The sequence below is a fragment of the Tasmannia lanceolata genome, unplaced genomic scaffold (assembly GCF_043159265.1).
Source record: "Tasmannia lanceolata isolate RefF3 unplaced genomic scaffold, GAP_Taslan_0.1 ptg000018l, whole genome shotgun sequence".
NCBI classification, from domain to species: Eukaryota; Viridiplantae; Streptophyta; class Magnoliopsida; order Canellales; family Winteraceae; genus Tasmannia; species Tasmannia lanceolata.
The window spans coordinates 40830915-40890653 of NW_027518695.1; the positions used below are offsets into that span (position 1 = coordinate 40830915).

Sequence of the window (59739 nt, forward strand, 5' to 3'; positions counted from 1 at the left end):
TCATGGCTTTGGCATTATAATTTGAAGCTTGTTGTTCGGCTTCGGTCCAATCATTTAGATTTCTTGTGGGTAATGTATATTCATTATTAATGGCTCTCCACATTTGATAATCTTGGGTTAAGAAGATTTTCATTTTAGTTTTTCAAAAATCAGCATATTTTGAGTTTTTATTGCTTGTTTGATTTTTGGCTTTTGGAACTCAACTCCTATGATAATTTTGGAATGTTTATGAAGGTCCCAACATGTTGGTCCACCACATAACCATTCACTAAACCTTTAAAGTTCTTTAAGTGTTTTTGAAAACTATTTTTAAAACACTTTGCCTTGACTTGAAAATATAAAGAGAAGGGATGTACAATGATACCTATGTAGCTTTCAATTTCTCTTTAGTCTTGGTCTTCAATTGATCTTCCATCTTGTGTATGCTTGCTTGAGAGATGAGGTGAGCTTCACTGAGCTCCTTTGACTCTTGTATGGGACATCTCCAAGCATGACCATGTAGTGTGTTGGTTTCTTCAATGATCAATCCTATCTTAAACACTGCACTTCAAAGCAAATTGATTAGTATTCAAAAACACAATCAATTATGTTTAGAATCATCAAAAAAAGATTGGAGAGTAGACCCTTGGGCTTACACAAACCTGTTAGCTAACCGATTAAAACCTTTAATGGACAAAATCATTAGCCCAACCCAATCTGCTTTCGTCAAAGGAAGACTCATTCAAGACAATATCCTCCTTTCTCATGACCTCTGCCATAACTTTCACAAGAATTCAAACCTCAAAGCCATTTGTGTTAAGATGGACCTTAGAAAGGCCTTCGATAGTGTAAGATGGGATTCCCTCATTGAATTCATGACCCGAATTGGTTTCAACGACATTTGGTGCCGATGGGTTTATCAGTGTATATCTACGCCGTCCTTCTCTGTCCTCTTAAACGGTTCCCCTAGAGGCTTTTTCCGATCCTCTAATGGTCTCCGGCAGGGAGATCCTCTATCTCCCCTGCTATTCTATTTCGTTATGGAGATGCTCTCCTGCATCATTTATACTGAAATTGCTGAAGGAAACCTCCCCACTCCTTTTAAAAAAGAAGATATCTCTATTACTCACCTATTTTTTGCAGATGATGTAATGTTCTTTGTCGAGGCCTCAGTCGCCGCTGCCAGAGGTCTACTCTCTTGTACCAAAAAATTCAAATTTTGCTCGGGCCTGGACGTTAATCTTTCTAAATCATAATGTTTCTTCACTGGTATTCCTGCTGAGCAAAAAAGGGAGATTACCAAAATTTTAAATATGGAGGAAGGGTCTCTTCCAATTAGATACTTGGGTCTTCCTCATGTTACATCAAGACTTAAATCTGCGGATTGCAAGCCCCTCACTGAGAGAGTAAGGAAAAAGATTAGCTCTTGGTCCAACAAATTTTTATCCCGAGCTGGCAGGGTGGAACTGGTGAACTCAGTGCTCAACTCCTTTCAGCTTTACTGGTCCTCGGCCTTCCACATTCCTGCTGAAACTTTGAATGATGTGGAGAAGATTTTAAGAGATTTTATATGGTCTGGTTGCAGCCTCCAGCGCAGATATCACCCTATTGCTTGGCACTCACTTTGTCTCCCTAAGCTTGAAGGAGGTATTGGTATTCGGAGACTTGCGGATGTCAATCGCACCTTCCAAATGAAGCGTGTGTGGAACCTTCTGCAAAACAGAGATACTCCCTGGAACCACTGGTTTCACGCAAAATCTGTAAGAAACAGAAACTTCTGGTTAATTAATATGCCAAGCAGGCCTTCGTGGGCAGTGAGAAGTATATTCAAAGCCCGTGAATCTCTTAAAAAATCCATTTGCTATTCTGTTGGAGATGGAGCTCATGTTAATTTCTGGCATCAACCTTGGCTCCCTTCGGGAATTATAAGCTCTCTATCTTCTCTTGGGACCATCATAAACCATATCCCAAATAATGCTACTGTTATGGAAGTGTTCCAAAGAGGTTATTGGGCAGATATCCAAAATGAACCTCATCTAAAAGAGTTGAAGGACATTCTCTCATCTGCAATTCTCACCCCCAATAGCTCTGATAAGCTGATCTGGAAAGAAACTAATGACGGGACTTTTACAGTGAAAAGTACTTGGAACTCTCTTCGCCCTTACCTCCCAAAAGTAGAATGGTTTTCTTCAATTTGGTTCCAGGGCAGCATTCCTAGACACAGATTCATTTCTTGGCAAGCGATCCAAAACAAACTGTCAACAAAGGACAGACTCCATTTCCTCTCTTCCTCCACTGATTCCCGATGTCCTCTATGTAAATCTGATCGGGAAACGAGAGATCATCTATTCTTCTCTTGTTCCTACTCGGCTTGGGTCTGGCGCTACATTCTTTGGAAGATCTCGGACCGAAAGAAACAACTCCCCTCCCTTATTGTAGAAGAGAAGTGGATTCGGCAGAAATTTAAAGGAAACTCGCAAGCTTCTATCACTGCAAAGATTGCTTTCTCTGCTTCCATCTACTTCATTTGGCTCGAAAGAAACCAAAGACTGTTTGAAGGTAAGTCTTCTCACAAACAAGATATTCTCAGTAGCATTCTTCTGTCCACACGCATCAGAGTTTTGCACCTCAAGCCTCAAGATAATTTGAGTGATCTTGCGATCAAGATCGCCTCGAATTTTAATCTCCCTCATTTTCAGAAAGACAAGCCCACCAAATTTTGCAGATGGATACCGCCATATAGATCCCATCAGAAGCTGAATTGTGATGCGTCCCTATCCTCTGACGGAGGATCCGTTGGGGGCCTTATCCGAAACAGTGATGGTGATTCCCTTGGTTGTTACTCCCTTTGCGTGTCACCTGCTGCCATTCATGAGCTCGAAATTGAGGCTGTTCTTCATGAAGTAATCCTTGCCAAGAAGCTCAATTCCAAACACATTTGGATTGAATCTGACTCTGTTCATGCTGTGCGTGTCATCAATGGTATTCAAAATTGCCCGTGGAGGAAGTTGGGGACTCTCGACTCAATCACCAAGGCCCTAAAGCATTTTGACTCTTGGAATATGTCTCACTCATGGAGAGAAGCAAACAAAGCTGCTGATATTCTCTCCAAATTTGATTACCAATGTAAGGGTGTTTCGATTCTCCCCAATTTTAGGTCCCCCCCCTTAAATGATGCAATTCTCTCCGATGCGTCTGGAGAAGATTACGCTCGAGTGTAATCTTTTTCTCTATCAATATATCTAGTCGGGGTCCGCCTCAACCCCAGCTTACCTACCAAAAAAAAATAAAAAGTTCTATCAAGTTGATATCATAGCACTTTCCTGGTGGATGCCTTTCACGCGCTTCCAATAGAACAAGCTTGGTATCAAATATCAAAAGGCTTATTCTATGATTACATGAAATAAGAATGGGTCATCCTCAAAAGAACCGGCCTTGGAAGCAAAAGATGTGATTATTGAATCATGAATTGAAGCAAGAATCCAAATGTAAGATCCCACATCGAAAAGGGAGAGAAATTCTCAAGGGCTATATAGGAGGGCAACTCGGGTCGGGTTCAGCACAAAAACCATCGAGTTCAACCTGAAAAAAAAAAGTTGGGTCGGTTTGGGTTCGAGTTGACGGTTTGGGCAACCCGACCCGAGTGAAACCTGACATTTTTATGATTTTGTTTTGTAAGCTTAAAAACTCGGGATGGGTTAGTTTGAACTCGGGTCAGGTCGGGCTTGGGTTGGAAAAAAGGGTTCTTTGGGGTCGGGAAAAATGGGTTCCTTGGGTCGGGTTAGGTTGGCCACAACCTGACCCAGTTGCACCCGTACCTCAGAAGCCTCTCGAGCCGCATGACACTACCCTCGAAGCAGATCTCGCCTCTGTTGTACAAAGATTCTGTCACCACCTGGAAGGATAGACCTCCTATCCTATCACATCGCTCTCCAGGAACGTACACGCATGACCTGCCATGCTGGCATCTCCAGCGATATATGCGATCCACATCACCCCAACATTGCGCCTAGGAAATTAGAACTCCCACCTACAAAGGGGGAGCCCCCCACTCAAAGATCAGGACTTTTTGAGGGACGCAAAGCTATCTCTAACTCTACTTAACTCTCCCTGGATAGAACACCATCACATACACCAGGCGTCCAGAGGAAACAAACTCATTTTCCTTCGGTAAAAGTACTCTTAGGTGCACATATTTGCCCTCAGCTAACAGTAGTTTCCTCGCCTCTTCTCCTCTCAGCTCTCCTTCTCTTGGTGCCTCAGTCTGACTTGAATGTCAAAGGGTTCCCCTGGAGTTCTGACTCCAGGTGGTCCTTAATCTTTTGTCTGTGGACGCAGGTTGCTGGTCGAACCAACCCATCGTGCTGGACCCGACAGGAGACAGCACCCCCACATCCGGACTGTTTGCACTCACGCACACAGTCAAGCAGGAACCGCAAAATATCAAGAGTCAAGATTCCAAGGGGATTGATCTAGATGGGTTCTCCCTATTCCTAGATGTTTTGTACCTCCAAATTTCAAAGTTCCAGAGTTCGAAAAATTTGATGGGATAGGATGCGTCAAACTAGTTTGGCAAAACATACTTATTTTGTTCATAGTAAAATGACACTTTGGAATGCCATAATAATAAAAAAAAATCACTCATTATTTAATCTTCACCATCAATGCCAATTTTGAGATCTTGAATTTATAACATTGCTCCATTTTGTTCTGAATTTCCCATTTCAACCGATCCAATCCAACGGATATCAAATATCAGATTTGGGTGATTTTGGGGCTATGGATCTCCATGATGGGCCATTGGATCATCAAATTATTTGGGTCCCTTCACTGCACATTTATGTGATGAGCTATACACAAAATACATTGCATGCATAATCTAATGGTGGAGAATATCGGGCACGGCCCACCAATGGCGGATCCGAGCAGATGAACGGCTTGGATCATTGGACGAGTGGTCCCACTTTATTAGAACAGTTAAGAGTCTTAGGATAGAGAAACTGAGTATTTGAAACCAAAACCAGGAGAACTCTACACAAAATTCTTTTTGTTATAGTAAAGTAGCTAAATGAATGACTTGTATGGTAGTGCCCCCCTTCCCTTCTATTTTTCACGCACAGAATTTCACTAAATTTGTCTTTTTTGGTCTGTAAAGAAGCTTCAATCAAATATCTAAACATACCCCTTGACTTGTAATCTGAAAAAAAAAACACATCTTTGAGGAAAATATAACAAAGATTAGGGGGTTGTTATCATCGATCCCTTTAATTTCTTTAATCACGGCCCACCTAAAGGGGGTCCCACAAATAAAAAAAATTCAAATCACTGCTTTAGAGTGAGTAACAAGAAGTTCTCTTGCTGGCCAAGCATACATAACAGATTTATATATATATATATATATATATATATATATATATATATTTAAAATGAGTTTTTATATGGCGTAAGCCCCTTATAGTCCTGTATATTTTCAAAAGTACTGTTTTGACCACATCATAGGATGATCCAAACCGTACGTGTAATGGAACACAACGTAAATAGGTTGTTCCCCCAAAACCATTTCCATTAGATGATCCTAGCCCTCCGATCTATAGAGGTTTCCATAATATGCAGCTCCTCTATAGGTCGGAGGGTTGGGATCATCCTATGGAAATGGCTTTTGGTTGGAATCATCTTATGGAAATGGCTTTTGGAGAACAACCTATTTACGTTGTGTTCATGGACGGTTTGGATCATCCATGTGGTCCGTAGAGCACTTTTTGAAAAATACGGGACTATAAGGGGATACACCATGTAAAATCTCGAATAAAATTGAGTGGCATGTATGGTAGTTCTATACAAACTCAAGGCTGTTTAATTAACCCCTAAACCCTTACCCAAATTGGTAGGGTTTAAGCATGGTTTTAAATTTTACCGAAATCCGAAATTTCCCGAAATCTCATTTTTCGCTAAATACCAAATTTTGACCGAAATCCGAAATTTCCCGAAATCTCATTTGAAACCAATTTGAGATAAAAGCAACAGAACTTCAGAATTTCAGAAAATCTGTCCTTTTCGGGCGCTAAAGAAGCTTGAATCAAATTGCAAAACATAACCCTTGGATTTCACCTATGTAATAATTACTTGTGTGATGATGTGGATTCCTTGTCTCCTCTAAAAGCAAATCCTTCCAAGACTAAAAAAATTTGGTTGAATTTTCTAGGGAATGATGCTCTCTTTCTCTCTCTTCCCTCTATCCCTATATTGGTAATGATACCCCTACTTTTTCTCCTACTTTCCAAGGATATGCCGTGCAACCAAACACTGGCTCACTATTCTCCGAGGTAATTCTAGACAAATTAAAATGCATGTCTCATCCCGTTTGACTCCCTTTGACTTCGTATTCCACTACTTTAGGAGCCATCCCTAGCAACCAAATGGAGCATAAGGAAAATATAACAAAGATCTTGGGGCTTATATCATCTGATCAGCTTAAATTCTTTGGTCACGGCCCACCTAAAGTGGGTCCCACAAATAAAAAAAGATTAAAGCATGGCTTTAGATTGAGTAACAAGAAGTTTTCTTGTTGGCCAAGCTGCTCAAGCATTCATAACCGAGAAGGGATTTTTTTTTTTAAATATAATTTATTAATAAAACAGAGTGGCATGCACGGTAGTTCTATTGAAACTCAAGGCTGTTTAATTAACTCTTAAACCCTTACACAAATTAGTACGGTTTAAGCTTCCAGGTGAGAGATTTTAGGAAATAGAAAGAGAAAAAGAGTCCACCTATACATCACTAACAGATAAATGACCTCTTTTAGAGAAGGGTTTTTCTTTTGGGATTTTTCTTTCCTACTTCGTCAATGTTTCCTATTTGAAACAAAAGACTGAGAGGGAAAAGGAAACTATATTTCTTATGCTTCAATCCCAATCACAACTCTATAAAGAGAATGCTCAATAGAGTAAGAGAGAGAGTCTCTCTATAACGTTTTTCTCTCTTGATTTTTCCTCTTTTCTTTAAGGTCCATGTAAGAAAATTCCAAAAACCCTTCTCCTTCTTTACACAATGATTTATTACCCTCCTTTGAGAGCTTTATTATCAGCCCACATGATTCTGTCAACAACCATCATTCTGTTACTAATTCTACTCTCCCTGATGATCTATCTAGTCAAGAACCCATTTTCGAGAGAAAGAATTTCAAGGCCTGGAATTAGGGTTGATCAAGAACAGAGAATTGGTTCAATCTATAGTGCAATACATGAGACTGATACTCAGAAATTGATGCCTGGTCTTTCACATACTTCTCAGGGGCTTTACCATCAAGACCCAGTAAGTAATTTGGTAAGAGGTACTTCTTCCTTGAATCAATTTGGTTTTGGTGAGAGTTCTTATGATGTTTATAATCTCAATGATCATCACAACCTTTTTGTGGGAAATTTAACTAGTAAAACTATGGAAGGGAATCCTTATAATGGTAGAAACCGAAGTCAAACCAATCAAACTATGGAAGGGAATCCTAGGGCGTTATCGATCTATGATTCTTTTCAGAATCCTTGTAATGGTATAAACCAAAATCTAACCAATGAAACCATGGTAACGAATCCTTGGGTGTTATTGGACTTGGATTGTTTTCAGAATCCTTCTTATGGTAGAAATAACATTCTACCAAATCAGTATACTTGTGAGAGTTTGCAACAAAACCATGTTGGGGGCAATGGTTTGGTTAATAATCTGGGAGGGGTATCCATGTGTAGCAATTATAGTTTGCCATCAAATTCAGTTGGTGTTCAAGATTATGGAGCTTTTGTTCTATCCATAGTTTTCGGAAACTCTTTGGGCGGGTGGGAAACCCATTTCCCCTAAAATGCGTTTCTCGTGGTTGGGCTCGTTTCCCCAAAAATGAGGGAAACATGTTTCAGAAATGTTTCCAAAATATGATACAAAATTGGAGAAATATTTCTGAAACACATGGGAAACATATGGAAAACTTATCTAAATAATGTGTAAACGCGTAATGAACGTATGCAACACTTGTAGAAAACACATGTGAAACGTGTAGGAAACATGTGTGGAACCTACAAAAATCATTTTGGAAGAAACACGTCATTTCCTAAGACGTTTCTCCTACGATTTTCTATTGTTTCTCGTTTCATGTTTCCCCTGTATTTTTTTCATGCGCTTCCCGTTTCCGTTTCACGTTTCGTTTCCCGTTTCCGTTTCCCACCCTGGTAACTATGGTTCTACCAAATCAGGATACTTGTAAGCCTTCGCAACAAAATCATGTTGGGAGCAGCAGTTTGGTTGACAATCTGGGAGGGATATCCATGTGGAGCGATTATCGTTTGCCGTCAAATTCAATTGGTGTTATAGATTATGGAGCTTCTTCTGTTCTAAAAAATAGACAGGGGAGTTGTGGGGTTGCAATGTGGGACAAAACCCTTCTGTTGTGACTCCAGCCAGAACAGTCACAAGTTCTGAACAAAGCACAGAACCTATTGAGGAAGAGGATATAATAAAGCTTCTGTACAGGAATAGGGAGATTTCAGAAGATAGTCAAATTTAAATGTCTCTAGGTTATTTAAATCTGCTTTCTGATAATCCACGCTTACTGCTGGAACTTCAGGGTGATCAAATATGTATGATGGCTAGGAACCGAATGGGCTGTAAGTATTTGCAGAGAATTTTGGTTATCGGTGACCATTCGCATAAAATAAAAATATTCGAAGGAACTCTTGGATCCATAGTCGAGATCATGATCGACAGGAACGGCAATGTTCTATTTCAGAAGCTCTTGGAATCCTGCAACTGGTACCAAATAGTACATATCATTTGGATAGTTACAACAGAAGAAGGTGCCCTAATTAAGGCGGCGAATGATAAATATAGGTATGCCTTGTTTCCAGTTCACATAATGCTACTTTCTTATGGGATTGGTATTATTGTTTGCAATTGCTTGAAGTATTTGCTTTTGATTAATCATGTTATAATCCCTCTTTGTTATATTTTATTGTGTTTGGGTATGGTTGTCTCCTCTTTTTTCCTATTACATATATTGAGTTCATTTTCTTCCTATTTTTGAGCAGCATGCGTTCGGTTCAGAAGCTCATTATGCAGGTCAAAAGTGTGCCACAATTAGTTACACGTGTGATGTCAGCTCTAGTTCCTGAAGTTTTAGCTCTGATGACCAACCAATATGGGAGATATGCGATCAAGCATTGTTTAAGTCACCTAGATTATCAGCAAATTATGGTGAGTTGATGGTAGTAAACGGTTTCATCTCGATCTTGAATTTTCCTATAATGGTTTTTTGAGCAAATGACATAAATTGGTTTTCCATCTTGACTTGCCTATTTGCATTTTTCCTGAGCTCTTATATGTTCTATTGAACTGCAATATATACGTCATACTATTGGAAATACCACCCCACTCCCATCAACCCTGTAAAAATCCTAACAAACTCCAATGCTACAAAACCCAAGAAGAAACAGTACTCTTCTCTTTCCTTCTTTCCCAAAATAGAAAAAACTATTCATGCATCCATTCAACTCACATTACTTCCTCAGCTAGAAAACAAATCCAAATTTTCATTAGTATATCAAGTTATCAACCCGACCAACATAAAAAAAGGAACAAAATTCTAAGCACTTAATACAGTACAAAGGGATGAAACAAGCTTTGAGCCTTGTTAGAAAAAAGAGGACATGTTTTAAAATCTAGAGTAGAGGGCTATTCATAAGCCCATGCCAAGATGATCCAATCCCATTCTAATAATCTGTTCCTGACTAAACAACGATGTTTCCATATTCACCAAGCTGCCATTGCAACATAAGGCTCTATTTTCTTCTTCCACATCCTTGCAAAATCCTCGTTTTACTGTATTTGTTGGTGTTTTGCTACCCACTTCCTCAGAAAACAATGCCACCTCTCCACCACTGCCACCACCACCACCACCACCACCACTACTACCATTTATCTCCCCTATGTTTCTATTTTTAAACCCATGGTGTAAATTTTTGAACTCAATTTGGGGCATCAAGAAAACCACTCCTGAGAGCGTCAAGAAAGCCTGGAGAAGTGGTGGTATCGAGGTTTCCTAAAAGATCAGTGTGCGTGGTGTTTGGGTTTCCTAAAATATAAATGAGGGTGGATTTAGGGTACATGTGCAGATCCCGGCCAAGGCACATTTGGGCATCACCTAGTAGGGTTGTTGTGTATCTTCTCCATTTGCCTATAATTAGACATGTAGAAGCTCATATAAAAGGGCATAGTGTGTGAAACTCTATTCTAAGAAACTGTTCCTTCAATTGCTGTTATTTTTCCTGAGTTTTTGCAATGAAAGTTTTGTGAAATCCACAAGATTTAAAGTCCCTGGAAGTTCTATTTGAGATCCACAAGATAATTGAAATCTGCATGTTACTGACCACTGCCTTAGCTGAATTAGAAGGAGAACTTGTTGTATGGGCATCACCGAGTAGGGTTGTTGTGTTTCTACTCCATTTGCCTATATTTAGACATGTAGAAGCGCATATATAAGGGCATAGTAGTGTGTAGTCATGTGTAGTTGGTATAATTGAGTAGGAGTTTGAAACTCTATTCTAAGAAACTGTTCCTTCAATTGTTGTTATTTTTCCTGAGTTTTTGCAATGAAAGTTCTGTGAAATCCACAGGATTTAAAGTCCCTGGAAGTTTTATCTGAGATCCACAAGACAATTGAAATCTGCATGTTACTGACCAATGCCTTATCTGAATTAGAAGGAGAACTTGTTGTAATATACAAGTTACTTCAGTGATTGAGGTTGATCCTGACATAAAAAAAACAAAAAAAAACCTGCTAAAAAGATATATTTGCTTTTGGCCATGAGTCATAGCTTGTGAAATTCAAATTGCCTCTTCACTCTTTTTGACATCTCCTAATTCCCGAGTAAATTTAGGATCTGAATCTTTGAATCTCTCACAAGTTCTATCAAATTCGTGTGAAAAATATTCATCAGCCGAGACCCACAAGTAATTGAACCGGTGAATGGGGAACCATGGCAAGTGCAAATTTACAAGAAATGAAAGACATCAGAACTAATGGATTTAGTAGATTTGAGAGCACGAGATAGAATTCATGGATTCATAAGATTTTATTGAGGAGAGTTGTTTTTTATTCATGAATAAAGAAACCCTTATAGCTTCTAGACTGAATTCCCTCAAAAAAAGTTTAAGATGGTTTGATCATTTAAAGTTCAGAAGCTAAGAAAGAATGGAAAGACATTATAATTCAAGGACTCAGTAGAATTGAGAGTGCAATCTCACTAAACAGATAAAATTCACGGGTCTGTAAGCTTCTATTGGGAAGTGTTGTGTTTTAATCATGAATAATTCATTAATCTGTGTGTGGGTGGGTGGGTGGGTGGGGGAACGGGTGGGTTGGGTTATGGATTTTGTTGTGATCTTTATAATATACTGCTTGGCCAATCAAAAACTTTTGAACCTCTAGTACTATTTTAAATTTCCTATGATAGAATTTCAATTGTATAGTTGTATTTCAGTCACTACCTGCACCAAAATCAGACCATATATGCATACGTTCTAGCAATGCAAGTCAATGAAGAGAGGAAACAGAGAAATGATGGAACACTTGGCTTAGTTCTGTCATGATACAGAATTTCCTAATGATATAGACAGTATACTCGATCAGAAGTGCTACTTCGCTATGTTCAAAGAAAGCAATAAATTTGGATAAAGAACCAGTATTTCTCATCTTTGGGTTTGGAGTTGTTAATTCAATTTTGGTATTTCGTCCCTTGGTCCAATTTTTTTTACTTTTTCGATTTTCCTGTTAATGATAAAAAGATATTAGATTTGTTTTTTTTTCACCATATACTGCAGAATTATGCATGCAAATAGGTCTTGAATTAGTCGATATGCATGACATGACCAAATGTGAAATTGTTTGGGCTCTTTTTGTTAGAAAGGTCGTAACCCTCAGGCAAAATCCCTACGTGCAGCAGAAAAGAAAATCGCGAAGAATAAAAATTTTCTGAAGATTTTGCCCTTTATCCAGGATTCCTAGGGACTAGATGATCTCATGATGATAAAACAAATACAAAGATAATATTAAATACCTTATTTGTGATCACGGAATTCATCGTTTGCTTGATCTATTTCTCGAATCGCCGCGCGCAAGTTGATCCGGTGGGATCCTTTCGGAAAAGGGAATGAGAACAACGATTGTTCTCTTCATTTACTGCTCTAAATCAGTTGTTAAGAGATGGAATCAATTGTCTTTTGTTGGAGCTTTATTGAATGCAAAAATTACCTTGAAATTGTAGTTTTAGAACAATAAGAAAAGAGAGAAGCAATGGACGAATTGTGCTTGGAATTATTTTCTCAAAGTAATTCTAGCAACTTCGGTGGTTCAAAAAATTCGTCAGACACCTCTTTGTATAGTGAATTTTTATTACCAAATAACCCTAGCTTTGTTTCCATAAAAATGTTAAATAATTAGTAAACTACTAACATTAGATACACAAAGAATAAGTAATCATTACCTTTTTGGGAACTCTTTTAAAACCGTTGGATTGTTGCATGGCTTGAATTCCAAGAAAAGGAATATGGCATGTCGCCATAAAAGACAAACTTCTAATATTAAAAACTTGCCTTTATCTATCCATGCACATACACATGCATATGTATATACTTTCCATTTAAATAATATATCCTTCTCTCCCTTTCTTACCATGCATGTGCTTATATGAACAATCCTTTTTCATTATCCGATCCATGCAAAGCATCAGATTTTCAACATTCCTTTTATGTAATAAAAATCCCAAAGATGGTTGGACGTTTATGGATGGGGCCCACCCAACACATCACAATATTTTATTTACACAAAAGTCCATTCTATTACTTTATTCAATAAAGCCCCAATATATAATTCCCTTTATGTCCTTAGTTAAAATTTTACCAATCCAAGTATTTATATTAAATACTTTATTATATACACATCATTTTCATGTGTATATCTTTCCCTTTCAAATGTCACGAACCTAGTTCATGTGTACAACTCTATAAATGCGGGACCCGTATCCAACATATGGGTCAAATGCGTAGTGAGTGGGATCGTTGCAGGAGTTCAACGGTAGATCCTGCAGAACCGAATAAGCAGGCCCCACTGCGATCTTGCTCCGTAATCAACGCTATAATCGCATTGTGTCAGTGGCCTCTATCGAGACGTAACTCCGAAGATTACCGTTAAACCATCTTACCCCAAACCACATCTAAAATGTGCAAGTCCCTTCTCCATTCCTCATCTACCGAGTTGGGTCCTACGGAGGGTGGACTTTGTTTACGGGGGCCCACTCTTGGTATACAGTTTAGTCACATAGTTTTGACCTCCAAATGCATTTGTAAAACCTTTGATAAACCTTTTATCGAATCCACCTGGCCAGGAAATATCATAGGTCTACTTCTCTTGACAAAATCTATTGATGATCCCCAATAATTTGGGTGGAGAATTCGATGTCGGGTATGCTTATTAATCTCGAAGGTTTGTCAAACATTCCAGTACTACCCTTAAGTGATCCCTAGTGGAACCATTGTTAATTAGACCAAGAAAGAAAGACGTGCCCATAGAGTAATATGATCCCTCAGGTCAAAGGACATGTAAAGGGTCCTGTCTGGTAGAATAGCCTTACTATCTCCTGTCCACTGGCTAATCTAATGTGATCCTGTTCAGTGCGCGATCCCATCGTCGCACCCACTCTTCTAGCTTAGGGTCAACTACTCGAGTGACTGAGATAAGCCACTCCATGACACGTGCATGTAGGCTAGATTGGTGTTAGTTGTATACAGGAGAAGATGTCTAATCTTGTCCCCAACTATGAACCTTTAAGGTCTGCAAAGAACCGGAATTCCATATCTCCTTGCTTCCTGAGATCTGTGAATCTCTGAGCATGGCATTCCTACTTTGCTGCCGAAGGACAAATATGTATCAATATCACAAGCACATCTCATATATTCAAATAATAATACCCAATATTGTCATTAAATAAAAACTTTATTGATATTCAATCAATTTACACTAGTTATTAGGGCACTAACTCTAGCACTTTTAATGTCCTATTGTCACTGAGTTGTATGTCTTGGAATCTCAAATGGGTCGCACAGGGATGTTTCTAATCTTAAATTTTTTTAAACATTAAGTATTAGGCTGACGGTATTGATGGAGATGAATAAACAATAAAGATTAGTTCCTGTATTTGTCTTAAATTACAACAATGACTGGAATGAACTACATTAACTTGCCTGCTTTTCACCAACTTTTTTCCACTAATATTTTATCCAAGAATAGAGGTCGACATGAACAAATCATAGGAAGTTTATACAAGGATAAAATAAACCCCGGTTTGCCATCCCACGTTGAATAGTCCCATTATGAACTACTAATTACTAATTCTGTATCTTTGAGAGTCTAGAGCATGTGCTGTCTTCTTTTTTTTCATATTGTTTTGTACGTGTATAGCTGTAGAAAAAAGAAATTGTATCATTTCTCAGTTTTTTTTTTTTTTGATGGGCAAGCTGGGGTTAGGCAGACCCCTACCAGATATATCAAAAGAAAAAAGAGATACATCATGAAAGCCAAAAGGCAACCCCAAAACAGATGAGGAAACAAAATAGAACTCAAAAAGGAGAACCAAAAGGAACACTAAAGAGGACCAGAGAGCCCCCAACCAAAGCAAAGCAAGACAACCCAAAGGGGGAAAGAAAAGAAAACAAACAAACACTCCAAATCAAGCCTCAATGATCCAAACTTATCCTAATTTTAGAGAGGGTCTTGAAATGGAGGGAAGCACAAATGTAGGAGATGGTTGAAGGAACGAAACTGGAGATTTCCCTTTCTTTCCCTTCTTTTTCTGAAATGTTTGCCATGAACCATCTGTGGAGTGAGAGTCCGGAGAAGGAGCTACTGAATTTGAGATTTCCGCAGGAGGATCAGAACTAAGGCCTTCAAGGGCTGAGAATTTATTACCAAATTGAATTGCAGACCTATGCATAGGCACAAGGGGACTAAAGTTGGTCGGAAGAGGAGAATTTTTATCCAAGTTCTGATTTGTATCTTCATATTGATGGAGGACTGAACCCACAATTTCAGAGACAATTTCGGATTGGATTTTGCTGACTGGTCTCCATTCTTTCTTAGGCTGAGGATGATCATGATTTGAATAGAGATGGCAAGCTTCACTGTGACTAAAGTCCTTGCAAAATGAACAGGAACTCGGTTTCCAATCATAATCAATTTGTTGAATAATCTCACCTGAGGAGGTACGAAGCTTTATAGATTCTGGGAGGGATTGATCCGCACTAACTAGCACACATAGCCTAGCATAATTCAGCCTAGATGACTCAGCTGTTTGAGTGTCCATGTAGAGGGGCTTACCAATCAAGCTAGCAATTCTACTTAGACAATGGTGGTTCCAAAACTTTAGATGGAGCCCACGAAGCTTGATCCATATCAGAATTTCTGTGAGTTGTTTCTTTTCCATGGTGGTATTTGGTTCCCATCGTTGAAGAATCAATGGCCTTCCCCCAAAATTTTGACCATTCTCCTCTAGGACCCGAGTACAATCTTCCTCACACGAGAATTTAAAGAGAAAGAAGCCATGGTTCATGGTAAACATTTGAAGATTACGTTGCAACTTCCATTTGCGGCTTAGAGCATCTCGGAGGGAAATGAAGTAGGGTCTCTTCCCAATGAAATACCCTACGAGGTAGTTAGCCCATTTTTTCCCATGTTCTTCAATAACTGCGTCTTCGAAAGATAATGCCATTTCCTCTTTTTCTGAAGAAGCAGGGTTGATGTGGTCCAGATTTGTTGAGATAGGAGTAGAAGGAGGTACAGAAAAGAGGTTTTTCCAAGGGGTGATAGGGTTTGGAATCTGGGCTTCCAAGGCCTTGGCATCCTTTGGGTGGCTGTTATGGATCTGCTTGAGAGGAGCATCCAAAGAGATTGGACCATGAACTGAACTCTTGGGGTGACCTTTTGGGTAAGAATTTCCATGGGGGGGATGCAAAGGCAGAGAGAAAGAAGGGAGCTTTGAGGTATATCCTTAGTGTTGGTGTACAAAGGTTCTGAGATTCCTGGCTGCAAAAAACCAGAATCTATAACTAAGCTACTGATGTTTTTTTTTACATTGTTTTGAATTGGGGATGGGCGGGAAATTTGAATTTCAAAAGGCCCACTTGCAGCTGAATTCTCCTCATTCCAAGAAGAAGATAAGCTCTTTTGCACAGCAGATACAGGCTCATTATTAGTCAAAACAGTAATTGGATTTGACCATCCAGCAGCAGTATTTGATTTTAATGCTGAATTTTTGGGATCAGTATCAGGGCTGAGAAATACAATAGATGTGCCAGCTATAGAACGGTCAACTTTTGCTAACCCATAGCAGTCCACGTTTTTTGAGGAGCTACCATCTCTATGAGAAGGAGAATTTGAAATATCCTTGGACTCCGTTTCAAGAAGACTACCATCATTGCTGCTATTCCTGACAGTTGAAGATCCCTTAGCTGCCAGCATTTGCTGATTTTCTTTCTCATTATCAGACTTTTGCAGGTTTTTCTGATTGGGAGTAGTACCTTTGTTAACTTGCTCAAGTAATGCAAGCTGGGATGAGCTGCTCGTCAGAGGATAGGCTACAGAACCTGCTGGTCCAAGGTCTAATCTTTGGGGAGATTTACACACAAGAGAAGATAGCATTTGGTCTTTCACCCATTTAGGATTGTCCTTATGGCGGGGAGTAGCAGTGGAATTAGCCAAACCAGGGAAGTGGTTTTCGAAATTCAAGAAGGTGGTTTGCTAATTCAGGATGGTGGTTTTTTGCACTGGACTGGTCAGTTCATCATCTGAAGGCAGGCTTTCACTTCTTGTAGAGGTAGTTCTCATTAGCTGCTTCAGACGATCTTCAAAGGATGAGAAAATATCTTCTTCATCTTCTATGTGACGCTTGACATGGGACTTTGCAAGTTTCTTGGACTTTTTGTGGCTTTTCTTCTTTTTGGATAAGGGAGAGCTCAGTTTGATCTCCCTATCAACTGCTTTAAGAAAATCCATTTTTTCATGAACAGAAGCTTGAATGTTATCCAGTTCGCCATTACAAATTTGGATACGAAGCCTCTGTAGAGTTCTATTTGGGGAAGACAAGGAGTCAATTTTGAATTTGACCAGGTGGAGAAAGGAGAGATTTTCAGGTTCTGAATCTGAGATTCCCTTAGAGATGCCCATCTCGGACTCTAAAGGATTCTGCTCTTCATCAGGGATATCAGGTAGGAGCCCATCATTTGGAACTTGCATAAGGGAATCTGATGCTGGCGCTAGACCTGGGGACCAGTTTTTTAGCCCTGCAAAAGCTCCTCCTATTTCCTCATCCGAGATCCCCGAAGAAAGAGAGTTTTCACTAAGGGAATTAACATGATGAAAGAGGCTTGGTTCTGGTTCAGGTTGCAAAACAGAAGCAGGAGAGTTCTGAAATTGATCGTTTATTTGATCCTCCATTGCTGCCAATTCTTGAACCAGAGCTTTGATACAAACAAACAATGGAACTATCTAAAAATAACTAAAACCAGGGACAAGGAACCGGGGAAGAGGAAGAACTAATCCATGCCAGCTTCTTTTACAGACTTCCGAAAGAAGACTTGCTTCCCAGGTGGGAAGGGACGAGAAGGGCTTGGGCCCCTGGCCTCCCGCCGGCAGAAGCCGGAGGAAGAAGATGATCTCCTCGAAGAGGAGAGTTTCTCTCACTAGGAAATCTCCGAGTTGAATTTTACTAGTGAACTCAGTTGCGAGAGTTCTTTTTCAAAGCTCTTCCTATGAACTCAGATTGCATCCATCCATTAAAGTAAAATTTCCCTGTTAGTCATCTATGGGCTTTTTGTTTCATAGCATAACTTGTAAGGCTTTTTGTTTCATATCATAACTTGTATCATCTTTTAACAGTTCATATTTAAAGTCACTGTGAAGCATTGGCTGGATTTGGCAACAGATGAACATGGATGTCTATGCCTAAATGAGTGCATTAACAATGGTATTTACAAAACAATCCTAAATACTACAGGAGTCTTCATATTAACAATTGATGCAGTTATTTGCCAAACAATTTGAAACAGGAAAACATTACCTAAATGACTACATGATTCAAACAATCTGTAGTTATTGTCAATGAAAAAGTTAAGTACTGTTGGAGTTAAGATGATTCAACAAGCTCTTCATCAACCTCAAATATTATTAATGAGCTGGAATATATTCCTTCCATATGGATGGGATTTGAGCCTTTCAGAAAATGGTCTGATGGCAGTTATCAGAGCATGAAGTTCCATTCCCTGTTTGCAGAATCAGCAAATTCATATGAGTTTTAGCTAACATAATGAATACTTCTCTCAATTTTTACTCAGAATCAAATATCATAGTAAGATGGAGGTAGTGTGGAAGAACGCATTTCACCTTTGCTTCTTTTATTGCATTCTGGATGACATAGTTTCCATATTGGTCGCGGGCAACTTGTTCTAGTTTCTCACTTTTCACAAGATCATTAATCACGAATCCAATCCACAGTGATTTTATGCATTTTTCTACAATATGGCTGCTACATTTTTGCATTGATAATGGCACATAGATGCCCTTTAGACAATTGCATATTATTTCGATAAACTTTGGGTGTTGAAGTGAGAGAACTTTCTGAGACTTAATCAGTTTTTTGTTCTTGACTGAAAGTCTAAGCTTCATTGGCAAAAATAAGGATAAAAAGGAAAAATAAAAACCATCAATATTCAACTTGTTCTAGTATGTTTTCTTAAATCAGGATTTGAGATACAAAGATAAAAAGAAAGAGATTGTTACCCAAATGGGTCTTGAGAGAGGAACTCAGAGTTCTCTGCGATTACTTCTAGTATACTGCTTGGCCAATCAAAAACTTTTGAACCTCTAGTACTATTTTAAATTTTCTATGATAGAATTTCAATTGTATAGTTGTATTTCAGTCACTACCTGCACCAAAATCAGACCATATATGCATACGTTCTGGCAATGAAAGTCAATGAAGAGAGGAAACAGAGAAATGATGGAACACGTGGCTTAGTACTGTCATGATACAGAATTTCCTAATGATATAGACAGTATAGTCGATCAGAAGTGCTACTTCGCTATGTTCAAAGAAAGCAATAAATTTCGATAAAGAACCAGTATTTCTCATCTTTGGGTTTGGAGTTGTTAATTCAATTTTGGTATTTCGTCCCTTGGTCCAATTTTGTTTACTCTTTCGATTTTCCTGTTAATGATAAAAAGATATTAGATTTGTTTTTTTTTTCACCATATACTGTAGAATTATGCATGCAAATGGGTCTTGAATTAGTCGATATGCATGACATGACCAAATGTGAAACTGTTTGGGTTCTTTTTCTTAGAAAGGTCGTAACCCTCAGGCAAAATCCCTAAGTGCAGCGGAAAAGAAAATCGCTTAGAACAAAAATTTTCTGAAGATTTTTCCCTTTATCCAGGATTCCTAGGGACTAGATGATCTCATGATGATAAAAGAAATACAAAGATAATATTAAATACCTTATTTGTGATTGCGGAATTCATCGTTTGCTTGATCTATTCCTCGAATCGCCGCGCGCAATCTAATCGCTGCGAACGCCGCAAGTTGATCCGGTGGGATCCTTTCGCACAAGGGAATGAGAACAACGATTGTTCTCTTTGATTTACTGCTCTAAATCAGTTGTTAAGAGATGGAATCAATTGTCTTTTGTTGGAGCTTTATTGAATGCAAAAATTACCTTGAAATTGTAGTTTTAGAACAATAAGAAAAGAGAGAAGCAATGGACGAATTGTGCTTGGAATTATTTTCTCAAAGTAATTCTAGCAACTTCGGTGGTTCAAAAAATTCGTCAGACACCTCTTTATATAGTGAATTTTTATTACCAAATAACCCTAGCTTTGTTTCCATAAAAATGTGGAATAATTAGTAAACTACTAACATTAGATACACAAAGAATAAGTAATCATTACCTTTTTGGAAACTCTTTTAAAACCGTTGGATTGTTGCATGGCTTGAATTCCAAGAAAAGGAATATGGCATGTCGCCATAAAAGACAAACTTCTAATATTAAAAACTTGCCTTTATCTATCCATGCACATACACATGCATATGTATATACTTTCCATTTAAATAATATATCCTTCTCTCCCTTTCTTACCATGCATGTGCTTATATGAACAATCCTTTTTCATTATCAGATCCATGCAAAGCATCAGATTTTCAACATTCCTTTTATGTAATAAAAATCCCAAAGATGGTTGGACGTTTATGGATGGGGCCCACCCAACACATCACAATATTTTATTTACACAAAAGTCCATTCTATTACTTTATTCAATAAAGCCTCAATATATAATTCCCTTTATGTCCTTAGTTAAAATTTAACCAATCCAAGTATTTATATTAAATACTTTATTATATACACATCATTTTCATGTGTATATCTTTCCCTTTCAAATGTCACGAACCTAGTTCGTGTGTGCAACTCTATAAATGCGGGACCCGTATCCAATAGATACATATGGGTCAAACGCGTAGTGAGTGGGATTGTTGCAGGAGTTCAACGGTAGATCCTGCAGAACCGAATAAGCGGGCCCCACTGCGATCTTGCTCTGTAGTCAACGCTACAATCGCATTGTGTCAGTGGCTTCTATCGAGACGTAACTCCGAAGATTACTGTTAAACCATCTTACCCCAAACCACATCTAAAATGTGCAAGTCCCTTCTCCATTCCTCATCTACCGAGTTGGGTCCTACGGAGGGTGGACTTTGTTTACCCCCGGCCCACTCTTGGTATACAGTTTAGTCACATAGTTTTGACCTCCAAATGCATTTGTAAAACCTTTGATAAACCTTTTATCAAATCCACCTGGCCAGGTAATATCATAGGTCTACTTCTCTTGACAAAATCTATTGATGATCCCCAATAATTTGGGTGGAGAATCCCATGTCGGGTATGCTTATTAATCTCGAAGGTTTGTCAAACATTCCAGTACTACCCTTAAGTGATCCCTAGTGGAACCACTGTTAAATAGACCAAGAAAGAAAGACGTGCCCACAGAGTAATATGATCCCTCAGGTCAAAGGACATGTAAAGGGTCCTGTCTGGTAGAATAGCCTTACTATCTCATGTCCACAGGCTAATCTAATGTGATCCTGTTCAGTGCGCGATCCCATCGTCGTACCCACTCTTCTAGCTTAGGGTCAACTACTCGAGTGACTGAGATAAGCCATTCCATGACACGTGCATGTAGGCTAGATTGGTGTTAGTTGTATATAGGAGAAGATGTCCAATCTTGTCCCCAACTATGAACCTTTAAGGTCTGCAAAGAACCGGAATTCCATATCTCCTTGCTTCCTGAGATCTGTGAATCTCTGAGCATGGCATTCCTACTTTGCTGCCCAAGGACAAATATGTATCAATATCACAAGCACATCTCATATATTCAAATAATAATACCTAATATTGTCATTAAATAAAAACTTTATTGATATTCAATCAATTTACCAACTTTTTCTGCTAATATTTTATCCAAGAATAGTGTAAGCCCAATGGTTCCCACCTTGGCATTCCCATCTTATTTTGATGATTCCAATACACAAGTGATTTTATATCACTAATGTGTTTGCTTGTCTAAGTTGTAGATCATAATGGTGTTAAGACAAGATTGCCACCAAGGTTATATCACTAATGTGTTTGCTTGTCTAATTTGTACATCTTCTTCAAAAGTTGTAAACCCTTGTGAGGGATTTTTTTGTTTCCTTCTTTCTTATTCAAGAAACTTGTATTGGGCGAGTGTTCGGAGAAGCAGAGCCCACTCTCCGTGGTGAAGATTGCCACCAAGGTTAAAGGTGATCGGAATGGTAATCGGCATTGATCTTCGCGGAAGTTAAGAAGATCATATAGTGAAGCTATCAACGGGTTTGGTTGGTGGAGTGGAGTAGGCCTCGCGTTGGAGGACCGAGCCACTTTAAATCTCGGGTGCATTCTCTCTTAAACTCTTGCTCTTTACTTGCACTGCACTTAAGATTTAACTTGTGAGCTTAATTATCATTGTTGATCTCTTAATCTCCAAAATTAGGTTTGAGTTTTCAAAAGAATTAAAACTTGTTAGGAACCTAATTTTTACCTCCTCATAGTTGCCGTACTCGGGACCACCCTTGCCGTACTCGGGACCACTAGGGCTGGCAACGGGGCGGGTCGGGGCCGGATGTTGGGGTCCCCTACCCCTTCCCCTTTGCGGGGAATTTCCGCCCTCCCCTTCCCCTCCCCTCTGCGGGGATCGTGGGGAATCCCCCTCCCCTCCCCGCGGGGAATATCTAATCCCCTTCCCCTTCCCCTCCCCGCATCCTTCGAGGACAAAATCCCCGCCCCGCCCCGCCCCACTCCAACATCACCCCCTCTTTAGCCATTGATACACTGATGATGGGTGTCCCTAATCAACTTGATGCAATTTCAATATATAAAAATGTTATAAACTAACATACTTGTAGATGAAGGAGATATATTTCTTACTCTTCACAAGATAGCAAAATCCCTTGAAGTACTGACTTGACTCTTGAGTGCCCTTGCAGCAGTCGCACCAATAGGCGTTATAAACCCAAATAGATGCCTGAGCAATGTTCAGAGGCTTGGGAATCACCAAAATGCAAAAAGTGAACTGTGTCCCTTACCTGAGCAATGTTTCTTTCGTGGGAAGGAATTAAGGAAACCCTAAGTCCCTAACCAAAATAAAAATACAATTTATTATTTTATTTTCGCCACCGATGTTGGCACTACGATTTTTTGATAATGGCATACACTCAGCTTGTCTTTATTATTTCAACATCTGTCAAAAGGTTATTATAGTTCTCAAAATGCTCTCAGAAGCTAATTAAAAGGAAAAGACAAGCTAAGTTTATGTTTGGGGGAATCTTGTAGCCGATCCACAGAGTTTCTAGTAGTTTTTCTAAAAAAAATCACTTAAAAATATACCAAAAATTGGCATTGATTAACGGGGCGAGCGGGGCGGGGCGGGGAGGGGACAACTACATCCCCTTCCCCTTCCCCTATCAAATCGAGGAATCCCTGCCCCAAACGGGGCGGGGCGGGGCGGATTCCCTCTTTTTCGGGTGAAATTGCCAGCCCTAGGGACCACCCTTGGAATTTCAAAAGAATTGGGTTTTGATTTTGTTTTTTTCTAAAAAGAAAATTTACTTTTCTTTTAGAAACAAAAGATAGTGTGTCATTACTAAAAATAAATATTAATGATATTATTAATAATAAATAAAAAGAATTTACTTCTCGGATTCGGATGTTAAACGGATCGGATATACCATTTACCAGATTCGCATCCGCTAAGAGCCGGATATCTCATAAACAGATTCGGATAATATCCGCTTGAAACGGATCCGGATAATATTCGCTTTAAACAAATTCGGATGCGGACGGTAATCGAATTTTCGAATATCCATTTACACCCCTAAAGATCGGTAAAAACCCTAATTTTCAGAAGTCAAATCGAGCTCAAAACCCTAGAATTTGAAGATGTCTTACCTTTGGAGGTTCTGTGACGTTGAAACGAAACCGTCTCCCTCGAAAAATAAGATATGCACGGGTAAAGAGTGGTTTATATAGTGGAGATTTTATATGGTGTACGGCCTTATAGTCCCGTATTTTTTCAAAATGTATTGTAAGGATCAGGATGGTCCAAACCGTCCATAAGATTGAACACGGTGTAAATAGTTTAAAACCTAAAAATCATTCCCATAGGCTAATCCCAACCTCCGATCGATAGAGGAACTGCATATTATGGAAACCTCTACAGATCGGAGGGCTAGGATCATCCTCTGGAATTGATTTTCGGGGAACACCTGAACAACTTATTCACGTTGTGTTCCATCTTATGGACGGTTTGGATCATCCTATGATGTCTGGCCAGTACTCTTTGAAAAATAAGGGACTATAAGGGTTTACACCATCTTATGGATGGTTTGGATCATCCTAACTTTTTGAAAAATAAGGGACTATATTAGTTGTCTGGATGCGATCAGTAATATTTTAGGATCCTTTGATGAGAATCCAAATTATGTCCACGGTCCTAGGGGTGTGTCTAGCTCTAGTCCATTAAACTTCAGATTCGGATAGTCCATCAGACTGTCTAGATGCATTGACATCCCTGAATAGGTTGTGCCCCAAAAATCATTTTTATATGATGATCCCAACCGTCTGATCTATAGAGATTTCTATAATATGCAGTCCTTTATAGAAGAGAGGTCTAGGATCATCCTATGCAAATGAATGTTTTTGCACAACCTATTTACTGAGTGGCCCATCAAATGCACGGTTTGGATCATCCTATGGTGTAAGCCTTACAGTACTTTTTGAAAAAATACTCGACTATAAGGGCTCACACCATATAAATATGGGATTTGGATGTGGGCTTGTAGATAGATTGGCCTCAATTTTTAATGTTTAGATTTGAATCTGAGACAAATCTAGATTATTTCAAAGAGGAATGAGAGACTGAAGGGTGTTGACAGTCATCACTGACTTTCTACATATTGTGAAGGAGGGGACAAGGACAGGAAGGCGCGACGCGACGTGGGTGGCTTGGCGTGGCATGGTGCGCGCCCACATGGGTGAATCCTAATTAAACTATGGGGTTTAGTTGAATAAGAGTTGTAGTTTAATCCGGTATTTCAGTTTGTGGTTAGAGTTGTTATTAGATTAGGACTCTTTTTTTCTTTTCTTTTTTGAAATTTAGATTAGGATTCTAATGGCTTAGTTTCAATATAGTCCAAGTCCGTTTAGAATTGTTTCTTTAGTTAGAGTTTGAAGAGGATGTCTTTTATTTGTTTATAAAGGTACAGAGAAGAGTTAACGTAAGTTTGAGTTGGAGGTGAATAGGTTGCACGTCAGAGAGGAGAAAATTGCAAAAACGTGAATAGTGAGTGAAGAAGTGGTGTATGGTTTCAATTTTTGAAATAATATATTCATAGTAAACTTTACCTCTTGCTCTCTCTCTCTCTCTCTCTATCTCTCTTTTCTGATCTGTGATTTGTCCTTTGGTCTTTTGTGGGTATTGCTTCTTTCTTAAATTCTTTCTGTTTAATAAGTAAATCAAAAGCTATTTGCCTTTGATCCTTGGTTTTCTACAAGTAGTATCAGAGCACACACTTTTAGGACTTATGTACTAGTCAACATAGGATTCCTTATTTGCTTTAGAGTTACGTTGCAATCTTATTTGGTTGTTTAAAATTATAGCTAAAATAGGAGTCTGGTTGTGGTTGGTTTTAGAGCATCAACTTTCCTAGTGGAATTGGAGAGTCTCTTGGCAAACCAAGAGAGCCTAGCTAAGCAGATGGTTGGATCTATGACAAAGGAGAACGAGGAGGTTCTCTTCGTTGGGCGAGGAAGAAAGTTTCAGAAAATCAAGAATCAGAAAGTTAAGCCAAAGGCCAGATCAGATCAAAGGGAAGGTGTAGACACCCCCATTTTGCTCCGCTTTAATCAACAAAGAAGTTAGTGTTCCGCTGTCGGTTTTTCAAGTGTTTTTCATTCCCGTGTCCGCGTTTCTTATATTTTTTCGATCTTGTCGATTATTTCTGCCGTGTTTCGCATTATCCCGCTAAGTGTTGAGAAAGGTTATTCACGAGAATCCGAGCAAGGGAGAACTTGGACCCGTCAGTGGGCCCACATTGAATATTTGCTTAAATTTGGACCAACCAGGGGGGCCGCATATGGTTTTAATGAAAAATGAGTTTTGAGCCTACTTCGATCCAATGCATAAGGATGCCCATCAAAGGAGCGGTCAAGATCTCAGGGAGGTCGTGTTAGCAACCAAATTTTGTTGTGATTATCAAATGAAATTATTTGGATAATCCTTGGAAATGATTTTTGAGGCACAACTTTATAAATTAATGGTTTGGATCATCCTATGGGGCTGATACTTGGAGGATACAAGTTGTCCACGCCATGGCCTGTCAAAGTGAACGGTTCAGATCAGTCTTTGGGAATAGTTCAAGGGGGCGCAATCCTATTCATACTGTAATCCAACAATCAACGGTCAAGATCATTAAATGGATCCCATCAAATTGACAGTTTAGATCATCCAATGGAAATGATTTTGGGGCACAACACATTTATGTGTAGCCTATCAAATTGAATGGTGCAGATCAGCCTATGCGAGTAATTGAAGGTGGTCATAGCCAATTTACATATAGGCCCACTTATTTGTGAAAGCTGAAGCTGAAAGGGTTAAGAGTGCCACACGTGCAAGTAACCATGTGATTTCGTAAACAACTAGCACGTAATTAATTGTCATTCTTTGCCCGGATGTGGAAGAATGCATCTTGTATTGCTAAAACAGGCATAAGGTGAAAGGAGAAAAATCTAGACTTTCTAATATCATCAATGGCCAGTTAGCATGTGATATCCTTTTAGAAGGGAGTGGTATGGCCGATTGTGGTGATGTGTGATTGGTGATATTTTTGGATAGCAATCAACAAGTCATCCTAATTTGTGGTTTGGTTGTAGATGTGGGATACGCTCCATTTAGGAAACATACCCAGATCACTCTTGCTTAGTATTTAATAAGGCAAGCCATCACCCTCTGCCGATGGTAAAAAGAAAAAGGCTAGCTTGCACTCTTTCTCGATGAAAAATGGCAAGCAAACAGCATCTTTTCGCTCTCCATTATTTTTAAAAAGGCAGCCCCTATCACTTGGCATTCTCTCTTTGGCAACCCAAGGTGGCATCCATTTTGTTTAGAAACATGTTTTTATCTTTCTTATATTATTCATTTTCTGAAGAGAGGGGATCGATTTTGAAGGGGGAAGTACTCAATTCAAAGGAGGAGGCAATTGTGTAGTCTCTGGAGATATTTTTTGGATTCAACGTTTATAAGAGGGATTTTAGATAAAAAGAGAGGGGAGGGAGAACACGGACGGATCCCATTACCAGCCATTCTCTCTGTCTCTCATCTCCATCCCCTTATTAGCCTTTTCTCCCTACCAATTAATGGGCGACCCTCTTCAGTCCTTGTATCTCATTACCTAATCAACTACCTCTCTATCCAAGCTAGCCACCCTTAACTCCTTTGCCTAAAACTTCTTTACCATTTTGGTTCAATTCGGTGGAGCCCCTTTTACCGTCTCTCATCTCTTCTGGTGGAGTCGTACACGCGCTCTCCCGATTGGCGGAGTTGAACACACTTTCTCATTCTTTTGGTGTATAAATCCCCTGATCGAATCTCTCTTCTCTTCCAGGTGTGGTTCAGCACTTTATCACAAGTAGGTTCATTTTTTTTTTATATTTATGATCTAATTTGCATGATCGAAATTATATTCTAGAATAAGCTTCCATGTTCTAATTGTATAATTACATATTCTAATTGAAGAATTTGAGCATGTTCTAGTTATAGTTTTTATTCTCAATAATTTTATATTTTGAATGTAATTATGACTATTAACTAGAAATTTAGGTTCCTTTTAGGGATTTTGAATTCAAAGCTCCAAGGATTTTCCGAACTCTTTGGGCAAAACCAATTTTTTAAATAAATAAATAAAAAATAAAATACAACCCAATAACTTAAGCCTAAAAAAAATCCAATTTTGCAGCCACAAAATTCCCATCCCAAAAAGCCCAAGAACCTAATTTTCCAACCCACAAACCCAATTAAATTTTGCAACCCAAAACCCCCTTTTGCAGCATAACTCACTGATCAAAACCCACCTCAATTTCATCTTCAAAATAAAACCCAAATTCAATACCAAATCTTATAAACCCATACCCACTTCGTTCAGCTTCAAACCATTGATTCCATGCCCATGTCCTCATTGCCCCATGCTAAACCCATGATTAGCTTGATGCCCATCATCTCCACGCCCAGATCTACAAGCTTATTATTCACACGAACCTACTCATTTCAATGATCCAGAACTCATTCGTTCAAATACATGCTCAAACCCCTTTCCAAATACATGCTCTAGCTTTTCTAAAATACATACTCAAACCCTTGGTAATAGAAAAGAAACAAATACAGAGGAGAAACATGAAATGAGTAGTTGAGTATAAAAAAAAAAAGAAGTAATATATTCGGCCTCTTTCTTCCCTTGGGCAGCCCCTTTAGTGCAATCATGATTACTCTTTTCATGCTAAAAGGGTTTGGCTCAATCAACATGAAGGGTGGTGGTTATAGTACTTCCAAAAGTAAAAGATTTTTTTTAGTTGAAAAGAATGAACAGATGAAAACAATATCAGCACATCCTTGATTTCGATAGTGACACAGCCATATTCTTTTGGAAATGATAACTGCACTACCATGTTTCTTTCCATATGAAATGAGAACAGCAAGAGCTATATTTTAATGATTGCACTACCATTTTTAAGGGAATTAATATCAGCCCCACTCTCTTTTGATATTAAGAGCCCATTACTCATAAAAACAAAAAACAAAAAAATGATAAGAAAAAAAAGGTGGTAGTGCCAATATCATTCCCGCTATAGTGCTGACTGCCTGTCTTGTGACCTGATTTAGAACCTCTAAATCACAAATTCACAAACAATGCTGAACTACAAAGTTGTAGCCCTATAAATGATCTTTCAAACGCATGTTCGTGCTTTCAATTTGGCCAAGCGGTTAAGGAGTTATGACAGTTTTAGTGGGCTGCGTTTGTTAAATCTTTTAATGGTCAATGTTTTGTCGAATTTGTGGAATTGTCAAAACATGGTTGTGTTAACGTCGTTTTCCAAACAAAAATCAATAGACACTAATCTAAAATACGCCCAACCTAAAAGCCACAAACCCAAAATTCACCCATTAAAATTACCGATTTAAATCTGTTAAAAGTCATTAACCAAAAGACCACTAAAAGTCACAAGTGAGACTAAAAACTTCTAATCAAACAACTTAAAAGACACCACACACACCAAAGGCCTCAAGATAATTAAAAGCTTCAAGAAAATTCTAAAAGTTTCTACAAACCCAAAAGAATTCGAGATTCCTAAGAGCCTGTGGATTCAAAATTTCTTTAGGAACCTTTAGGGCCCCCTTAGGAACACTTACATCATGTCGTGTCCTAGGTTTTAGGGAGTCCTAGAGTTAGGGAGTTCAGCCTCATCACGACCGATTGCTATTATTAGCAATTGAGTCATAGATCTAGTTATACTACTTATCCCTTTTTCCCGTAGGACAAGCCTAGTTACCTAGGATGTAGGCTAACCTGTATTAGTCTAAGGAACAACTTGCATTTAGATAAGAATCATATAGCATCTTAGATGAAATCCTAGGATAATAAAATCCTCAACTTGAATTAAATAACTCCTCTTAAAACTGTTGAAACAGTCAAATCCGTCTAGATCGGTGTCTTAGTTGAGTTAGGCATATATAGCTTAGCTTAGGTGCACCGAACTACGTCAACTCTGATCCCAGTGAGGCTTGGGTACGTAGGGCAGCTTGGATGTCTGATGGCATACCAACCGCGAGTCGGCACCACAACAAATTGTGGTGTTTTGTATATTAATTTTCTAGTAAATGCTTAATTAAATCACTTAGGACTTTCCATGAAATTAGAATTTTAGGAGAACTTTCACTTAGATTGAATCCAGACAAATTAAGAAATCAAGATACACATTTAGGATTCACATTGAAATTAGATCATAGGATGCATGTCACATAGTTCGCACATTAACATAGAGTTGAATGAGCCATTTAAAATAAATTTAAAAGAGTTAGCTTTTGGAATCGAAGACCGATTATCGGGCAGGAATGGTGCATGTGGTGGATAACTCCCCATACCTTCCATTCTTGCAACCAGGTAGCGAGTCTAGATTTCTGGTTAATTACGAGTCCTAGATCTCACATCTAGGTGGCGACTCTGTCAGTCTCTTTTGGGTGGAATTCGGATTGCCTTAGTGATCCCAAGTTCACATAAAAGATGAATTAAAATCAATAATTAAAATGCACACGCCAATCGCGTGGGTACGAGAGACCAAAAGAGAGCGTGGCGGGTCGCGCCCCACCCCCCTCTCGCGGGATCGGGTCCCACAGAAGGAAATTCTGATCAAGGGGGAGACTCAAGCAGTCGTGACTATGAGAGACAGCCTGGGAACAAGGTACAATGACGGAAGTGCTACAGTTATAGTAAGCCGGGCCGCTTTGCCAGAGATTGCCGTGCACCAAAGAAGAATGAAGAAGGTAATTCTGCAACAACTGAGATCTCCAAAAGGTTGATAGCGACGAGGAGTGGTACATGTTCTCTTCTCTCCATCGCAGAAGAGCAAACTGAAGTGTGTGAAGTTGCTCTTACGACTACAGAAGTTGTAGATGTCGCTAGTTCGGTGGACACAGACAAAGGTGGCAGAATAGACTATTCTAGAGATTGGATATATGGCTGGCAACGGGGCGGGGCGGGGCCAGACGTTGCATTCCCCGTCCCCGCTTTGGGGATGGCGGCGAATCCTTGTCCCCGCTCCACGGGGAATACCTAATCCCCATCCCCGCCTCACACAAATATCATCACCTCAAAAAAGCTTTTTAACACCCAATAAAAGAAAAAGACAAGCTGTGTTATGGTAGTGCCTATATCACTAGCATAAACAAATATTTACTGTTAACTTAAAAAACACTAAATCAATACTAAAGTAAGAGGATATTAATAATGGCTTGCGTATTAAAACGGGGCGGGGCGGGGCGGGTCCATCTCCATCCCCATCCCCGCTTCGGGGAATTTTAAAAGGCCCCGTCCCCGCCCCGTTCGGGGCGGGGGCGGATCCTCGTTTTAACGGGTGAAATTGCCAGCCCTAATTGGATAGTTGATTCGGGATGTTCTAATCACATGACTGGTGATGAGCAAAAGTTTATGATAAAGACCGAATACAAAGGCAGTCAGATGGTGGTAACAGCGAATGATATGAAATTGCTTATTACCCACACAAGTAATGTTTCCCAATCTAGTGGAGAGCTCAACTTATTGAAGGATGTCTACCATGTTCCAGACATGAAGAGGAACTTGATATCTGTATCAGGCACTCCTCTTATGGAGGGGAAAGGAGTAGACTCTGTTTACATGATGTCGGCTAAGGATGCATATGGACAGAGAACCCGAAAGAACGAGAATGCAGAATTATGGCATGTGAGATTGGCGTATGTTGGGTACTGTAGACACCCCATTTTGACCGAACTCTTTATCCTTTTGTTTGAGCAAAATCCCATCAAATCAGTGATCTAGGGTCCCAAATTTAACCTTAGGGTATCTTATGGTCCCAGCTAGCTCCCTGCAAAATTTTGTCAAAATCGGATGAGATTTGCCTAATAAGACGAGCCGAATTAGAATTGTAGTGCAAATGGGGAGTGAAATATCCTGTAAGCCAGCCAGTTTTTACATTAGAGGAAAAAAGAGGGTGCATTATCCCTGTAATGTCGCCCATGAAGAGTTTTATTTGAAAATACCCCTCATTTAGTTAAAAAGAAGATATTCATGAATAGGGGGTTGTCCAAGGTAACTTAAGGGGTGAAAAGTTACTTTTAGTTAATTTTTCATTAAACTTTTAGTAAAAACCCTATATTCTCATAGTTCCATACAGAAATAATAAAATCACGGGAAGAAATATAATTAAAATCTCAGAAAATAATATCAAGACTACAAGTTGAAATAAATTTTAGGGCAGGTACAGAAAAATAACAAAAAAAACTTGAAAAGAAGGATCTCGGACAATTTTTTTTTTTTGATGATGTAGGATGTCCCCACCCCCTTCGGGAGTAGGACTATAGGCTAAAACAACACAAAAATTAAAATTTAAAGAAGAAAAAGTTCCAAACCAAACCCTAGATTCTCATTATTCGATACAAGATCGATAAAAACCCTAGATTCTCATAGTTCCATACAAAAACAACAAAATCACAAGAAGAAATATAATTAAAATCACAGAAAATAACATCAAAACTAAAAGTTGAAATAAATTTCAGTAAAAGAACAGAAAAACAAGAAAAAAATCTTGAAAGGAAGCATCTCGAACTATATGCTAAAACAATGTTGAAATTAAACTTTTAACAAGAAAAAGTTCCAAACCACACCCTAGATTCACATTATTTAACACAAGATCGGTAAAAACCCAAGATTCTCATAGTTCTATACAGAAACAACAAAATCACAGGAAGAAATATAATTAAAATCACAGAAAACAACATCAAGACTACAAGTCGAAATCAATTTCGGTGTAAGAACAGAAAAATAAACAAAAAAAACTTCGAAGGAAGGATCTCGAACTATATGCTAAAACAATGCAGAAATTAAAATTTTAATAACTAAAAGTTCCAAACCAAACCCTAGATTCTCATTATTCAACACAAGATCGGTAAAAACCCTAGATTCTCATAGTTCCATACAGAAACAGCAAAATCACAAGAAGAAATATAATTAAAATCTCAGAAAACAAAATCCAGACAACAACTTGAAATAAATTTCAGTGCAAGTATAGAAAAAAAAAACATGGAAGGAAGGACTCGAACAATAGGCTAAAACAATGCAAAAATTAAAATTTTAACAAGAAAAAGTTCCAAACCGAACCCTAGATTCTCATTATTCAGCAAAAGATCGGTAAAAACCCTAAATTCTCATAGGTCTATACAGAAATAATGAAATCACAAGAAGAAATATAATTAAAATCTTAGAAAATAACATCCCGACAACAAGTTGAAATAAATTTCAGTGTACCAACAGAAAAATAATAAAAAAAACTTGGAATGAAGGATCTCGAGCTATGGGCTAAAACAATGCAGAAATTAAAATTTTAACAAGAAAAAGTTCCGAACAAAACCCTAGATTCTCATTATTCAACACAAGATCGGTAAAAACCCTAGATTCTCATAGTTCCATACAGAAAAATAAAATTACAGGAAGAAATATAATTAAAATCTCAGAAAACAACATTAAGATAGCAAGTTGAAATAAATTTCAGTGAAGGAACAGAAAAATGACAAAAGAAACAAAGAATGAAAGATCTCGAACTATAGACTAAAACAATGCAGAAATTAAAATTTTAACAAGAAAAAGTTCCAAACCAATCCCTAGATTCTCATTATTCAAAACAAGATCGGTAAAAACCCAAGATTCTCATAGTTTCATACAGAAACAACAAAATCACAGGAAGAAATATAATTAAAATCTTAGAAAACAACATCATGACAACAAGTTGAATTCAATTTCAGTGGAGGAAGAGAAAAATAACAAAAAACATGGATGGAAGGTTCTCGAACTATAAGCTAAAACAATGCAAAATTTAAAAATTTAACAAGAAAAAGTTCAAAAACCAAACCCTAGATTCTCATTATTCAACACAAGATAGGTAAAAACCCTAGATTTTCATAGTTCCTTACAGAAACAAAAAAAATCACAGGAAGAAATATAATTAAAATCTCAGAAAACAAAATCAAGACTAGAAGTTGAAATAAATTTCAGTGCATGAACAGAAAAATAACAAAAAAAACTTGGAAGGAAGGATCTCGAACTATAGGCTAAAACAATGCAGAAATTAAAATTTTAATAAGAAAAAGTTCCAAACCAAACCCTAAAATCTCATTATTCAACACAAGCTCCGTAAAAACCCTATATTCTCATATTTCCATACATTAACAATAAAATCACAGGAAGATCTTTAATTAAAATCTCATAAAACAACATAAAGACAACAAGTTGAATTAAATTTCAGTGTAGGAACAGGAAAATAACAAAAAAACGTTGAAGGAAGGATCTCGAACTATAAGCTAAAACAATGTATAAATTAAAATTTTAACAAGAAACAGTTCAAAACCAAACACTAGATTATCATTATTCAACAAAATATCGGTAAAAACCCTAGATTCTCATAGCTCCATATAGAAAAAAATAAAATCACAGGAAGAAATATCATTAACATCTCAGAAAACAACATCAAGACTACAACTTGAAATCAATTTCAGTGCAAGAACAAAAAAATAACAAAAAAACTTGTAAGGAAGGATCTCGAACTATAGGCTAAAACAATGTATAAATGAAAATTTTAACAGGAAAAAGTTCCAAACCAAACCCTAGATTCTCAACAATAAACACAAGATCGGTAAAAGCCCTAGATTCTCATAGTTCCATACAGAAAAACAAAATCACAGGAAGAAATATAATTAAAATCTCAGAAAACAACATCAAGACAGCAAGTTGAAATAAATTTCAATGAAGGAACGGGAAAAATGACAAAAAAAAGAAGAAGGAAGGATCTCGAACTATAGGCTAAAACAATGCAGAAATTAAAATTTTAACAACAAAAAGTTCCAAACCAAACCCCAGATTCTCATTATTCAAAACAAGATCGGTAAAAACCCAAGATTCTCATAGTTTCATACAGAAACAAGAAAATCACAGGAAGAAATATAATCAAGGCTACAAGTTGAAATCAATTTCAGTGCAGGAATACAAAAATAACAAAAAAACTTGGAAGGAAGGTTCTCGAACTATAATCTAAAACAATGCAGAAATTAAAATTTTAACAAGAAAAAGTTCCAAACCAAACCTTAGATTCTCATTATACAACACAAGATCGGTAAAGTTTCATAGAGAAACAACAAAATCACAGGAAGAAATATAATTAAAATCTCAGAAAACAACATCAAGACTACAAGTTGAAATAAATTTCAGTGCAGGTACAGAAAATACAAATTTTTTTTGGAATGAAGGATCTTGAACTATAGGCTAAAACAATGCAGAAATTAAAATTTTAACAAGAAAAAGTTCCAAACCAAACTCTAGATTCTCATTATTTAACACAAGATCGGTAAAAACCCTACATTCTCATAGTTCCATACAAAAACAACGAAATCACAAGAAGAAATATAATTAAAATCTCAGAAAACAATATCAAAACTACAAGTTGAAATAAATTTCAATGAATGAATAGAAAAATAACAAAAAAAACTTAGAAGGAGGATCTCGAACTATAGGCTAAAACAATGTAGAAATTAAAATTTTAACAAAAAAAAGTTCCAAACCAAGCCTTAGATTCTCATTATACAACACAAGATCGGTAAAGTTCCATACAGAAACAACAAATCAGAGGAAGAAATATAATTAAAATCTCAGAAAACAACATCAAGAATACAAGTTGAAATAAATTTCAGTGCAGGTACAGAAAATACAAAATAAACATGGAAGGAAGGATCTCGAACTATAAGCTAAAACAAAGCAGAAATTAAAATTTTAATAAAAAAAAGTTCCAAACCAAATCCTAGATTCTCATTATTCAACACAAGATCTATAAAAACCCTTGGTTCTCATAGTTACATATACAAACAACAAAATCATAGGAAGAAATATAATTAACATCTCAGAAAACAACATCAAGACTACAAGTAGAAATAAAATTCAGTGCAGAAAACAGAAAAATAACAAAAAAACTTGGAAGGAAGGATCTCGAACTATACGCTAAAACAATGCAGAAATTAAAATTTTAACAACAAAAATTTTCAAACCAAACCTTAGATTCTCATTTTACAACACAAGATCGGTAAAGTCCCATACAGAAATAACAAATTCACAGGAAGAAATATAATTAAAATCTCAGAAAACTACATCAAAACTACAAGTTGAAATAAATTTCAGTGCAGGTACAAAAATATAAAAAAATTTGGAAAGAAGGATCTTGAACTATAAGCTAAAACAATGCAGAAATTAAAATTTTAACAAAAAAAGGTTCCAAACCAAACCCTAGATTCTCATTACTCAACACAAGATCGGTAAAAATCCTAGATTCTCATAGCTACATACAGAAACAACAAAATCATACGAAGAAATATAATCAAAATCTCAGAAAACAACATCAGGACTACAAGTTAAAATAAATTTCAGTAAAGGAACAGAAAAATAACAAAAAAAACTTTCAAAGAAGGATCTCGAACTATAGGCTAAAATAATTCAGAAATTAAAATTTTAATAAGAAAAAGTTCCAAACCAAACCTTAAATTCTCATTAGACAACACAAGATCAGTAAAGTTCAATACAGAAACAACAAAATCACAGGAAGAAATATAATTAATATATCAGAAAACAACATCAAGATTACAAGTTGAAATAAATTTCAGTGCAGGTACAGAAAATACAAAAAAAATATGGTAGGAAGGATCTCGAACTACAAGCTAAAACAATGTACAAATTAAAATTTTAACAAGAAAAAGTTCCAAACCAAACCCTAGATTCTCATTACTCAATACAAGATCGGTAAAAACCCTAGATTGTCAAAGTTACATACAAAAACAACAAAATCACAGGAAGAAATATAATTAAAATCTCAGAAAACAACATCAAGACTACAAGTTGAAATAAATTTCAGTGCAGCAATAGAAAAATAACAAAAAAAAATTTGAAAGGAAGGATTTGGAACTAAAGGCCAAAAAAAGGCAGAAATTAAAATTTTATTAAGAAAAAGTTTTAAACAGAACCTTAGATTCTCATTAGTCAACACAAGATCGGTAAAAACCCTAGATTCTCATAGTTACATACAAAAACAACAAAATCACTGCAAGAAATATAATTAAAATATCATAAAACATCTTCAAGACTACAACTTGAAATAAATTTCAGTGCAGTAGTAGAAAAATAACAAAAAAAACTTAGAAGGAAGGATCTCGAACTATAGGCTAAAACAATGCAGAAATTATAATTTTAATATGAAAAAGTTCCAAAACAGACCCTAGATTCTCATTATTCAACACAAGATCGATAAAAACCCTATATTCTCATAGTTCCCTAAATAAACAACAAAATCTCTCGAAAATATATATATTAAAATCTCAGAAAACAACATTAACACTACAAGTTGAAATAAATTTTAGTGCAGGGACAGAAAAATAACAAAAAAACTTGGAAGGAAGGATCTCGAACTATAAGCTAAAACAATGCAGAAATTAAAATTTTAATATGAAAAAGTTCCAAACCAAACCCTAGATTCTCATTATTCAACACAAAATCGGTAAAAACCCTAGATTCCCATTGCCCAATACAGAAACAACAAAATCACTAGAAGAAATATAATTAAAATGTCAGAAAAAACATCAAGACTACAAGTTGAAATAAATTTCAGTGCAGTAAAAGAAAAATAACAAAAAAAACTTGGAATGAAGGATTCCGAACAACAGGCCAAAACAATGTTGAAATTAAAATTTTAAGAAGAAAAAGTTCAAACCAAACCCTAGATTCTCATTATTCAACACAGGATGGGTAAAAACCCTAGAATCCCATAGCTTCAAACAGAAACAACAAAATCACTGGAAGAAATATAATTAAAATCTCAGAAAATAACATCAAGACTGCAAGTTGAAATAAATTTCAGTGCAGGAACAGAAAAAAAAAAAAAAAAAACTTGAAAGGAAGGATCTCGAACTATAGGCTAAAACAATGCATAAATTAAAATTTTAACAACAAAAAGTTTCAAGCTAACCCCTAGATTCTCATTAATCAACACAAGATCGGTAAAAACCCTAGCTTCTCATAGTTTCATACAGAAATAACAAAATCACAGGAAGAAATATAATTAAAATCTCAGAAAACAACATCAAGACTACAAGTTGAAATCAATTTCACTGCAGGAAAAATAACAAAAAAAAACTTAGAGGGAAGGATCTCGAACTATAGGCTAAAACAATGCAAAAATTAAAATTTTAACAAGAAAAAGGTCCAAATTAAACCCTATATTCTCATTATTCGACACAAGTTCGGTAAAAACCTTATATTCCCATAATTCCAAAAAAAAAACAACAAAATCACAGGAATAAATATAATTAAAATCTCAGAAAACAACATCAAGACTACGTTGAAATAAATTTCAGTGCGGGAACAGAAAAAAAAAAAAAAAAACTTGGAACGAAGGATCTCGAACTATAGGCTAAAACAATGGAGAAATTAAAATTTTACCAAGAAAAAGTTTCAAACCAAACCCTAGATTCTCATTATTGAACACAAAATCAGTAAAAACCCTAAAATCCCATAGCACCATACAGAAACAACAAAATCACAGGAAGAAATATATATTAAAATCACAGAAAACAACTTCAAGACTAAAAGTTGAAATCAATTTCAGTGTATGAACAGAAAAATAACAAAAAAAACTTCGAAGGAAAGATCTCGAACTATAGGCTAAACCAATGCAGAAATTAAAATTTTAACAAGAAAAAGTTCTAAACCAAACCCTAGATTCTCATTATCAACACAAGATCGGTAAAAACCCTATATTCCCATTACTCCATACAGAAACAATAAAATCACAGGAAGAAATATAATTAAAATCTCGGAAAACAACATCAAGACTGCAAGTTGAAATAAATTTCAGTGAAGCAACAGAAAAATGACAAAAAATCAAAGAAAGAAGGATCTCGAACTATACGCTAAAACAATGCAGAAATTAAAATTTTAACAAGAAAAAGTTCCAAACCAAACCCTAGATTTTCATTATTCAAAACAAGATCGATAAAAACCCAAGATTCTCATAATTTCATATAGAAAAAACAAAATCACAGGAAGAAATATAATAAAAATATCAGAAAACAACATCAAAACTACAAGTTGAAATTAATTTCAGTGCCGGAATAGAAAAATAACAAAAAAACTTCGAAAGAAGGTTCTCGAACTATAGCCTAAAACAATGCAAAAATTAAAATTTTAACAAGAAAAAGTTCCAAACCAAACCATAGATTCTCATTACACAACACAAGATTGGTAAAGTCCCATACAGAAACAACAAAACCACAGGAAGAAATATAATAAAAATCTTAGAAAACAACATCAAGACTACAAGTTGAAATAAATTTCAGTGCAGGTACAGAAAATACAAAAAAAACTTGGAAGGAAGCATCTCGAACTCTAGGCTAAAACAATGAAGAAATTAAAATTTTAACAAGAAAAAGTTCAAAACCAAACTCTAGATTCTCATTATTCAACACAAGATCGGTAAAAATCCTAGATTCTCATAGTTCCACACAAAAACAACAAAATCACAGGAAGAAATATAATTAAAATCTCAGAAAACAACATCAAGACTACAAGTTGAAATAAATTTCAGTGAAGGAATAGAAAAATAACAAAGAAAACTTGGATGTAAGGATCTTGAACTATAGACCAAAACAATGCAGAAATTAAAATTTTATCAAGAAAAAGTTCCAAACCAAACCCTAGATTTTAATTAGTCAACACAAGATTGGTAAAAACCCTAGATTCTCATAATTACATACATAAACAAAAAAATCACTGGAAGAAATATAATTAAAATATCAGAAAACAACAACAAGACTACAAGTTGAAATAAATTTCAGTGCAGTAACAAAAAAAAAAAAAAAAAACTTAGAAGGAAGGATCTCAAACTATAGGCTAAAACAATGCAGAAATTAAAATTTTAACAAGAAAAAATTCCAAATTAAACCCTAGATTCTCATTATTCAACACAAGATTGGTAAAAACCCTATATTCCGTAGTTCCATAAGGAAACAACAAAATCACAGGAAGAAATATAATTAAAATCTCAGAAAAAACAACATCAAGAGTAAAAGTTGAAATAAATTTCAGTACCGGAACAGAAAAATAACAAAAAAAACTTTGGAGGAAGGATCTCGAACAATACGCTAAAACAATGCAGAAATTAAAATTTTACCAAGAAAAAGTTTCAAACCAAACCCTAGATTCTCATTATTCAACACAAAATCAGTAAAAACCCTAGAATCCCATAGCTTCATACAGAAACAACAAAATCACAAGAAAAAATATACATTAAAATCTCAGAAAACAACATCAAGACAACAAGTTGAAATCAATTTCAGTGTAGGAACAGAAAAATAACCAAAAAAACTTTGAAGAAAGGATATCGAACTACAGGCTAAAAGAATGCAGAAATTAAAATTTTAATAAGAAAAAGTTCTAAACCATACCCTAGATTCTCAATATTCAACACAAGATCGGTAAAAATCCTAGATTCCCATAACTCTATACAGAAACAACAAAATCACTGGAAGAAGTTTAATTAAAATCTCAGAAAACAAAATCAAGAATACAAGTTGAAATAAATTTCAGTGTAAGAACTGAAAAATAACCAAAAAAACTTAGAAGGAAAGATCTTGAACTATAAGCTAAAACAATGCAGAAATTAAAATTTTAACAAGAAAAAGTCCAAAACCAAACCCCAGATTCTCATTATTCAATACAAGATCGGTAAAAATCATAAATTCTCATAGTTCCATACAAAAAAACAAAAATTACAAGAAGAAATATAATTAAAATCTCAGAAAACAACATCAGAACTACAAGTTGAAATAATTTTCAGCGAAGGAACATAAAAATAACCAAAAAAACTTCGAAGGAGGATCTCAACCTATAGGCTAAAACAATGTATAAATTACAATTTTAACAAGAAAAAGTTCCAAACCAAACCTTAGATTCTCATTATACAACACAAGATCGGTAAAGTTACATACAGAAACAACAAAATCAGAGGAAAAAATATAATTAAAATCTCAGAAAACAACGTCAAGACTACAAGTTGAAATAAATTTCAATGCAGGAAAAGAAAATACAAAAAAAACATGGAAGGAAGGATCTCAAACTATAAGCTAAAACAAAGCAGAAATTAAAATTTTAACAAGAAAAAGTTCCAAACCAAACCCTTGATTCTCATAGTTACATACAGAAACAAAAATCATAGGAAGAAATATAATTAACATCTCAGAAAACAACATCAAGACTACAAGTTGAAATAAATTTCAGTGCGGGAACTGAAAAATAACAAAAAAACTTGTAAGGAAGGATTTCGAACTATATGGTAAAACAATGCAGAAATTAAAATTTTAACAAGAAAAGTTTCAAACCAAACCTTAGATTCTCATTATACAACACAAGATCGGTAAAGTTCCATACAGAAACAACAAAATCACAGGAAAAAATATAATTAATATCTCAGAAAACAACATCAAGACTACAAGTTGAAATAAATTTCAGTGCAGGTACAAAAACTACAAAAAAAACTTTGAATGAAGGATCTCGAACTATAGGCTAAAAAAATGCAGAAATTAAAATTTTAAGAAACAAAAAGTTCCAAACAAAATCCTAAATTCTCATTACTGAACACAAGATCGGTAAAAACCAAAGATTCTCATAGTTCCATTTAGGAACACAAAATCAGAGGAAGAAATATAATTAACATCTCAGAAAACAACATCAAGACTACAAGTTGAAATAAACTTCAGTGGAGGAACAAAAAAATAACAAAAAAATATTGAAGGAAGGATCTCGAACTATAGGCTAAAACAATTCAGAAATTAAAATTTTAAAAAGAAAAAGTTTCAAACCAAACCTTAGATTCTCATTATACAACACAAGATCGGTAAATTTCCTTACAGAAACAATAAAATCACAGGAATAAATATAATTAAAATCTCAGAAAACAACATTAAGACTACAAGTTGAAATAAATTTCAGTGCAGGTACAGAAAATACAAAAAAAACATGGTAGGAAGGATCTCGAACTATAAGCTAAATCAATGAAGAAATTAAAATTCTAAGAAGAAAAAGTTCCAAACCAAACCTTAGATTCTCATTATTCAATACAAGATCGGTAAAAATCCTAGATTCTCATAGTTACATACAAAAACAACAAAATCACAGGAAGAAATATAATTAAAATCTCAGAAAACAATATCAAGACTACAAGTTGAAATAAATTTCAGTGTAGGAACAAAAAATTAACAAAAAAAACTTGGAATGAAGGATCTTGAACTACAGGCCAAAACATTGCAGAAATTAAAATTTTATCAAGAAAAATTCCAAACACAACCCTAGAGTTGGAAGGAAGGGACTCGAACTATAAGCTAAAACAATGCAAAAATTAAAATTTTAACAAGAAAAAGTTCTAAACCAAACCCTAGATTCTCATTATTCAACACAAGATCGGTAAAAACCCTAGATTCTCATAGTTACATACAGAAACAACAAAATCACAAAAAGAAATATAATTAAAATATCTGAAAACAACATCAAGACTACAAGTTGAAATGAATTTCAATGCAGTAACAGAAAAATAACAAAAAAAACTTAGAAGGAAGGATCTCGAACTATAGGCTAAAATAATGCAGAAATTAAAATTTTAATAAGAAAAAGTTCCAAACCAAACCCTAGATTCTCATTACTCAAGACAAGATCGGTAAAAACCCTATATTCTCATAGTTCCATCAAGAAACAACAAAATCTCAGGAATAAATATATATTAAAATCTCCGAAAACAACATCAAGAGTACAAGTTGAAATCAATTTTAGTGCAGGAACAGAAAAATAACAAAAAAAACTTTGAAGGAAGGATCTCGAACTATAGGCTAAAACAATGCAGAAATTAAAATTTTAATAAGAAAAAGTTCCAAACAAAATCCTAGATTCTCATTATTCAACACAAAATCGGTAAACACCCTAGATTCCCATTGCTCCATGCTGAAACAACAAAATCACAGGAAGAAATATAATTAAAATCTCTGAAAACAACATCAAGACTACAAGTTGAAATCAATTTCACTGCAGTAACAGAGAAATAACAAGAAAAACTTGAAAGGAAGGATCTCAAACTATAGGCTAAAACAATGTAAAAATTAAAATTTTAACAACAAAAAGTTTCAAACCAACCCTTAGATTCTCCTTAATCAACACAAAATTGGTAAAAACCTTAGATTCTCACAGCTCCATACAGAAACAACAAAATCACAGGAAGAAATATATATTAAACTCTCAGAAAACAACATCAATACTTCAAGTTGAAATCAATTTCAGTGCAGGGACAGAAAAATAACAAAAATAACTTTGAAGGAAAGATTTCGATCTATAGGCTAAAACAATGCAGAAATTAAAATTTTAACAAGAAAAAGTTCAAAACCAAACCCTAGATTCTCATTAGTCAACACAATATCGGTAAAAACCCTAGATTCTGATAGTTTCATACAGAAACAACAAAATCACTAAAAGAAATATAATTAAAATAAAAGAAAACAACCTCAAGACTACAAGTTGAAATAAATTTCAGTGCAGGAACAAAAAAATAAAAAATAAAACTTGGATGGAAGGATCTCGAACTATAGGCTAAAACAATGCAGAAATTACAATTTTAACAAGAAAAAACTTCAAACCAAATCCTAAATTCTTATTATTCAACACAAGATCGGTAAAAACGGAAGATTCTCATAGTTCCATATAGAAACAACAAAATCACAGGAAGAAATATAATTAAAATCTCAGAAAACAACATCAAGACTACAAGTTGAAATAAATTTCAGTGCAGGTACAGAAAAATAACAAAAAAACTTGGAAGGAAGGATCTCGAATTATAGGTAAAACAAAGCAGAAATTAAAATTTTAACAAGAAAAAGTTAGAAACCAAACCCTATAGTCGGAAGGAAGGGACTCGAACTATAAGCTAAAACAATGCAGAAATTAAAATTTTAACAAGAAAAAGTTCTAAACCAAACCCTAGATTCTCATTATTCAACACAAGATCGATAAAAACCCTAGATTCTCATAGTTTCATACAGAAACAACAAAATCATAGGAAGAAATATAATTAAAATCTCAGAAAACAACATCAGGACTACAAGTTGAAATCAATTTCAGTGCAAGAACAGAAAAATAACAAACAAAACTTGGAAGGAAGGATCTCGAACTATAGGCTAAAACAATGCAGAAATTAAAATTTTAACAAGAAAATGTTCCAAACCAAACCCTAGATTCTCATTATTCAACACAAGGTCCGTAAAAACCCTAATTTTCAGAAGTGAAATCGAGCTCAAAACCCTAGAATTTGAGGATGTCTTACCATTGGAGGTTCTGTGACCTTGAAACGAAACCGTCTCCCTCGAAAAATAAGATGCACGGGTAAAGAGTGGTTTATATAGTGGAGATTTTATATGGTGTAAGGCTTTATAGTCACGTATTTTTTCAAAATGTATTGTACAGATCAGGATGATCCAAACCGTCCATAAGATGAACTGCATATTATGGAAACCTCCACAGATCGGAGGGCTAGGATCATCCTATGGAATTGATTTCCGGGGAACACCTGAACTACTTATTCACGTTGTGTTCCATGTTATGGACGGTTTGGATCATCCTACGATGTTTGGCCATTACTCTTTGAAAAATAAGGGACTATAAGGGTTTACACCATCTTATGGCTGGTTTGGATCATCCTAACTTTTTGAAAAATAAGGGACTATATTAGTTGTCTGGATGCGATCAGTAATATTTTAGGATCCTTTGATCAGAATCCAAATTATGTCCATGGATCCTAGGAGTGTGTCTAGCTCCAGTCCATTAAACTTCAGATTCGGATAGTCCATACTGTCTGGATCCATTGACATCCCTGAATAGGTTGTGCTAAAAAAATCATTTTTATAGGATGATCCCATCCGTCTGATCTATAGATATTTCTATAATATGCAGTCCTTTATAGAACAGAGGTCTAGGATCATCCTATGCAAATGAATGTTTTTGCATAACCTATTTACTAAGTGGCCCATCAAATGCACGGTTTGGATCATCCTATGGTGTAAGCCTTACAGTACTTTTTGAAAAAATACTCGACTGTAAGGGCTCACACCATATAAATCTCGGATTTGGATGTGGGCTTGTAGATAGATTGGCCTCAATTTTTAATGTTTAGATTTGGATCTAAGACAAATCTACTTTATTTCAAAGAGAAATGAGAGACTGAAGGATGTTGACAGTCATCACCGACTCTCTATATATTGTGAAGGAGGGGACTGGGACAGGAAGGCGCGGCGCGACGTGGGCGGCTTGCCTTGGCATGGTCCGGGCCCACATGGGTGAATCCTAATTAAACTAGGAGGTTTAGTTGAATAAGAGTTGTAGTTTAATCCGGTATTTCAGTTTGTGGTTAGAGTTGTTATTAGATTAGGACTCTTTTTTTCTTTTCTTTTTTGAAATTTAGATTAGGATTCTAATGGCTTAGTTTCAATATAGTCCAAGTCCGTTTAGAATTGTTTCTATAGTTAGAGTTTGAAGAGGACGTCTTTTATTTGTTTATAAAAGCACAGAGAAGAGTTAACATAAGTTTGAGTTGGAGGTGAATAGGTTGCACGTCAGAGAGGAGAAAACTGCAAAAACGTGAATAGTGAGTGAAGAAGTGGTGTATGGTTTTAATTTTTGAAATAATATATTCATAGTAAACTTTCCCACTAGCTCTCTCTCTCTCCATCTCTCTCTCTTCTGAACTGTGATTTGTCCTTTGGTCTTTTGTGGGTATTGCTTCATGCTTAAATTCTTTCTGTTTAATAAGTAGATCAAAAGCTATTTGCCTTTGATCCTTGGTTTTCTACAAGTGGTATCAGAGCCCACACTTTTAGGACTTATGTACTAGTCAACATAGGATTCCTTATTTGCCTTAGAGTTACGTTGCAATCTTATTTGGTTGTTTAAAATTATAGCTAAAATAGGAGTCTGTTTGTGGTTGGTTTTAGAGCATCAACTTTCCTAGTGGAATTGGAGAGTCTCTTGGCAAACCAAGAGAGCCTAGCTAAGAAGATGGTTGGATCTACGATAAAGGAGAACGAGGAGGTTCTCTTCGTTGGGCGAGGAAGAAAGTTTCAGAATTCGAAGAATCAGAAAGGAAAGCCAAAAGGCTAGATCAGATCAAAGGGAAGTAAATTCTGATCAAGGGGGTGACTCAAGCAGTCGTGGTTATGAGAAACAGCATGGGAACAAGGTACAAAGATGGAAGTGCTACAGTTATAGTAAGTCGGGCCACTTTGCCAGAGATTGCCGTGCACCAAAGAAGAATGAAGAAGGTAATTCTGCAACAATTGAAGATCTCCAAAAGGTTGATAGTGTAGACACCCCATTTTGCTCTGCTTTAATCAACAAAGAAGTTAGTGTTCTTGCTATTGGTCTTTTTCAGTGTTTTCCATTCCTGTGTCCGTCCCTTATGCTTTCTTGATCTTTCCAATCATTTCCGTCATGTTTCGCATTTTTTCGCCAAGTTTTGAGGAGGGTTATTTACAAAAACCTAAATAAGAGAGAATTTGGACCTGTGGGTGGGCCCGCATTGAGCATTTTTGTTGAGATTTGGATCAAGCAGGGGGCCCGCATATTGTTTTAATGAAAAATGAGTTTTGAGCTATTCAGATAACCCTTGAAAACGATTCAAGAAGCACAACGAATTTATATTGAGGTCCATTAATTGAATGGCTCAAGTCATCCCATGAAAAATGATTTGTGGGCCTAATCCATTCGCATTTGCCGCCCACTAATTGGGCAGATTGGATCATCCAATGGCTTATTTGTGGGGTATGACCATTCATGTTGTGACCCATTAATTAGGTATTTCGGATCATCCTATGGAGTGGGGCATATTATTTTATGCAAGAGCAAATTTTAATCACAATGGGGAATTCGGTCATGTGTAGGGCCCACCTTTTGATGCATCACGTCCTACGGATTTATAGTAGGGCCCACCGTACCCTTAATTACATGCATGATATGTATGATCGCAAGATTTGGTAATTTTCCAATCCTAATAAATAAATTCGGCAATGCTTGAGGATTCCATATTGTTATTATTTTAAAAAGGAAACTTTTTTAAGAATAGCATGGTGTAAATTTACTTTCGGTCCTTGAATATTTTTGGGAAATATCCTCTCCCTTTCTAGAAAGAAGGATCGGATTTTCTTTTGATAGAAGATAGGTTTTAGTAACACAAAAGATGTGGGAAGGAAAGAAAGGGTTGGAGAAGGAAACTTTCACAGAAAAAGAAGGGAGGTCGGTTTATTTTCAGAAAGATTCTGATGGCTTTGAGGATGTCTCTGATTCCCCATTAAAGGAGGTTTTCTTTCTCTGCAAAATAAAAAAGGAAGAGCTTTCTCTGTTTTTGATGACCCTCTGTTTTTTATCTCCAATAGCGCTCTCCATACCCTCTGTTTATCTCCCATGTTCCCTCTCTCTCTCTCTGTTTCCTCTCTTATCTCTCTATACCTTCCTAAACTATACCTCTGTTATAACAAAGAAAAGAAAAGGAAAAACTATAAAAAAAACAGAGCATCGTGTTTACGTATTCTACCTCACCGCCGACGCCCTCTCTCTCTCTCTCTATCCCTCTGTCTCCTTGCTCTCCCTCTCTATCCCTCTGTTTTTCATCTTCCAACCCCTCTCAGCTTACTCCATCTCCCCACCATATGTGTCTTTACTCCCTCTCTCTCGGCTGTTACGGTGGCTCAACAGCAGCCTCTTGTAAAAAAAACAAAACAAAACAAAAGAAAAAAAACAGAGTATCGGTTTTTCACCGATACTCTGTTTTTCTTCTTCCTCTCTCTCTCTCTCTCTCTCTCTCTCTAAGAAGGAGCTTCACCAGCATTCTCGTTGAAGGAATATTTTCTTCAATGGAACACGGTTCCCTCACAAATCCCAAGCTCGTCAACATTTTCCTTTGCTGATGAGGATCACACCCTTGCAAATTCCATCAGATTCATCTTGAATAAGGACCCAAGAGTAGTATTCTGAGGTTACAGCATTCCTCATCCATCTGATAACCGAGTTAACATAAGAGTTCAGACTACTGGTGACTCTGCTAAGGATGTATTGAAGGATGCACTCCAGGACTTAATGGTGATGTGTGAGCATGTGAGGAAAACTTTTGACAAGGCAGGTGTTGATTTCAGAGTAACAGAGCCTGTTAAGCAAATGAACATCAAACCATAGACGGAGATACGAACTAGTAGAGAATGATTGGGAACAGACATTAACCATGGTCAGCTCCAGCTCAAGATGATAATGCCACCCGTGATCTCAAGTGAGAAAAATAAAGAAAAAAGGAAAGAAAAAGAAAGAAAAGACATTGGAGTACGCGTCAGTGGACATCCTCGGATTATCAAGCTCTCGGATTCGGCGAGGATCTCCATCGCAGGTAGGTGCACTATTCTCAGATTTTTCCAGGATTATTTGATATTTTTTTATATTTTTGCATGATTTTAAGCATTTAAATGAATTTAATTCAATATTAAATGTGTGTGCTTAAAATTATGATTTACATGAGTGTTACAATTCCAATTCGTCTCGAAATTTAATACAATGATCTGTTTAAATAGACTAAGATAACCATCGGATCGGATCGGACATTGAATCAAAGGATTTCAAAAATTTGAGTGAAGAGTGGAATTTTATTTAAAATAATGGCTGAGAAATTACAAAATTCGAAAAAAATAGCTATCTTAGGATGACCTATTTTTTGGAATTTTAAATTTTCCTATGTTCATCACATCAGAACAAGATTAAAGGACGTTTTCCGGAGTTGTAATTTCTCGAAAATCGTGTTTTAAAAATAGAAAACTCTTCAAAAACATCTTTTTGACGAAGAAAAATAAAATATATACTAAATAGATTCTAAAATTAATGAAATTTTGTGGGAAAATAATATGGTACTGATACATTCTACCATGAATGTTTAAGAATTTTTGGATTCTTTTTGGTATATTATTTGATGCTTTCTTTGAAACTTATCATATTTTGTGAGACTTTTTGCTGACAACAGATCACGATTAAAATTTGTTTAGAATTTGTTTCCTAAGGGTTGTAGTGTAAGTTCATAATCTGGTCTTAAAATTGAAAAATCGGAAATTGATAGTACATGGTCTCCAAAATTCATGAAACTCTCACAGCATGCTATGTTTACTTATATCTTACTACTGTAGAAATTTCAATAAATTTAGATTTCTATTTCTAGTAGTTTCTGTGTTATTTTTACAATCTTGTCACTTAATTGTTAAATCAAAATTAAATATGAGCTTAACGTAAAATTCTGTAAAAATCTTCCAGTAAGCTACATCCCATCATATCTTATTGCTGTAGAATTTTCAATTCATTTCTAATTTGTTTGCAATAATTTCACTTGTAAAATCACTCATATGGTTTAAAATTGATAAAATCCATTGAAAATTCGAAATTAATTAAAAATCATCATAATATTTCTAAAGAACCTTGAATTTTTGTCACATATTAATTCCTTAATCCATTGAAATAGAAATCTTAGGATCCTTAGATTTTTCTAGTAAAATGGCCAGTGCATCCACAATCGTATCCCAATTGCAACCGATCTTTGACAATTTGAATATTTAAGCTATAGCATGTTATTGGCTCCGAGGTTACTGTCCACGCAAATCCTGAGATATGACAGGCAATAAGGTGCTATAACCTAAGTATTAAATTGCACAAGGAAAGAGCGTACGATTCCCTTCCGTGGATGCTATTCTAGGCCGAAATTGGTGAACCATAGAACCTTTGGTATTCCTTAAATATCCAGAAACCGAAAATCCTTGAAATTTGAAATTAATTAACTTCAAGAACTTGAATCGATTTGTCTCCAGTCTTTCGGAACCATTGGATTATGGTTTCCGTCGTAAGAACCATTAGAGCCCAATTTAGGAACACTGGTGTCAGGTCGTGTCCTAGGTTTTAGGGAGTCCTAGAGTTAGGAGTCCAGCCTTATCACGAACGTTTGCTATGGATAGCAACCGTGCCATAGATTTAGTTACACTAGTCACCCAAAATTTTCCTAGGACAAGCCTAGTAAACTAGGATGTAGGCTAACCTGCATTAGTCTAAGGAACAACTTGCATTTAGATAAGAATCATATAGCATCTTAGATGAAATCCTAGGATAATAAAATCCTCAACTTGAATTAAATAACTTCTCTTAAAACTGTTGAAACAGTCAATCCCGTCTAGGTCGGTGTCTTAGTTGAGTTAGGCATAAGTAGCTTAGCTTAGGTGCACCGAACTACGTCGACTCTGATCCCAGTGAGGCTTGGGTACGTAGGCAGCTTGGATGTCTGATGGCATACCAACCACGAGTCGGCTCCACAACAAATTGTGGGGTTTGTATATTAATTTTCTTGTAAATTCTTAATTAAATCACTTAGGATTTTCCATGAAATTAGAATCTTAGGAGAACTTGCACTTAGATTAATTCAAACGAATTAAGAAATCAAGATACACATTTAGGATTCTTATTGAAATTAGATTTTAGGATGCATGTCACTTAGTTCGCACATTAACAAAGAGTTGAATGAGCCATTTAAACTAAATTTAAGAGAGTTAACTTTTGGAATTGAAGACCGATTATTGGACAGGAATGGTGCATGTGGTGGATAACTCCCCATACCTTCCATTCTTGTAACCAGGTAGCGAGTCTAGATTTCTGGTTGATTATGGGTCTTAGATCCCACATCTAGGTGGCGACTCTGTCAGTCTCTTTTGTGTGGAATTCGGATTGCCTTAGTGATCCCAAGTTCACATAAAAGATGAATTAAACTCAATACTAAAAGAGCACACGCCAATCGCGTGGGTACGAGAGACCAAGAGAGTGCGTGGCGGCTCGCGTCCCACCCCTCTCGCGGGATCGGGTCCCACAGTTTGGCGACTCTGCTGGGGATCACCTAACTTCATTAAAATTTCAAAAGATAATTCATTTGAATTTAATTTAACTGGCTCATAAAAACTCTATACTTGTTAGATTAGTTTGTCTTGTTTTATTTTCTCATCACATTTTACTCAAATTTAATTTAACAAAACCTGAAGGCACCATAGATTGCGCGAACTTATTGCACACACTTTCATCGCTTGCATCTAAACCCTTGCATCTCACATGCACACACATCCTATTTTAGGAATCCGGAATGTTATCTAGCATGGTTGACTGGGATTTCATCACCTGATGCCTCTGTGCTAGAGAAGCATTCCACTCTTAGCCCAGTACCTTTATGGTACGTAAACGAATCTCTTGTTCACGTACTGATACGCCGGACACTGGTACAGTATATCGAACATGGATTCGCCGTAAGGGAACTCTTGGCCTTACCCCTAGATTAACCCACACATGCATGTAGTATACGAACACATGTGCATCACGTGTGTGAGCCTAGTTTAGGATATCCTACCCATTTGTGTCTAGATTAGGCCGTGGTCCATCTTCCAATGGCTACGATCGGTCCTTAGGTACACAAACAAAGTCATGAGTCGAGATCCTCTCTCCACTCCGCTAGATTAGGACTAGGGTTTGATGCCTTCAGGTAACACTGTTAAAATGTACAAATGTTAGAAACTTTTCCTTTGGGGTTAGGATATAAATCCCATCATTTCCTAAGATCTCATAGGATTAGTTATTCTTGATCTACCCGTTGAAAGTAATCCTATGCAATCTCATCTTTTGATCATGTGTCTATCATTCGCCTCTTGTGTGATTCGATCATGTCTTCATTCCCTTTCTCAATTGGCAAGAATTGTGTTACAATCATTTAATTGTGCAATCTTGATGATCTAATCATACTTGTACCCTTGGTCTCTTCCTCCTCTAGGAGCTACCTTTTTCAAGTTTATTTTACGAAGTCCTTCAGAGTTCACTCTCATAATCCTTTAGCTAGGGGCATTCGCCACGTGCTATCATGTCATCATTGCTGTGTTTATTTGTTTTGAGGAACCATCATTTTACCTCCCATTCCTTAACTAGTCGTATCATAATTATCATGTCAATCATAGAAAAGAAAAATTCCCTGAATGTCAAGCTTACATCTCGTGTTTATTGTTTCTATGTCAGGATTGGTCATCACTGAGAATCTTGAAAAATTTCTTGGGTTTGAACTTATTCTGGATTAAGTGAGAAAATCTAACTCCTCATTGGTGTTGAAAGTCTCTCTATCCACTTTTTCCTACCTATGGCAGATTCTATGGAAAATTTCCAACTCTTTCATGTCACAGAAACCCTGGCCCAGCTCGTCCAACAAATGAAGGAATTGAAGGAAGAAAATCAATTCATCAAAACTCAACTTACTGAGAAATTTGGTCCAACCACTGTTGTTTCTAAGGGCAAAAATCCGAGCCTCTCCATGGTTATGGGTTCAGAAGAACTAATTGTGAATCTCTCTAGACAAATGGCTGCGCTAACAGAAGAAGTTCATCAGATGAAGCAACAAATGCAAACTTGGTATTGTCAGTCCCAAGGTTCTGAACATTTTGCTGACCAAAATACCAAAGTCCAAGATGTTGTTACCATAAACTCTGTCTCTCAGCACCAGCAGTATTCTGTTGGGCCCTTAATTCTTGATTATGACCAAGAGCCACCATCTGAAACTCCTAAAAGAGAATTCACTGATTTGCCTATCCCACGATCTGGTATCCTGAAAGGGTTTAGGGAAAGGGAAAATGGGATTAACTGGTCACAGGAGCCTATGGTAATCGAATATGATCAACCAAGACCTATACCTCAGCAAAAGCCAGGTAGGCAATTCGCCCCCCTCCCGCTTCCACCATCTGTTATATTCCAACAAGGGTTGGCTTCAGGCGATGTCTACTTACCTCGCACTAGGGATCCTCCTAATCCGCTCCCCAGGACATGGAAGGCGGAAGAGCACTGCGATTTTCATCGAGGATCGGGGCATAATACCGATCAGTGTATAACTCTGAGGCATGTGATCCAGAAGTTGATTGATGAGCACAAGCTATCATTCCAGCAAACGCCAAATGTTGTGTGGAACCATGCCACACAATCGCCAGATAAAGCTTAGACGCATCGAAGTTTGAGAAGCTCAGGTCTAGCTGCAGTAGAACAGGAAGAATCCAAAATTGAAAGTATCAGCCATGATGATGATTCAAAACGAACCAGCCTTCGCCGAGCCTTCAACACCAGACAGTTGCAGCAGTTAAAGTTTTAGTCATTTACTATGTTGAGTCAGTCATCCTGGTCAGTACAATTGTTGAGTCCGGTCTTACAGTCCAAGGTCAATGCCTAGTCCAGGCAAGTTATCTTTTGCTTTTCTTTTTATTGAGAGTTGTGAATCCTGAGCATGTTCAGGATAGGTCGTCAGATGTAATAGCTTTATCTTTAAATAAAATTTCAGTTCCAATAGTTCACTTGTGTCCGTTTCTTAAGCATGCTTCTGATCTTAAAATAAGACTCCCTCCTCAAATAAGGACAAAATTGATGAAACTTCACTTGAGTCACAGCAATTACTTGAACAAGAGGAGGAGCGCCAATCCCAGCCTTTCAAAGATGAAATTGAAGTGGTAAACATTGGCACTGAAACTTTGATTCAGCGAATGCCGATTAAAAGTATATTACCCTCTGAAGAGTGTGAAGAATTGATAAACTTATTTCGAGAATAAGAAGATTGTCTAGAAAAGCTACAACCGATACCAGGGGCAAGACATAGATAGAAAGCTCAAGAGAATGAAGAAAGTGAGAGACATATGCTATACAAGGGGCATAGAGTGGAAACAACTTTCATATTTCCAATCAATGACCTTGGTTCTCAAATTCATAGCATGAAGCCAACAAATTCAAGATAAGAATGTTCAAGAGCAAGCATTGAAAAGTGATCATCAGATATCAAGAGTTACAAATCCATAGATGGAAGATGTCAAAGAACAAGCTTCGCTCTATGAAAATCGAAAGCACATATTAGAATCTTAAAAGAAGAAGATCCATTATCTCTTACCTGGAAATGCCATCAAACTTCAAAAAAAAAGAAAAAAAAAGAAGAGAAAAAAATAAAAATAAATAATCAGTACCAGTGGGACTCTAGTAACCTAGATCGATTCCCAATCTGAACATCGGAGGGCCTCCTTTGGCCGAATAAATCCCAAAATCAGAACCCAACGTCAAAAGAATACCGGTTTGCAAACCCTTTGAGCCTGAATGAAATTTTCTTGAAAACCCATCAAACTAGGGGCATCCGCCCCGAACTACGCGAGACCTGATCCCTACCTTGGGGTACGTAGGCAGCTCAGTTAAACCGAGTTCGGTCGATTCAAAAAAAAAGAAAAAGAAATTCAATCATTTCAGAAAAAAAAGAGGGACAAGTTCCAAAAGAAGAGAAATCAATTATTCCAGAAAGAAAAGAAAATAGAAAAATCCATTAACCTTCAAACAACTTATCTTCAAACTAGGGACATTCGCCCTGAACTACGCACAACCTGATTCCTACCCTGGGATACGTAGGCAACCTGTTCACAGGTTCGGTCAAAATTTTCGTTGAACCTTAAGCCATTCTTTGAAAAGCCCTATCCTAGCTAGAAAGCCCTTCCGGTGTCCAGAATTAATGATATAGGTCCCGAAACACAAAAAGTGAAAAAAAGAAAAAGAAAAAAAGAACGGAGTTTGAAGATCTGCTAGGCTGAAAACCTAAAAGGGCGGTCTAGGCAAAATTTAAGATCATTCCCCTGCTAAGTTGAAACCCGAAAGGGCGGCTTAGGCAAAAGCTAAGGGGATAGCCTGCTGGATCGAAAACCTAGAAAGGTGGTTCAGGCAAAAGTTAAGGCTAGCACGGTCCGCCAACTTAAAAAACCCGAAGAGGTGACTTGGTCACGGTAAGAGAACCATTATAAGAAGGCTACAGCCGGCATCAAGACTGAAGATCAACTGAAGTTCAAGCAAATTCAAGTGACATCCTCAAAACTGGGGGCATTGGAGCTAAGCAATCCTAGGAGTTGTAATTAAATCCTTGAGGCATTACTGCTTTAAGGAAAAAAGTCCAGTGTTTACCAATTGAAAAAAACATTCCTTGAAAAGATAGACTTACCAAATAAAACGTTAACTAAGTCAGAAGCTTTACTGTGTCTGTCAGTGTAGTTAGTCAATCTTTGTCATTCTATGTTAACTCCTTCAGAGCTGCTCAATCCTTTGAGTAGTGCCTGTTATCTAAGTTCTCTCTTTAGAAAGAGTCAATCGTCGTTCTTATGTCCAAATGATGCAACTGTCTTGGTGAAGGAGGCCCGGCCTCGGCAGCTCCCTGCGATCGTATGAAAGAGCTCGGTAATCTAGTCAAGCAGCTACATTTCAAAGAAGATCAGCTCAGAAGAATTCAGAAGTAGAAACATCAGAAAGCCCAGCTTCCGTAAAAAAATCATACCCCAGGAAGGCACCTTAAGCTTGGAAGAGCCTCAGATGCAATGGTGGTTGAGCCAATTTCTCAGAAAGATGAACCATTAAAATTCAGAATCTCCTTCCAGTTAGTTAAATACTATCATGGTCAAGAAATATTTATCTAAACACCTGTCAAGAGGCAAATCCCACTTTTTCATGTTAATATCCAAGAGAGCCGTTGTTCTAGATTACCAATTTGAAGTATCTTGTTCAAGGTTTCAGTTATCAAAATCCCCATAAGACAAGACCAGCAGTCTCTTTGAGAAAAATCTTGTTGAAGTTTCATAAAAGTGTTCCTAATCCATTCTTGTTAGTAATGGTTCTTCGTTCTTAAGGTTTGCCGTTTCATCATTCGTCAAAGTCCTAGTTTCCAATATCTTTGTCGAGCACGATCTATAATATCCCCGATTTCATTAAGTGTAAAAAAATCAAAAATTCCTCAAATCCAATCCTACGTCAAATTCAAGTTCATGAAAAATCTCTAAATTCTTCGTTGTTGAATTCATCAATCAAAGCTATCTTGTTTCTTTGAGCCCGTTTGTGAACAATGCCTCTTTTCTCGAGTCCATTTGTGAATGGTCTCGTCTTCTCCTTGAACCCGTTTGTGAATGGTGTCTCTTTTTCTCGAGTCCATTTTTAAATGGTCTCATGTCCTCCTTGAGCCCGTTTGTGGACGGTACCTCATTTCTCAAAAATCAAAAATTCAAAAAATCCAATCCTACGCCAAATTCAAGTTCATGAAAAATCTCTAAATTCTTCGTTGTTGAATTCATCAATTAAAGCTATCTTGTTTCTTTGAGCCCGTTTGTGAACGATGCCTCATTTCTCGAGTCCATTTGTGAATGGTCTCGTCTTCTCCTTGAACCCGTTTGTGAACGGTGTCTCATTTCCTTGAAATCCGTATAAATACGTCATTTCATTCTCTCTGAGTCCATTTGAAAATGGTCTTTTCTCTTTGAACATCATATAAATGTGATGTCTCATTCCTTGGAATTCGTATAAATACGATATTTCATTGTCCCTGAGTTATCTTCGAGCATCATATGAATATGGTGTCTCATTTTCTGGAAATCCGTATAAATACGTCATTTCATTCTCTCTGAGTCCATTTGAAAATGGTATTTTCTCTTTGAACATCATATAAATGTGATGTCTCATTCCTTGGAATTCATATAAATACGATATTCCATTGTCCCTGAGTTATCTTCGAGCATCATATGAATATGGTGTCTCATTTCCTTGAAATCCGTATAAATACGTCATTTCATTCTCCCTGAGTCCATTTGGAAATGGTCTTTTCTCTTTGAACATCATATAAATGTGATGTCTCATTCCTTGGAATTCGTATAAATACGATATTCCATTGTCCCTGAGTTATCTTTGAGCATCATATGAATATGGTGTCTCATTTCCTTGAAATCCGTATAAATACGTCATTTCATTCTCCCTGAGTCCATTTGAAAATGGTCTTTTCTCTTTGAACATCACATAAATGTGATGTCTCATTCCTTGGAATTCGTATAAATACGATATTCCATTGTCCCTGAGTTATCTTTAAGCATCATATGAATATGGTGTCTCGTTTTCTGGAAATCCGTATAAATATGTCATTTCATTCTCCCTGAGTCCATTTGAAAGTGGTCTTTTCTCTTTGAACATCATACGAATATGATGTCTCATTTCCTTGGGACTCGTATAAATACGATATTCCATTATCTCTGAGTTATCTTTGAGTATCATATGAATATGGTGTCTCATTTTCCTTGGCATTCGTATAAATATGAAGTTCCATTATCTCTGAGTTATCTTTGGGCATCATATGAATGTGATGACTCTTTTCCTTGAGCTCCGTATAAATACGGTATTTCATTCTCGTCGAGTCTAGACAACTATGGTCTCCTATCCTCTTGAAGCATCATATAAATGTGATGTCTCATTTCCCTCCGAATATCCATTTGGAAATGATATCTCATTCTCTAATTGCCCGTTTGTGAAGGGCGCCGCATCGAGATTTTTTATTACATTCCAATTCTAGGGTTTCATCTAGGGTCTTGCATTATATTAGTGATGAACACATTTATGTGTGAATGGTAGTATAGGAAACATGCATATTTTCATAATTAAAGCGGTGCTACTAAAGTATTTTTTGTTATTTCTGTGTTTCAGGGTTAGAATTGGGAATTCCGAGGAAAATATGCTAAGAAGAAGAAAAATCAAGGAAAAACAATCCATTTCCGAGAAAATCCGAATTTTCAATTTGGCCCACCATTCGGATGGCTCGGATTGATCTATGAAGGCAATTTAGAGGAGGGAGCGTGTTTAATTGATTGGACGGCTTAGATCAATAGTAATATGGGCATCAAGGCTTTAATATGAAGCGTATAAAATGGAAGGTTTGGATGACTCTAAAGGAAATTATTAGGTGGTGCAAGTTAATCTATATTATGGCCCATTCAAATAGATGGTTTGGATTATTCCCATACCCATGCACTTACAAGGTCTGTTACAATTTTGCATGGATTGGGTGGGCAAGAGGAAAAATATGCACGTACATGGGAAAGTTGCAACAAGTAGTGGGCTCTGCCATGTTAAAGTTTTAAAGGAATTTGTCCCAACTTGAAGTAGAGACCACCATAAAGAAATCGAATGTTTTATTCCATTGAAGTTCGCCCAACACAATTGGGGCCCACCGCTTAATATCACTTGTTTCTTTTAACAGTCAAGTCGTATTTGGGCAAGTGTTGGGTCGTATGTGGGGTTCACACACTGTGTGTATTTCTTGGAAATTTAAAAGACCTTTATGTAAAGTGGAGTTCGGCTATGGTGTGTGACCCACCAAATTCGTTTTTTTTAGCATGTATATTCATGATGGCAACAAAGAGAATGATATGAAGAATGCGCAGGCTGTTATGGCTAATATTAAATGGAAAGCTTCCATTTCCAAGAAACAAATTGAGGGATGTTGATGGCAAGCGAATCACACGTTTGGAATTGTTTTGAAAGAAATATTACGTTCCTAATTGTTATACATGCATTTGTGGGACCCACTTGAAGTTTCAAAATAGCATCCCACGGTTTTGAATTCAAAAATAGCATGTCTTATATATTATATAATGCAAATGGGACCCACTTACTAACTTGTCTTACTTGTTTGCACATTTAATATAGGTGGGGCCCACCATGAAGGAGAGAAAGTTGCTAAAATCCCACCCATTTCTACGTAAGAGAAGAGGAAAAAGTCAACAAAAATGGCTCAAATTACCAAGACAAGGTGCAAAGTTGCTGAAATTATACACACAAGGTGGAAGTTGCTAAAATTTCAAAGATGCCAAGTTATTTTTGTGAACTTCCTTGGGGCTTGTAAATAGAAAGAGATTCCCTCCATATATGTGTGAAGAATAACAAAGATGGCTCCTCCTCTCTCTCCATCCTCTATACAATTCTCCACCATCCTCAAGCTCTCTCTCTCTCTCTCTCTTAGGTTTTCTTGTTCTCTTTCATGCTCTTTTTCTTTTCTACTCTCAACCAAGGATCAATCATCCACCATTCAAACTCAAGGTGACATTAAGGCTTGAAAGAGGAAGATTCAACCAAAGATTGGAGGAGAAAAAGAATAAGTTCTTTTTGTATTTTGTTATATTTTCTAGTTCCAAAGTGATGTATTTTTTTGTTTAATTTAAACTAGTGGAGAGTTTATTTTTCTTTTAGTTTTCCTTTTAAGTAATTATATGGCATCTCTTCTCTTTTCTATCTCCTTTATTTTTGTTTTTCTTCACTTTTCCATGAACAACTAAATCCTAATTAGTTAGGGTTTAGTTGAAGCCATGGGGAAGGAGAAATATTTATAATTAAATCAATCTACTCAATTGAAAAATTGTGTAGGATTTTGTGTTTGGAAAATCCCAATCATTCATGCCATTGGCTTTCCCCTTTCGTATGAATGATTGTTGATTAACAAATATAAAGTTCTATATAATCAATGTAAATTGGAGAGTGGATTTGATTAATTACTTATAAGGAATGACATCCCTTTGATCTTATTCCTTATTGACTAGTTAATCGAATTTTCAACCCAATTCAAGAGTTGTTTTAATTAATCAATTTTATCCGAACCCATGGTGGATTCTAACCCTAAGTACTCTTTTATATTGAATTAAGGACTTTACACTATTCCAAATTACTTTTGCAATTTTCCAATTTACTTAAGCCTTTAGAATTTAGTTTTCTAATTAAATTAGATAAGTAGTTAATAGAGATCATTAAAATTTGGTACACTTTGCCTAAATTAGGATTTTAAATCAAAAAGATCTTAGTTAAATTTGATTCTTAGATTGAATAGAATATACACTTATATATAGTGTTGACTCCGAGGTCTAAGTCCACGGAAATCCTGAGTCCATTCCAAGCAACATTATATCATAGTTAGTATTCTAATCGGTACAAGAATAGGATTGACAACTAGATTTCTCTTCCTTGAGTTCGACCCGTATTTACACGATCCGTGCACTTGCGGTTATTTAATATTTCTATCAAGTTTTTGGCGCCGCTGCCGGGGAAGAGAGTTGCATTAGAATCTTAATTATTCGAAGTGTTAGATTAGTAGTTGTTTTTAGTTTAGTTATATTTTTTTGGTTTCTTGGCTATCCATCTCTCTTACTTGGTTTTTCTGTGTTTATGAGTGAAGGTTGGGTGCGGAACTCGGCCAATCGACTAGAAAGAGCAAACCGGCTAGAGACGGCGGAAGACATCGCACCAAATC

General features: G+C 36.5%; 1 long non-coding RNA gene across 1 annotated transcript; it reads left to right on the forward strand.

The window, feature by feature from the left end:
• The first annotated feature begins 26769 nt into the window (after positions 1-26769).
• Positions 26770-58704, forward strand: LOC143851980 (uncharacterized). Its single transcript, XR_013236578.1, has 2 exons — positions 26770-27311; positions 58149-58704. It is a non-coding gene; the product is annotated as an uncharacterized LOC143851980 (long non-coding RNA).
• Positions 58705-59739: the final 1035 nt, after the last annotated feature.